This window comes from Austrofundulus limnaeus, unplaced genomic scaffold (assembly GCF_001266775.1).
Source record: "Austrofundulus limnaeus strain Quisiro unplaced genomic scaffold, Austrofundulus_limnaeus-1.0 Scaffold45, whole genome shotgun sequence".
Lineage (NCBI taxonomy): Eukaryota > Metazoa > Chordata > Actinopteri > Cyprinodontiformes > Rivulidae > Austrofundulus > Austrofundulus limnaeus.
The window spans coordinates 1,508,235-1,580,323 of NW_013952447.1; the positions used below are offsets into that span (position 1 = coordinate 1,508,235).

The following is a 72,089-nucleotide window of genomic DNA, read 5'->3' on the forward strand; positions in this document are numbered from 1 at the left end:
AAAGGATGTTTTATTCAAATTTGTCTGGGTTTATGCGATATTTTGCTTTCAAAAACTTAATTTTCAGGAAAGTTTCCTTTGCCTCTTGGTGGATGCTAAACAAATGCATTCTGACAAAGTTATCAGATAACACACATCATCATCAGACCTGGTTTGGTTTATTACACAAACAAAGTGCAGCAGATGTGCAAGGACTGAACAGCTGGAGGCCCAGGTTCAACTCACGCATTAGATATGCTGTTTTCTTGTCAATCTCATTGTCATGGTCTGTGTTTATTCTGCCTTGATTGTTCTAGTGTTTGTGTTTCCCTGTGTATCACTGCCCTGCTGTCATTTCCTCCAGCCCCGCCCACGCTCACCTGTGTCCTCTTGTGTCTCCTCCAGGTGTTTTTCATTGTCTCTCATTTGTCTGCCTGTATATTCTACGTCCTGTCCTCAGTGTCTGTCGGATCATTGTGCTGTCTACTTCAGCCAGTGTGGTGTCTTTTTGTGTTCCTTGTGTTGTTGCTGGAAGAGTTTTGTGTTTTTGAGCTGCCTCACCAGCCTACTTTTAATAAAATACATTTTTCTTCCCCTTAGTTCTGGATTTTTGCCTGTTCAATCCCTGCCTGCACCTCACACTCAGCTTAATCTAATAATCCAAATTGCTTCACGCAGTGCTCTATAGAAAATATTAAACTAATCCTGTTGCATTTATGTGAACATACACTAAAATTGTCCACTGAAAGCTTCATATCCATTAGACTTCTGTCCTCGACATTTCAAGAAAAGCCCTGCTGTCAATTATAAAACCAGTTTTGGTTGTGGTCACGTGAGATGCATTCGGAGGTCACATTGTCCCTGCTACTGGAACATCACAGTGGAACAGAGCCATTATTTATTCCATAAATTACATCTGTGTTTTACAAGTCAGAATGTCTAATGACACTCCCTGCAGTGCTTATCCTCACAGTTTTGTTTGATATAGAAAACCGTAAACATCTAAAGCCAAACCCACCCACATCGATTTATCAAGTTAACCTTTTCACTTGTCACCATTAAAGACAGACAGTTCTAGACCAGGCTGCTCAAACATCAATCATGAAAAYCATGTGTAGGCTGGACCAGTTTGCAGACTCGTGCCTATTTTGAGAAGGGTTTATCCTGCTGTTGCCAGCTTTTGTTCAGCTGCAGATTCACTTAACCAGCTTTTTAGTCTCTGTAGGAATTGAAAGGCCAACATGTCAGAGCCTTTTCAGGTTTGTAGTTTTTTCACGGCAGACTTTTTGGCTTTATTAACTGAGACAGGCACAGCTGTGGACTGTAGTAAGGCATGTGGCAATGGAATAGCACAAATAACACAAGAAGTTCTGAGTTGTATCTAAAAACCAACTGAATTACTTTATCTATGTTGTCCCACTGAGATGAAACAAAATGTGAAAAAAAGGCCAGGACTGAAAGCTTTGGTTAGTTTAGTTAATGGTACCTGGACCACTGCTGTTTCCCATCATAATATGTGACCCATCCCTTCAAAGTGAGGTTTAAGTCAAATTTAATCAAAGTGACCTCAGCAAGTTTTCCTGATTTTTAAGCTACATTTTGARACCTGRATCATCCAGATATCATGAGCGCTTTCAGAAACATGGCTTGATTTGTTTCCCTATTCAGGATAGCCCATTGATATTTGGTCAAAACCTTATTTTTAGGTTATTATAATGAGGAAGTTCTGAGGTCATTTTAAAGATGAAACCTCAAACCATGTTTGGATTTTAAGATTTATCATCTGGAAAGAAAGAATAGCTTTGCTWGCTCACAGGGAATATGATAGAAATCAAAAATACAAAGAAAGAAAATTCTTGTCTTGAGTTTTAAACTCTGTCTTTTTACATCCAACACGACTGATGAACTAAAAGACATTTCTGTTTCAGCCAAGACCAAAACAGATTTCTGTTTTTTTTAAATCCACTACGATTTCAAAAATTTTATAGCAGTTCACAAACAATTTTTATTACTCTGCAGGGCCAGCACTACTCCAATGCATAGCTATTTACATCAAATTGTGGTTATTTGCAAATAGCAACAGCAGTGAGTTATAAAACTTTAGTTTTCAATATTTCAATCAAAATAACCTTAAATGAACGTACAAATTATTTGTTCATTTGTCGTGCTTTGAACATATAGACACTTGTCACATGTGTGGTGCTCTGCATCAACACGGCTTAATTCTGTTTCATGCCTCCTTTGGTTCCTCAAAACTCAGATTACTGAAAACTGTTTTTAAGGGAGCCTTATATGGTGCCATTATTCAGAAAAATGTTAAACATAAATGATAAACTCCCAGAGAAGAAAATCTACAGTGTTTCTTTAGTTTTATGCTTTGACTTACAATTAGATTTCTGAAGCCTGCAATATATTTGATATATGCAGATCACCAACATAATCTGTCTGATTGCGAGAGAATTTTTTATTCACAGAAGGTACAGAGTTATAGCAGTAATCATTGTTTCAGCATAATTTTCTCCCCTTGATTCACAGGCTTGGATGGAAYACTCTCATTTAATATTAAGAGTTTCAGGATAATGTTTTACATCCCCCAACAATTGTAGAAAAAGAAAAAAAGCCTTATTATGATGCTGTTTTGTCTCAGAACCACTGCTTTTTAAGTGAGGGTGACAGAAACATGCAAAGTGGTGCAATTTCACACGAGCTGCTGCTGGTTTTCCATGGTAAATGTGGAGCAACAAGCTGCCACCATAAAAAAAAAATCAAGGATTACTTCCAATAATAGCAGCAGCTCTGTTCAGTGTTTAGCTAACATGAAAAATCAGTGACCACAACAATGAAAATGCTTTTCACTAAGTAGGAGGAGAAGAAGAAGCAAACAGTTTGAACTACCACACATTAAGTGTTTATTCTGGCGGCAGCGCTGCTCAGGAAATTAACAGCTCATCACTGCGGTGGGTAAGAGGCTGTTCTACAAATCCCTGACCCTGGACTGATGCAGACCAGTGCTCCAAAAATGCATTCAGTGGACACAGAATACTGTGTAACAATTTCCTTATTTAGTGGTCCACATCAGTGCTTGTTCATGATGAATAGACACCTATAGGAGTAAAGCTGTGTCACATGACTGCAAATTTAGGCTGAATTTAAAGTGCACACCTTGTATTTTTGTCTTTCTATCCACATGGTGAACAGTGAAAGGCATTATAAAGGTAAAACATAATGCTCATAGGCAATAAATGAATAAATAAACGATGCAAAGAAAGTTTGTGATTTTGTGGCTGTTGCTTGTTACAAAACATATTTATCACATATGGCATTAATGAACTCAAATTATTTTGAGCTTAAATCCATCATAGTGGTCAAAATATGCAATTTTTCAACATCTTTTTAAATTTTTTGTATAAATAATCTAAAACAAACATAACCACCAAACACATAAATTCACTACTATAAACATCTACTGTATAATTTGTAATAAATTAAATAAATCAACAGAGTTGTGTTTTGTTGCTAACATCAACAAGTCCAACAATCATTTCATGACGCAGAAATTGTGTTAGAAGTATACGAATTAAAATCCAAAACTATGAAACCTTGYATATGCTGACAGCTGTTCTGCCTTCAAAAAGACACTCAGAACCTGATTTTTATATCTGAGAGCTGCAGGTTTTTAAAAATTTAATAGATTTGATTAGTCACACAGGAATAATGTGTGGAGGAGGCAAAAATGATGATGAAGCACTAAAATCAATCATGTTAGCTTGTGATGTGAAAAGAAAGACATGAAAGCATCAAAGTACTGACACCTCAAAGACAGTTTTTGTTCTCCCTCAGAACAAAGAAAAAAAACAATGATTATCTCTTCTTATGGCCTAATTTGATTCTTTTGTTTTATCTTTTTTTTTTTTTTTCAGGTTGAGTTGTGTGACTTCAGTAAATTTCTTCGCTGATGTTATTATTTCTGTCACTACCTTTTACTCTTTGTGAGTTACATAAAGTCTGAACTTAAGATGCTTTTTGGACCAATCTACTGCAGTTTTGCTCAAATGTGAAACTCTTACCGTTATGACTTCTTCAGCAATTCTGTGTATCCATAAAGAGCGAACAGACAAGAGTRGCATTTAAAGTGATTTGTAAGATCTTCCAAATTGAGGTTGTGTGGAAAAATCAACCACTTAGCTTACCTGTTGGAGATAGCTCTTTGAATGATATTACTGCAGTTTAAAGAAAAAGAGTTAAATTCTGGTCACATTGATGCTCTAGTGGAGCTGGGCCAAAACTAAAATGAATTGCTGCTATTTTAAAACAACTTCAGTGTCAATAACTTCCAAATTGTTCATACAATAAGTGCTTTAGAAAACTTTTCAGCACTGGTAATTTCAGACTACACAATTATCCTGGCCAAACAACTATGACAGAAGTGCTCCAAGAGGTGCCACAACCAACTGCTGCTGCAGCTACTATTTGCAAATAATCAGAAACTAAAACTTTCAATAAAGATTTAAAATAGTGTTTGCATGAACTGCTAAGACTGGGATTGCTTTGGAGATGACAAACATCTCCTTTAGTCTTGGTCTTCTTACTCAAAAGCAGTTCACACATCTATCTGATCAGAATTAAACCTTTTTTTCCCTCCAAATTGAGATTTTTCTATTGTTAACCAATCAGGAATCACTGTATGGCTCATTACCAGGACCCCAGGAAGAAGTAAGTAAGTAAAATTTTATTTATATAGCGCCTTTCACAGAAATAAATTCACAAGGTGCTGTACAATTAGGGAAGGGGGGGAGGGGGGAGTTAAGACAGGTCATGCAGCAAACACGGTTGCGCAACCTTTAGACAAACAGAAAAACTAAAAACCACACAAGGGAAAATGAGGAAAAAAGCAAAAGCATCACATTATATCAACACTGTGACACACTATGGTGTTTATGAAAAAAACCTCTGCATAGAGCAAGATTATTAGCCAGAGGAGTAAGTGAGTTTTAATGGGGCCCGAAGAATCCAGTCCCCAGACCAGCGTAGCCAAAGATCAGAATATTGATGGTCAATTACCATCAGATCCAAGGCCATTGCCGGGGAGATCCAGATTCTCTAATCAGTTGTTTTGGGAACAAAGGGACAGGCAGAATAGTTAYTGCTGAGGTAATAACCAATGGGGGTCTGTAATAAAGTAAATGTAACTGAACTAAACATTGATTAAACTCAAATCGTAGAGTTTTAAAATTCAGACTGGTGTTAAAATCCCAAATGCTATTTTCTGTGTTTTCAGCTGTATAACACTAAAAAAATAAATCTTGAATTTATTTAACCAAGTTATGTCAACTGGTTCCACTAAAGTGAGTTGTTTAGTTTAGTGGAACCAGTTGATCAACTTGGTTGAGTAAAGTTGACACTTAATTTCTTAGAGTGAAGTTTTAAAAACATCACAAAAGCAAAAATGTTCAAATRTATTTATTTATTTATGAGAAACATCTCTGGTGTAATTCTGAAATGCAGAAGTTTTAACAGTGAGGAACACAGCTGCAGTTTGCCTTCACAGAGCCTTTTGTTCWGGTCATCAGTTTAAACTGTACAAATAAATTGAGATATTGAAATTCTGTRTATTTTCACAGTTGTTTGCACTGTTTTTCACACAAGTGACACCGATAACAAAACAYTGGACTGATATTGCAAAAAGCCACGGCTACGTTTTATCATACGCACATCAATACATGTAAACATGATAGAAAGAAGAGCATTGCACCAAAGCTATAGCAGATACACAAATACTGACTGCTGCAGAGCAATACAAAAACTTTAACCTACTATAATAAACATGATATAGATTTGGAAAGTTACTTAGCATCATCAATAAACTGCAAGAATTYCCCAAAATAAGCCATTATGATACTGCAATTTGTTATTTTCTGCTGTAAAAGATAACACAGTTATTTTCAACCTGAGTTTTTCTTTTTGTTTCAGTTTTTATTATGAAGTTTGAAAAATCACAGTGCAAAGAGTAAATGGCAAAGCTGTGTAGCAATCTAATAATAACAGAGTTTATTTAATAAAAACTAGGAAGGAGATGGGTCTCAGGCTGAAAGCAAGCAGTTATCCTTTAAAAACACAAGAAATATAATATWTAGAGTCATTTGACAGTGAGAGGCACACATTGTACAGACAGGAGAAAATGTCTATTCATTTTATTTTACCACAACAGCTSAGGGAGGCAGAACATTTCGATGCTTTCCTTCACATTCATTAATTATTACTTTCAGAACGTCTCTGAACATTCAAACAACCCAGTTTATCATGTTGCCATCTTCCTAAATGAGAATTAGATGACTGACTGCAAATGAATGAGTTCTGACAAGAGAACCATCAATTAATGAAAAGGAGAAAMGATTCACATTAATTCCTTGTTGATGGAGTCTGAGGTTGTAAAAGAAAAATGTGTCGTATTAGTTTTTTGGGTTTTTTTTGTGTTTGTTAAATTTTTAATGAGTTGTATTTTAGTTTTGTGGGATAAGAAAATTTTTTCAGCATTTTTGTGGAATTAGAGTAAAACTGGAGCAATAGCACTAAAGCTAAATGAACTGATGTAAATAAATTAACAATTTCTTAATGAATGAGCTCACTGTTTTTCTTTTTTTAAGACAATGGTGTGTGTGTGTGTGTGTGTGTGTGTGTGTGTGTGTGTATACATGTTCATAAAACTGCAATCCTGACCCACAGCTGATTTGCTCTCTGTTGAGTGGGTTTTAATTAACATAAGATTTACAATAAAAATGATGATTTATAAACCAGATAAACTAAACTCCACAATATCAATATGTTACATATATTTAAACTTGTACAGCACTAATAAAATCTGATTTTAGTTTATTTTTATTCTTATTATACTTAATCATTGCTTCTGAACCAGCATGTCCTTTGGGGCCCAACAGGGGGCGCTCCACTACTCATTTGATAACAGGGAATTTTTGCCAGGTTGGTAATTGTGCCAAAATGAGAGAATTAGAAAGAAAAAGTGCCATATAAGGTTGTTAAATTTAAGAGCTGCGGCTGAGAGATGAAACCTGAAAAAAAAGTTGACATTTCCTTTCATTCATGTTTTTTTTTAACTTAATTAGAATAAGACATGTTGGTGGGAACAGTCAATTTCGTACAACATACACAAACAAAAATAGAAAATGTTTGCTATCAATATTGATGTTTTTTCTGTATTTTGTACACTATTGATCCAGTAYGACACATTTCTTTACTCTGCTGATGTTTGCAGAGGTTAGTTCATCTAAAACCTCAAACAGAAGGCTGGCTGACTCTCTGACAGTTTGCTGTATAAAGGCATTGAAATGTGCAACTTGTTTTCTTTTCCTTCAAAGAAAAAAAAGGTAAACAGATTTGTTGGTGTTCTTTCACAGAGCTTTTAGTGCAGMCTATTTACTGACGAGCTGTAAATAAATCTTTTTTTTTTTTTTGCCTTTGGCTTGTTGCCAGCCAGCTTGACATATTCCATATAATACTTACATAACCGAGAACCAAGTTTGGAGCCACTCATGAGGCCAAACAGAGTTCAATCARCAGTTTTTCCATTGATGACTCTTGTTCATGGCCACGGGGTAAATAGATGCAATCCATCCTCTGTACCACACTCAGCTCAATGCTTTTAACAGACTGCATAATCAGAATTATGCTTTGTTTTTGGACTAACTTTTCTTTATTTGGGTCTCACCATGCCTACAGAAATGTAAATCTATAATTTAAAGAAAAAAAAAACAAACAAACAGAATGTTTGGTTGAAAAAAAGGCAAATTAATTTTGATTGTGCATCGTCTTCAAATGCTCCGGCTAAACGATTAATGTGTTTTATTTGTATGTACAGTGCTTTGTGCAAGTCCATAACACTCTTTAAGAGAATTCTTCAACTTCAGCCTTTGGTGCCACTCCGTTTTGTATTTTTGCCCCGCTGTCGTTAACCTCAGAGTGGCGAGCGGTGACGTAGCTTCTCTTCCTGGAAGACAAGGAGTGCTTTCTTCCTCCAGCGCTGCCGTTGCCCTCAGCGGGGTCGTAAACTACAACCATGGTGGTATCCATTCGCGTCAGCGTGTACATGCTGCTCTGGCGGGTCGGGTGCAGCCGCGTGGAGCGTAGTTCCAGCTCGTCATAGGTGGACACCTTGATGAATGGGCACCAGCGGAACACCCTCTTGAAGCCGGCTCGAAATCTGGCGCCGCAGAGAGACAAAGATAGAAAGTGAACAATCGCAGAAGAAGAATGTGTTTAGAATACTAACTGTTTTGATTTGTTTTCAATTTGAAGTACATTGGAAGCCTTTAAATTTAAAGGTGCACCATTTCCTGCAGAGCAAAGCAGAGTGCAAGCCAAAGAAAAGTGTTTAAGCTGGAAGGAAATTGTCTTTTGGTGTTCCTGAAACTTTCTCAATTTAGTAACCCACACCTAAATGTCAAGTGGTGACTGTCTCCTGCAACACCTTTCCTGAATAATGCAGATATTTTAAATTTAAGCAGCACTTCAGAGCATATTTTTTGACATACTAAAACATTCAATAAAAGTATTTTGGAAAAGAAATGATATTGGAAAATAAAGATCCTCTCATTTCAAGCTTGTTCATTTTCCCCAAAAATATTGTTAAAATGAAGAGGCACAGCAATTAATCAAAGCGGAGTGACTACAACGCCTCATCTTACTACAATACTTTTTTTTCTTGGCACACAGCCTGACCACCAGCGTACAGCTTTTCCTTGCAGCATCAGGCCCGCTGCCAAGAAAACAGCAGCGGGCTCCACAGCAATTACAAGTGGCTCAAAGAAGACAAGACAGATTCTTAGGTATTTGCCAGGACTCCCAAGCTCAACAGATATGAATCTGATGGGATCGTATTACAGGAAGCAATACTTTATCCCACAGACCCCCCAAAATATCACTCACCAGACTTTTTCAAGACACAACCTTTGTCTTTGTGGTAACTGGTTAGCGTTGGCCAGGTATTTGGCTGATCAGTGTAGCTACAGTTTAAAAGCATTAGGGGCAGCATATAGATATATGTGACCTTTTTACCCTCCTACCTTTGGCTGTAAACTTTGAAAAAGCTCATTGGTACCCACCTGCTGTTGAGGCAGCAGTAGATGATGGGGTTGTACATGGTGGAGCTCATGGCCAACCACAGCACTGACARGTAAACCTGCTGGATGTACTTCCACTTCATCAGACGCTTGTTGAAACCAATYACGATGAAGTAGACGTGGTACGGCAGCCAGCAGAGGGCAAAGGTCACCACCACAATGATCATCATCTTTACCACCTGCAACACAAAATGTACACCACATAAGACAAATAAGTATTGCTTTTTATTTTGTTTTCTGGAAAAAAAATCTACAAAAATCAAAATAAAGAAGCGACTGTATATCAGTCTAAAAGGCAAGGCAGGCTGTATTAACACCCCCCTCGCATGACGACAATCGTGCTTTGATTTACGAACTGAAACAAGATAATCACAGACTGAAACATCCCGGATCAATAACCCATAAAATAAACTTGTTAAACATAATCAATAACTCTTTCTAAGCCCCGAAAAAAGGCAGAAACTCCATTTGCATAAAATAAGCTGTCTCTGAGCTGGTAGCACCTTTTTGTGACAAGGTGCAGTGAGTAAACATTTCAAAACAGTGAGAATGTTTTTTTTCTATTTACATGAAAATCTTAGATGGTTTCTATTTTTTATTAATAATCGGCACATGAATGCTTTAAACAAATGCTTAAATCTCCATTCTGTGCAGTTAATGAACTGCTGTATATTCTGACTAAGTCTGCAGCTGTCATCCTGCAGAGATACAAGCAGAGGAATGAGCAGAGACAAAGCAGACATCAGCGAGTCCCTCCTGAAATCCAAACAGATGCTTTGGCACACCGTGTTTTGATCTTATGTTTTAGAAAAGTGTACAGCACAACATAAATCATGTTGACAACCACATTATGTTACTAAAACAGCAGTAAAGCTGTATTCATTCTTGTGGACATTAAGAAGTGGTTTCTGATACGGTCTGAGGTGAATGACGTTTAAGGTTCAGGAGATTTTACCTCCAAAGCATTTGAAGTGTCCTGCTCTTAAAGAACCCTCCACTGGTATGGTACTCTTATTTAGTTGTGAAGTTGAAGGATAAACTGATGAGCCTGGTGTTTATTTTACAGTTTTACAGGAACAATGATTCATGCAAATGCTATTTTATGAAGCTTTACACTGCCTTCAGTTTCACATCACATAAATATTTACATTGAAATAGTTATTAGTACAATTTTTTATCATGAAAAAATAAAGAAATAATATATTTAATTTTTACCTTTATTTATTTTTTGATTGATTCCCTTATCTTTTTTTTTCAAAAACAGGTAATACACATTTATAAGCTTTATAGAAGCTCTTGAAAACCTTTTTCCAAAACTCGGAAGCCATAAGCTCCCAGTGGGAGATAAACTCTGAGTACTCAAAGGACTGCTAGAGGGGGAAATGAAAACCCTCATTTAGCTTCAAAAGATCTTCAAAAATAGTCTTTGTGAATAAATTTCAAACTAGGAGGGTGTCCAAAACAGCCCTTTGGGAGCTGATTCGGCTGCATAACATTGCACATTTTAACAACTAACATTTTTTTATGATGGGGAAATTGTCTATGTCACATGGGGAAAATAAACAAACGGTTTCATGCAAGGTGTCAACAATGAATATTTTTAACTGACTGAAAACACAGAGGAATAATCTACTGACATTGATCCAACAGAGAAATGTGGTCAAATTGAATGGATTCAATTCAGACTCAAGACTCTGCTGTTCAAGTGCAAACAGCCATCTATCTTAAAATCATAAAAACTGTCTGTGTTCATATCAGATTAAACAAGGTAATAAACTAGCAGAAGATGGATGCACTTTCTAAGAGCCCTTAGGTTCTGTTTGCATCCTCCATCTTTTGGCTGTCAGAGCTGCTGAGACAGTCCATCTGGGTTAAACTGTGTATTAAAGGATTAAAAAAAGCATTACGTTTGCATCTACCATCRCACAGTTTCCTAAACTTGTTTCAAAACATGTTTTAAATTTATACAAATTTTAAATATAGTATGTTTGAACAAAGGCTGCAGTGTTGAGGAATTTTAAAAGAAACACGAATAAAAAAATGATTTTGAAATTTCAAATAGTGCCAACTGAAAATGTATCTTTTAAATATAGTATGCTTGAACAAATGCTGCAGTGTTGAGGAATTTTAAAAGAAACACGAATAAAAAAATGATTTTGAMATTTCAAATAGTGCCAACTGAAAATGTATGTTTTCCCTAAAGGCAGCTAAAAAATAGAATTAAACATAATTAAATGTCCATTTGYGCCTGATCTTTTCCTGATTTTTTCTGCTATTTGACATGACTAATTTGCATGGCTGACAGAATGTTTGTTTTGTTCTGTTTGAGACCTGTCTGGTTTTGCTTTTATTATTTTGACACCTGTCCCRTGTCCTGTGTCTGTGTCCTCTGATAGTTAATCCAAGCAGAACCGGTGCAGCTCTGGATCCATGTTGGTRATTTTTGATGACAAAGCTTTTATATGGATGACCAAGTCAGATGCGAGAAAAGCTGAGATTATTTAGCAGCGGATAATCAGCACCATTTAAAAATCTCAAAAATRAACAAATTAATTTAAAAAAATGCTCACTCTGTGCTCACAGTGTGTTGTGAATGACTCACAGATACTACMACACCAAAATTTAGCAACAGGCTGAGATATAGTCATTTTTGTGTTTCCTGAGGTCAGTGGTGTTCATCTTGAATTGGGTTGACCTTAAATTCAATCAGATGATGATTGGTGATAATTACATTATGCCTTTTGGAGCACAAACTGTCCCTTGTTTCAGGAGATGTTTTGCTGATTCTACATATAGAACATACTGTAGATGTACACCGTACATGGCAAATCCATTATTACCTCTAGTCTAAAATCATTTAGATAAAAAAGTGCAAAATTCTAAGGTAATAGACCACAACTTGTCTTGAAAGACTGGATATTTCAAAATGTAGAGTTCTAATGTGTGAAAACTACATTTTATTTTGCAAAATAATATGCATAAAAGGAAACATTTCTGTTATTTTCTGAGTTTGAAACAATTAGGAGTTATTAAAAAAGTTAATTGAACTCTGGCCTAAGTTCTATTTTCTTGAGTCATTGCAAAGAGCAATACAAAACCTAACAGCTTCATCAGCTCATAAAGGCAGCTCTGTATCAATGATTTCCTCTGATTTTCAGACAGCTCTAACTCATTTCTCTAGATTTTCTGGCTCAAGTATGTCTCGAGTAGTCATCCATGGGTTATTTATGTCAACTAGGTCATCTGCCCGCTGGCCGTTTCAAAATATCAAGTGTCAGAAACCAAGCTGGAAAAGCACTGTTTTGTCTCATCATTCCTGTGAACTGGAACGGCCTGCCAGAGGACTTGAAATGTGCTCTGTCAAAAAATTTTTGAGACAAAATATTAAATCTTTTCACAGGCCCTGATATAAATCAGTAACACGGTGTGTGTTTGTTCATTAAAACCCAATTTTTAGATTTTGGATTAAGTTGACCAATTTAGTTTTTAGAGCACAATTTATTTCCTTGATTACTCAAGCAATCATTTTGCTGCCTTGCAAAATCTAATTTTGACCACGACCTGCCAAAGAAGAAGCATTTTACGTTCTTATCCAGGAAATACGGCAAAGATAAACAAACAATAAATAAATAAAAAATCAAACTGTAAACATGATTTTTCTGACAGCTATTCAAATGAATGTTTTATTGGTAATTTGCTGATTATTGAAATTAAATGATGATGTTTGACATGTTAATTATTGGATGCAAACAGACCAGTTGGTAAAGTTGTGTGAAGTTGATCCATTTTAATAGATTATTTGTTTGTCAAAAATAAAATTGTATTTCCTTAAATCAGGCTTAGGTAACTCTTCAGTTGTCTATAAAATGTATGAAAATGACTTGTTATTGCCAGCCTTTAAACTCGCATATGGACAAATCGCATTTATTTCAAGACTGAAGYTTTGAATTTTATTTAGTGTTTTATTTTATTGGAGTTCTTGTTCTTTGCAGCAACTTTAGTTGTTTTTTTTTTTTTTAGAAATTTCAAAATGGTAAAAGTTTGCACAAAAGTAAAAAGAACAACAACCTGTTAAAACAAATTTGCTACAGGATAAGCGGCCTAGGCTAATTACAAATGTATTTATGGAGAAAAAATTTAATTTAATTTTAGTTTTTTATTCAATTTTTACAGAATTTGAATCCCGGTTTCCAAAAACTTCTCATCTCATTGCTGACAAAACGACATTTTTGCAGCTGACTGCTGTGGGTCTCTGTGAGGTGAACGCACTGACCTCAGCACTGACAGGAGGAGAAAGGTTGGAGGAAGAACCCTCCATTTGTGCAGGAATATTAGGAGTTCCATAAAAATACCACCAGAACAGTCAAGTTTACTTCAGTGGGAAACAAAAAACCTGGAAGACCTTGAATCTTTAAGATGAAGCCCATACCTCATTATAACTTTTTTTCACAATAATTTTTACCTCATCTTTCTTTACTATAGTGTTTTTAATGACACTCCAAAATCAACGTTAATGTGTTCCAAATGGACTTCACAAATTAGAGATAGCTGGACATCAGGACACAGTTTGTTAGAATTACAAGAAKCTGAATGTTGAAAGCTCAAAAGACGAGCACCCCCGGTGGCTGCGCTAATTTTGAAGACCTACCCCTCCATGTAAACAAATAAGACATGTTCTGACTGAAAATAGATAAATCAAATAATTGTTTTTCGAAGTGTTGATTTTTGTTGATTCTTAGCTCCTATTTAAATATGCAGTGTTTTATTTATATGTTTTTATGTTATTTGAGGCTTTAAAAAAGTGAAGTGCTACATTATAATTAACAGGACAGGCTGTTATCAAGTTGGGAGGGCATGTGAGCCTCCAGTGTTTTCTTTCTGAGTTCAACATCAGAACTGAAATAAAGAAACAGAGAAAATAACAAAGAAAGCCCTACTGTCAGCAGCTTTAATTTCCTGTGCAGCATTGGTTTTAAGATTACGGTATTAGTGTTTTAGGGACACGATGTGACTTTTGTCTTGTGACTGAGAAAACACGTAAGCTTGCAAGGAGGTTGAATGCTTCAACTCCAATTTGAAATGCATGACCATCTATTGAAAAAAACATGACTTTGCTTCATTATTCTGAARAAATAATAGTTCTTCTAATGAGTGAAGAGACCAAAGGCAAGAGAAATACAGCAAGACCAAATTGGGAGGAAATAAATAAGCAAATGCATTCTAACTCAGTTATAATCTAAATAAACCTGGCAAATAATAATAATTTAAAAAATCCAAGCAGAGCAGAGCATGCAATTTCATTAATTTTAAGGAGAATTAGCTGCATCTATTTCATCTCAGTCTCATAGCAAAACAAGCTCCTCAACACAAGAACTGATCTGTGCTTCTGCTCTATTTGTTTCCTTTTTGAGGGGCTTGATTTTATGCAAATGAACATAAAAAAAGGGAACAGATGTAATTTTCTTTCTGCATACATCAATAAAGCCTCCTTCACACTGGATGATGACCTGCTATGCTCAAGGGTCATTGGGAACTTGTGAAGGGAATTAGTTACTAAAACCACTAAATATTTCAGTTTGATCATTAGAAAGTACAATGAAAAATATAAGACTGACTCAACTCAAATAAATTTTAGGGTTAGGATTAAAGTTACATTGAACATATTTTAATCACATTTGGTCAGTGCTAAAATATTAGGTGTGACAGATTAACTGTGTCAGTTGTTTAAAGCTGAGTCAGTGTTATTTATTTATTTCAGGGCAGATTTTTTAACTAATTTTTAACCTGCAACAAATACATACATACATACATACATACATACATATTTATTTATTTATTTATTTATTTWWTTTATTAATTATCTGGGTCACATTTCGAGACCATAGGCCAATAAATCCTAGCTGATGAAGTGTCTCTTAAGGAGCATACATACACACATATGTAGAAGTCTTTCTGAACAGATTTTGGTGACAATTCAAAGTGCCTTAGATGGCTTTTGCTCTAGGGATGATCTTGAAATTCGAATGGAAATGAGCTCAGACAGAGCAGAGAGAATACGAGATGAATGACGGACAAATAAAAGAAATTTACATACACCAGAGTAAACCTCAAAGGAGCAATATTAAATATTGTTTAACCACTTTGATGTTTTATGAATGCAGAGCCACTGTAATAAATCAAACAGAGAACAAAGAATTACCCAGTGTGGCTTCTCAACTATCCAGGTCATCCTAACTATATCAGCCTCCTTTCTTAGGTTTTGAAGATGCTTCACATTTCATTTGAAAGGCTTCTTGAGTTCTGATCGATTATTCGGACATTTCAATCGTGTTGTTGTGACACTCACTTTAAGAGTGGGTCAAATATGTGCGACTGACCAAGCTTTGGTCAGATGTGAGTGTTCAGACCTTTATATAGGGGAATAGCACAACAACGTAGAGTCAAGTTTTTTAGGTCAAGATTAAGCTAAACCTTACTCAGGAATCAGCAACACACCTTTAAAGACCATAACGTAAGAAAAAAAATGGTGGTAAAATAACATCAAGCAAAGGATGTGCCCTTAGGTATCATCTATCCAATCACAGTGCAGCCTTGCCTCACCACTTTAGCTTGTTTTACAACCATTCACACTTTGAAATGTGCCAAAATTAGCTGACATTGGTCTGGGAGGTAAACACATTGCAGGTGACAACGACCCAAATGACCCACAGAATAGGTGGGTCAGTGTCTCACGTCTCACACAATCCTCACCAGTTTGTCAGAACAAAAAGTAAGTACTGAACATCACAAATATAATAAAAACAATTGAAATGATAGAAAATAAAACTCAATAAAAGCCTGTATGAATAAAACATGTCTTAAGAAAAGCATTTTGAGTTAGATTTGAAAGGAATCACAAAAGAAAGTTGAGTTGTAGACTTCATTCTTTTAGAGCMCAAGTGATAAAACAATTCCTATAAATAAATAAAATATTATTCCCCCTTTGGATGTTTGATAGTTTTATTGCTGTCAAAAATTAATCATGATCAATAAAAACAGGCCTTCTTTATAATATCTGCTCTATTGCTTCACGTCCTTTGCAGCTCACTTTGAAATCATGCGCACCCTTCAGTTTTTGCTTGTGTTTCAAAAGCACTAAATTCGACTCAGGCATCGACATGTTGACATCAAGTTYATCTTCTTTTTATTGTCAAGGTCACACTGCAGGAAATAAAAAAAATTCCTAACTGATTTTGAGAAAAGATATGACATCACAGACATAAAATGACTCAAAYCAATCTCTAATATCAAGCAGGTTATCACACCAAAATTGAATACAGTCCGTTACACGGCACAGGATACGTTTACCAAAAAGCAAAGGAAGCAAATGGGAGAAATGCACCATTTAAAAAGGCTACATTAAAATTATTGTACATTTTTACAGACAGAAAAAAGATCTGTGTTAACTGCAGCTGTAAGAGGTCATGGTTGTGGTGATATTAAAAGAGCTCTACATTGTTCAGTGAAAACTTGAGGTGAGATTTTGGCTGTCAGTTGGAATATTTGTTATCAGTATGCTATGTTAGCCTAAAGGACTCAAATCGTTATCATTGGTAAGCAAACAGCTCTGATGAGAATATATTCTGCATTATACATCATTTTAGAGTTGTCCAGCAGTTTTACCACCATTTTGGGATAGACTAAGCCTCCCTCATTACTRGAGAGTCTGGGCAAAGCTGACTGAGCTCCCAGGCCAAGTTTCTCCTCCGAATGTTGGGATGGATGATCTGTGGTCAAAGATTGTGCAGCCAAAGTTTGGCTCCAGGGAGAAGCTATCATTAGCATCATCCATCCTCCACTCCCTTCTGCACTGAGCTTCATGTTTTTCTGAATGGAATGGCCATCTTTTAACAGGAGCTTTAATGCAACGGGTGACTGAGTCAGATACAATATAAGGTGTTGATTAGAGCACATTAGATGTGCTGGTCTTACGTCTTTAAATGAGCTGTACTAAGTGCTTTATTTTAATTAGGATTGCCGTGGTTCTTAAATCAAGCATGATGCACTTTGGAATGAGGAAATGAGCCGGTCAAATTGATTCACACGACTGTAAAAACAAACTTTTTCTTAAGAGGTTTTGCACTTGAAGGGAGAAAAAACTAACTTGTGATTCATGTGTCTCACAACAAAATCCATGTGAGGAATAAATGTAAAATCTACATTTTGTAACAGAYGACAGCTGCTCACTGAAGTGAATTTATTGCAGTCCAAACACGAATGAGAAAAGAAAGTGAATTACCAGCCAACGATTTTCTTTTTTTTTTATTATTATTGTGGAAAGCTGGTAGAGGCAAAAATATGTGACATCTGTGAGGGGAAATACCTCAGAAACATCACAACAAAATTATACCTGTCACTTACAGTTGAASTTGACAAATGTTCCAGATTTCTCGTGGACTATATGAATTTACCTGACAGCTGTGAGACATTGTCTTCCTCCTGAAACTGTTGTCCTCTAGTGGATTAAATATATTAAAATTGTGTGTAATAATCTAAAGAATGTTTATTCCATCCATCCATCCATCCATCCATCCATCCATCCATCCATCCATCCATCCATCCACTTGTCATAGTACAGACCGCATAAGCAGCAGGTCCAGAAGAGAAACCCAGACATGTCTCTATCCAGCCACAAAGAGAGGCTAGTCCCTTCAGCAAGTTCTGGGGCTGCCCCCGGGTCTCCTCTCAGTAGGATATACACAGAAATATTTCAAAGGTATGTGCCCAAGTGACATTTTTTCATTTCATCTTTTTTCTGATTGAGAACCATGGGTTCAGACTTGGAGGAGCTGATTCTCAGCATTTTAACAGACACCCATCTTGCTATGATCAACACAAACAGGATCTGCAAAAAAAAAAGCATTGTTTCAAACCAGAACTGGGAACAAGCACAACGTTGTGCCAAGAGAGCAAACACGGCTCGCGCTTCAGTTTATTTACAGACAAGAGTCACTCCAGCACCCTGTACTCCTCTTATCACCTGCCCCCAACAGAATTTATTGAGGCACACAGGTGGATGTCTTTTCTCCAGGTCCATAAACCACATGTAGGCTGGGCGATCAAACTCCCAGAACCCCATCAGCAACTCTGCGGGGGTTGAGTGGGACATTTTTGTATTAAATGTCAAGGTACCCACTGGATTGATGGGCTTGAGTCACTTGTTTGTGTGAACTTTAAGGGTAAGAAAAAAGAGACACACAACTCGCCAACACATGGGAGTCAGTCTGAGAGTGGAATGTCACACTGGATTGACGCAAATTGGTGAAATGTAAGAGTTTGCTCTGTAATACCATTAAACCCTTTTAAAAGTTTGTATATATAAATTACTGTTCTACTTTTTCACTTGTTTCAGGCTCTCGTCCCTATCGCCACATATAAAACCAACAGACAATAGCTTGAAGTTTCAGTAAATCATCACAGCTCCTTGTGAAATTCTCCATCAAGAAATTATACCACTTTCAAATTATTACAGGGAACGGAACCTAATTAATTTGAGGAGTGGGAAACAAATGGGTCAGAAAGGAGGGGGCACATTAGAAGGATTCTGATTTTGAAAAACAAAAAGTAATGAAACTGACAAACTAATGAGATGTTTAGTGCATTAACTGGATGCTGAGTTTGAATATAATTTAACAAAACAGTCTCGAGCCACGCCACAGCTCCAGATTGATGGTTTTTTCATTAATGCACTAAATGACTACCCATTAGTCGGCTTGAGACCAAAATGAGTCCGGCGCACAGTTTGGAACATTCAATAATAATATAAAAAATCAGCAAATTGTTTCTCTAAACACAACTGAGTGATAAAAGAAGACATAGCATTTATGTTCGAGGGAAAACAGACAACTGAAGAACACCAGGAGAAGTGGAGAGAGGGTGACTCCTGATGAAATCAGGTGAGCTGAATAAAAAAGGCAAAATAGGTGAAAAGTGAGCAAAACTACAGAGGAGATCATGACTAATTTATAGAATTCATTGAAATATTCACAGTAGCCTCATTTATCAGAATCAATAAACCTGAGTAAAATACACACCAAACAGCCAGTAGACCCAGACTGTGGTATGTTTTGAAGATAATTTTCACTTTTGCTTGATACGTGATTTAAGTAGATAATAACAAAGTAAACAAACAAAATGTTCTCTGAGGTGCTCATGCCAACTAGAATAACCATTGTTGTTGAAAGATAAAACGTTTTGCACTGAGGTAAAATGATTACCATATTCTCACAGCAAGCACGTTTGAATCTGAGGTGGGTTTTCCTCCCACATGCATGTTAGGCTAATTGATTATGTTGACCCTTGGTGTGAATGAGCATTACGGCTGTCTGTGTTGGCTGCTCTCAGCAAGTGATTACACAGAGTGGAGGCAGAGAGGCATGTGACCACTGTGACGATATTTGGTGGGATGACAGGCGCCCAGGAGGTTATATAACCATGGCAACATATACTTTGATCCCATGTGGCCAACATAAACCCAGGTCTCCTATGATTTTTTTTTTTCATATAAAACCAATCTAAACTCATTTATTTGTACACTTGTGCCTCAGTTTAGATACYCACTAACACCTGTTGCAGGGATTACAACTATACTCTTACTGAGGTCACSGTGGCTTAATATTTATGTTTTCTTAGTTCATTCTCACCTTTCAAAGTTAATCTGTTCAAATTATTATGAACACAGCCAAACACACATTCTGACATAAACACTCACACAAAGCAGATAAGACCTCAAGCTTGACTAGAATGAATATTAAAGGCTGCTTTAAACTAAAACTCAAACACAGATAACCTTCGAGAGCCGCTTTGTGATGAGTCATTAGTGCTCCTTCTCAAAATGACATTTCCAATGCAGAGCCCCAGGCGTGAGCTTAAAATAGAGCACCTGTGGCGTAGTGATAGTGGCAGAGTGGATTAAGTCAAAACAAAGGGCCGGTGAAGCTTTTGTTCAACAATGATGATGATAAATAATGTAAAAATGGAGGTTTGTAAAGCTTCTGGTCATCTAACAAAGATGCAATGGCTGCAGAGTTTATTTGTCTGGGTGGTAACAAAGTGAGTAGATTACTTTTGTGACAATTTGCTTCATGATTTATCATCATTAGGTTCTTTTATTCCTTTTCAGTGTCAGTACCGATCTAATGTCTTCCACTTCTCTATCAATCACTTTGAGTGGGTAACGGGTGGATTGAAAGTACAATTTATCACTGTTTCATACTAAATAATAATACGTCATGGGCTGTACTTGGTCACACATATGATCAAATGACATTTACAAACATAGGTGCTGACCTTTAAGGTGCGTTAATACTGTATCTGTCACTGCTAAGTGCTAACTTTTGACACTGAACATCAGTTTTGTTTTGAGCGTCACAATACCCGTTTTTCTCAAACCGARTACAAGTACTTCAATTTGGGTACTCACTGACACTAAGTTCTGACACTGAGTACTTTTAAACATTRCACAATSACTTTAAAAGCATGATTCTTTTATTTAAAGTAAGGTGGCTCTCCTTCCATAGTGGGCCTCATCACATATGATGACGGAGCAGAGTACACTCAGCGGACACAGGACTTTGYAGATTGGTGCACACAGAAATGTCTCCTCATCAATGCAGGAAAAATAAAAAGGGCTAGTGGTGGACGTCCACAAGCACAGACCCACCACATTGTCACCGGTGAATATCCAGGGAACTGACATTGAGACAATGGACTCTTATAAATACCGGGGTGTTCWCCTGAACAATAACCTGGACTGGAATTACAACACTGACACTCTTTAAGRTTCAGAGCAGGCTCTACCTGCTGATTCAACCCATTCTCACTCCCAAGTCGTCAAATATTGACACTTTTCCAAGGTTCCCTCTGCGTCCGATTTTGACGCGTCGGGTACCCCCCTTGCGTCAGTTATTGACGAGATGGGGCAGAATCCGTTCTTTTCAGATCTTCAGAAAGTGTAGAAAATGCACCAAAACTACCATCCCAAAGCCTAAAATTACTTTTATTCACTCTAGACATGCTGTCCCTGACCCTAGTACCTAAAATTAACCATTAACCCTGATCCCTAAAATTAACCTTTTTTTTTTAGAAATTGTAGGAAATTTGCATGAACTACGTGTTCCAAAGCCTAAAATTACATAATATTTGCCCTAGACGTCCTATCCCTGACCCCACTACCTAAAATTAACCATGAATCCTGATCCCTAATATTAACTACGGACCCCATGTCAAAGACCCCTTTATTTTGCGTCCCAACGAGTCTAACCTGGATGTCAAGGGAACGCGAAATGATTGGTGCATCAAAAAACTGATGGGAAGGTTGTACCCGATGCGTCAAAATAAGACGCAGAGTGATCCTTGGAAAAGCGTCAATATGTGACAAGTCGGGAGTGAGAATGTGTTAGCTGAGGAGATTGAGACTGTTTGGAATTTAGGTGACAGTCAGCCCCCCTGACTGTATCACAACAAACATGCAGCATGACATACTGTATACTGTTGTAATGTTTTTTAAATAAATAATAATTACTGATTTTCTTTCCACCAGTAAAAATTTCTTAAACATGGAACTGATAAAACTCTTCACTTGAAATGTAATCTGTAACCCATTCCACTGAGCATCAATACCTGTAAACCAGTACTGATTCAGAAAATTGGGGCATTTTGTAGGAGTACTTGTAAAAACGCTGGTATTGGGCAACCACTAATTTTGAAGTGTTGGTTTATCTGTCCTTTCTRGATCTAAAAATGCAGTTGYCTTTCTTTCAGCTGTTYGCTTTCACAGGGGTCGCCATRKGAAACAAATGAAATATTTGGCAATTGCTTCACACCAGATGCCTGTCCTGGTGCGAGTTGAGCTCAAACCTGCTGCTTGAAGCTTACAAAACTGCAGTATTGACCGTTGAGTTACTACGAACCAAGCGGCTACATGTAAAAACCTGTCTTAAGTTTTCCRGTGTACAGAAAAGCGGGCAAAATGGGACCTCGAGGACATTGCAAGATTTGAATCCAATAGAGTAGTGTCTTACCAATGGTGTTCATTCCCAATTGGCAATTAAAATCACTACAGGCTGACCCAGATTTATCATTCAGCTTGTTCTGCTGCTGTGAGGCTCTGATTGTGAAAACTCTAYCACCATTGATTTTCACTACAAAACATCCCATGGTTAGTTATGGCTTAATTACGATTAAAGMTTAAATATATTGTATAGCTAACAAAACGGGACTTAAAAGTTCACAAGTTCAAAGAAACCTAATTGAAACAAAAAAAGGGAACTAAAACATGTAGAATGTCACTTCTACTGACATTTCTGGCAGCTGAATCTTGTATAGTTTGGAGTAAATTGGTGGGTTTTCTGGTTGTAGAAGTGAAGTGAAAAAGCAGTTGAAATGTGTGACTGATGCCAAAGATATACTAGTTCTACTWAGCAGCTCCCCAGTGCTGCATCTTCCTCTCCCACCTCCCAGTTTCAGCTGTGTCAGACTCTCTTTCAAGGATCAAAATAACGAGATGATATGTATTTTCTAGATGATAAAGGAAGACCTGTATAAGTGCTGTGGGCTGCTTAAAAAGTAGTACACTATTAACCAAATGTTCCAAAGTAATTACTGTGATTTCTTTGTTGTTTTTATGAAGGCTGATGAAAATATTACATTTTTCACTGTTCAAAGGRATTCATGTGGAGAGCTCGGCATGTCGGATTCTAAATTCCTTACATAGAGTATTTTTTTCTCTTTTGCCAGAGCTTATTCACAGAAGGATCCTTACGAGTGTCTCCAGAACGCTGCACATTTGTGCATGTGGCAGAGCAACATGAACTGGTCAGAAAATGTCCCTAAAATGGAAGATAGAAATGACAGAACTAGAGTTTGTTTTTCTGGACTTCAGATTATTGAACTGTGTTGACTGAGTCATCATTTATAAATAATATTGAAATTATTGGAAACACAGTGGCCATTCCCTGTTTGTAATCTGAGCTGTTTGTCAGCTGTAGGGATGATGGAGTTCTACAGCACTTTAACATCTGATTAATGTAAAATCAAGTGTTCATCTGTTAATTGTTTTTCTCTTTAACTTGAAGATTATTCTTTCACAAAATCTAGTACTTGAAGTAACAGTAGTATTTGAAGCATCAGTTTAGCTTGCGACATAAAGTTGCAATTAAAAAAACCCACCCACCATTACCGTGATAAAAAATCAAACAAATAAAAAAAAGACGACGCAAAGATTGATAACCATGATAGATTGCATGATATTTAGTGACTTTGTCTGTCTGTCCGTTTTGTTCCGCTTATCCGGGGTCGGGTCGCGGGGCCAGCAGCCAAAGCAGAGAGACCCAGACTTCCCTCTCCCCAGCCATTTGGGCCAGTTCATCCGGGGGAATCCCAAGGCGTTCCCAGGCCAGCTGAGAAACATAGTCCCTCCAGCGTGTCCTGGGTCTACCTCTGGGTCTCCTCCCAGTGGGACATGCCCAGAACACCTCATCAGAGGCGTCCAGGAGGCATCCTAACCAGATGTCCGAGCCACCTCAACTGGCTCCTCTCAACGTGGAGGAGCAACAGCTCTACTCTGAGTCCCTCCTGGATGACTGAGCTTCTCACCCTATCTCTAAGGGAGAGCCCAGACATCCTGCGGAGGAAACTCGTTTTGGCCACTTGTAAACGCAATCTTGTTCTTTCTGTCACTGCTCAAAGCTCGTGACCACAGATGAGGGTAGGAACACAGACCGACCGGTAAATTGAGAGCTTCGCCTTCTGGCTCAGCTCTCGCCAACAGATCGGTACAGTGCCCGCATCACTGCAGACACAACACCAATCTGTCACCAATCAAACTGTCAATCTCCCGCTCCATTCTTCTCTCATTCGTGAACAAGACCCTGAGACACGTAAGCTCCTCTACTTGGGGCAAAACCTCCTCCCGGACCCGGAGGAGGCACTCTAACCCTTTTTCCGGCTCAAGACCATGGTCTCGGATTTGGAGGCACTGATCCTCATCCCATCATTTAGTGACTTATTAACTGACAATCAACACGTATCTACTTGATGTGTGGCTCCCTCCTGCAGCATAACAAAAACTGTTTACTTTACAGCATACCAAGGTTGACGAAAGTGGGACAACCCACAGGGTTGTGACCAGGGCTTTGAAAAGTATTATGAGATCATGTGATTCTGAGACATTTTGTTTTATAATTTCCAGGGCAACACACAAGCTCTGACAATGGAATGGAGTCTTTAGATCTGAAAATAAACATTTAACTCAGAACTTTTAGTTGTCTGCATTTTATTTGGGCATCCAATTTTTAACATTGTCTTACATCATCATCAGTATTGCTGTTGATTTATTGTTTTTACAACTATGAATTCACCTCTGTGGAACTCCATGAGAAATGCTGTTTTTATCTGACTCATTACTACTAAAGGTTCTACCAGTAAAGCAAGATGAGACCTTAATCAGAGGTAATATTAAGGTTAAAATTAGCTTAACTAGCCATAAAAGTAATATTCTGGTACTTTTTGCATAATGTGTTACCAGTGGAGTTCTTGATGGCCAGYGAACCAACTGTCTTCAGACTAATAACAAGCTCATTCTGTGTAGATGTGAGCTGATCCCTTACATTTCTTATGACCATCCTAACCTCATGGGGCAAGCTCTTGCATGGAGCTCTGGGCCGAGGGGGTGGGGATTGATGAATATTTTATACTGCATTTCCTCCATTTCTGAATGATCATTTGCATAGTTTTAACCTCATCAAGCGTTCTGCCGATGATCTTGGAGCTCATTCCAGATCTACTGTCTTGTTTCTGACCTCCTTTGACAGCTCTTTGGTCATGCCCTTGGTGGTGGAAAAACTGAAATAGGAGAAACTAGTTCTATGGACAGATGGGCTCATACACAAAGGTTGAGATCAGGATTGGTTGATTAACTGACTGTCAGCTGTGAGCCACATGGGCACATAACAATTAATTTGCAGGAGCCAGAATTCTGGCTRGATTATAGTGGAATTAAACATTTCCTTCCCTTAATATTTAGCAAATCAACTGTTAATTTTTCTACCATGTTTCTTTTTCTATCATTCCTCTCTAAATTGAAGCTATCATTAAAAGTACAGAATGTTTATTTCGTTGCAAGTGAGCAAAGTTACCAGATCAGCAGGGACTCTTGTAATTACCTAGCGTGCTTATTTAATTGCAGTTAGACAGCATTTTCTAATTTTCTATTCAACAATGTTAAATTTGAAATTGGCTTGTAACTCTGAAGTAATWTGACTCTGCTTTAACAGTCTCATTGCAGTTGGATGTTTTCAGAGCTGCAGGGAAAAGGAAACAGAGGAAAGAAAACATTTATCATTACAGTGATCTTATCTGCCGAGCAGACAACTTTTGAACTGCTTRGCTGGATCAAGAGCACATGATGCAGATGACGTTTTTCAGCTTGCACTTATGAATAGAATGGTCATTACCGGAAGATATGAACTAATGTCGAGTGGGTGTTCCTGTTCAGAGAATTAAAGTCTGACATCTGAATGTGTCCTTTCAGGTTTCAGAACAGCTGCAGGTATAACGTTTGCCTWAAAGAGGCTGAACAACACTCGTGAAGACCAACTGACAGGTTAAATCTAACAGGTTAGACGAGATGATAGCTGCTGATTTGTTTTGTTGAAATGCACACAAACTTAATTAACTTTTCTGGAAGGTATCATTAGTACCATTTGTCATGGCTGTTTATCTATGGTAATATGGAACATTCAAGTCTTAATGGCTACATTATTATTGGTGCCAATGCTTAAACATWGAAGCATCTTTATTACTATTCTGTTGGTATAAGTAAGATAGTGAATGGTCATTTGTCTCMTTTGTCTCTATGTGGCAATATAAGGGACAATAACTGCGGGAGATAGGCACCRGCTTCCTCACAATCCAGAAAGGAAAAGTATGGTAAACTAAATTGATTATTGATTAAAGGGGACAGATCATACAAAATATACTTTTATAAGCCAACTAATACATTTTTTTGTTTACTTGGAGTCTATAGGAGTGCAGAAAAGCTGAATTGAGTCTCTCTCTGTGTTGCGTAGATATCTTTATATTCAGTCTGTGTCATRTTTTTCAACCCGTTCAGTTTTCTCTGTTTTCTGAACTATTACATCAAAGTATTTGCTATGAAATTGTCAAATAGGGTCTGGACTTACCAACTACAATTTCATCATCATCATCATTCTCCTCTTGCTCTGGGTCAGACTCTGGCTCCAACAGGCAAGGCTGGATGGATAAGTCTTCTGTTGTTGACACATTTTAATTCATTTGTAAATAAGACATTTCTGCACTGCTATATAGCCGTAAACACTTCTCGCAAACTTGAATGAAGCGATATGGAAGCTGGAGGGCCTTACATGTTGGATCAAGAGTCTGACCCAGAGCGAGAGGAGAATGAAGATGATGAAATTTTAGTTGGTAAGTCCAGACCCTATTTGACAATTTCATAGCAAATACTTTGACGTAATAGAAGCTGAAGGGGGGTGGGGGAGAAGTGCCTTGCTTGGGTTTAAAGAGACAAAATTGTTGGAGACACACCTCAGAAAAGGGGTGAAAGAGGGGCTTGTGGAGTTACAATAAAGAATTCAACTCAATTCAATTCAGTTCAATTCACTTTATTTATATAGCCAAGTCACAACAACTGTTGTCTCAGAGCACTGTATAAAAAATAAAAAATAATAAAAAAACAATACATCTTAAGAAGCCAGCAGACTGCACCAAATTCAGACCAAAGCATTTCAGTTCCACTTTACTACAGTAGACCCCAGCTGCATGATTTAAATGTGAAAAGAAGGATTTAAAAGCAWACGTCTCCTTTAAAGCTACAGTTTGTAGTTTTGAGAAAATAGTGGACTTATTTGGAAAACTTATACAAACACACCTTACAGGTCCGTCCCCCATGTTCTCTGCTGCACTCATATCCACCTGTCTGGACATTGTGACAGTTTCAACAAATATGCTAAAAAATAAATTTTTATAAAAGTTACCTAAAGCAGCTTTATGTGTTCTTATAATTAGCATTAACTATAGCACAAATTCAAATGTTGAAACTGTGATTCTGTGGTTTAATTAAAATAAATGTGACCATCAGTAACAGTATGTGCTCTATTTTATCTATCAGATGGGAAYACAATCAAATGCTGAATTATTCTAAGGGAAACCTGAAGAAAAAAAACATATGAATGCTGACATGATCCTTTTCATCCCGAAACATTTAATCCAGATTTTCAAGTGACTGTTGGGTCTGATGAACCACAGCCTGAAGATAAATAAATTTGCGTTAATGCGTTTTACTTCCCTCCCCTCTAAAATAATAATAATTTGTAATAATGACTAAGGTGGTAAGTTGATACAGATAATAAAGCACATGTTTTTTACTATTACTAAAACTTTTTAAAGTAATTATGGAATTTGTGCTCGGTCCTTTTTCTGAGTTTCCGGTTTGATTGATGCTCTTCTCGTCATGTTTTACACAGTTTGAATAAATGAGACACAAGCTTGTAATAAATTGGCAAAATTGTTAATTAGAAAACGCAGTGATAAATGGAAAAAATCTGCACGCTAACAATGCACTATTAATTTAAATAATGCTTACTCATTCATTTTTAAAAGGAAAAAACAAACCGTTTCCTGCCAGTCATTAAAATTCTTACTTTTTTAAATTTCCAATTTACTGAAATCAATAATTTTATTATCAAASTTGTGTTTTGCCTGGAGTTTGACAAAAAATATCTTTTGAAGCAGCTTTATTTTTGGTGAAGCGTGACAGTGTTGCCTCAGGTTGAACTCTCCTCTCTGGCACCTACAGAATTCTGTTCAGAGCCTGCGAGTACCACGCTCTCAACATAATTGTCTTGTCCGTCTCAAATATAAAACAAAATGATAATAATAATAGAAATGAAGTTTTCACTAAGCAAACAACAGAACACACACACACACACACACACACACTCAGTCACAGGGTGACTCCTGTTCACCTATTGACCTGTTTAAAGGCTCATATTCTCTGTCAGAAAATAACCAACTCTATGGCGACTGGCTTTCATAGAATATTAAAAGTTGTGAAGGCAAAGACAGAAATTCCAACAGTGAATTTACTGATATCAGTGCCCCTGTGGAGAACATAAGTTATTGTAAGCTTAATTCAAACACAGAATGATTCACCACTGAAGAAAAAACTCCCAGTGCAYGGTCAGACTCAAAAACATTGAAAACTGTTGGTTTGTGACATTTTTTGTGATCACTGCAATAAGTTGGAGTTAATACTTTAGTCCACATACAGTATATTGTTAAATGTTGAGCTCAGTTTAAACACAAGGGCATTTTGCCTTTTTTTCAAATTGTCTATGTGTGGGTCATCCTCTGTGAGGTGAGGAAAATTATAGTTATAGGTTTTTTTAATGCTCCTACATCATTTTGTTTTAATGCTCCTACATTATGCATTGTTTGTAGGGAGTAATGTGAGTTTAACCTATTTAACATAATTGAAAGAATCTACAGCTTCAACACAAATTTGCAGGTTTTATACAAAAAAAATCATGCCAATGATTRCAAATAATTAGTTGGCATATTATTAAAGTATTTCTTTTTTGTTTTATTGATTTCATCACCACTGAGGATGTCTCACTTTCACTGGGTTGATTGTTGGTAGCACAGGCTTAAAAGATTTTCATGAAACATGCTGTACACTAAATTGGCTAAGGAACAATTCACCTGATTAAGTGGTGTTCTGGGATTCTCTTCCATTAGAAAATAAATTAGCTGTAGCGATTGTATTAYCAGACACGAAAGCTTAAATCCTGAAACCCAAATGTTCACTAACAAAAAGCCGTGTAATTCCTGTTTTATTATTTAAACGCYTTACAGCTTGAGCCACAAATGGTTCTCTGATTTTTGACTTTTTTTTTTCAAAACAAATACATGCCAGGATTCCAAACTGCATCAAATCATTCTAATTTCATTTAGCTGTAGTTAAAAAATAAAACAAGAGAAAAATGACTCGAAAATCAAACCACCCCCCCACAAAGTAATCTTACCTTTCTTTTAGCTCTGAGCTGTCCGTGGTAGTTATCRGATGTGTCTCCAGGAATCTCACCCCCCCACAGAGTTACCCCCACAATGGTGTAAGTGATGCCCATCACCACTAAGGGTAACACGTAGACCAGAGCTGTCACTATGATATGATACCTGGAACAAAAGGCAGAGAAAAAAACATGATTATGTTGTTTACTAATGTCAAAATTTTATGTTCTGGTTCTGCTTCTCTGGTTAGCAATAAAAATGTGAAAGAAAAATAAACACAATGGTTGTTCAGCAGGAGGAAGATTGCTTTACTGTAGAATGAACAACACATGATGTCAAACTGTAGTAAGTGTTAATTAGTGTTGCTTGGCTGAAAGAAAAAACACCATTGCAGATCAGTATTTTAAAATTAATTTTAGTGTGTTAATTACAGATGCGACAGCTGTCTATTCTTTGCCATGTAGCACATTTTGTTGCTGTTATTTCTATCTAGCACTTTTTTACAGTTTTTCACATGCTAAAAAACTAATTATATTATTTACTTGTTAAAAAAGGATAAATAAAGTAAGAATGTCCAGTTATTTTGCCTTATTTTTGCTTTTCATTCATATGTTGTGTAGTTTTTAAGTAGTTTGCAGTATCAAACTAAAAATAAACATCAGAAGCTTACACTGCATTTGCTGCTAATGTCACATGTTCTTGCWCAGGGTTTTGATAAGAAGCAGCAATAACAATGGCTGAGGAGGAAATGACAAAAAAAAAGATAATGCTGTTATGAAGAATATTTGCTCACATGATGGGGTCATCAGCCATGCGAGGCCAGTCCACGTAGCAGATGGTTCTGCGTGGCAGAGTTTTGGTGGTGGAGAAGTAGCACAGAGGGAAGGCCAGAACCACGGCCAGACTCCAGATACAGACGATGATCCCTGTGGTGACCTTTGCTGAGAGACGAGGCTTCAGAGGGTGAATGATGGCCATGTATCTGCAAAGAAACAGAGCGACAGGTTGAAAGATAGTTCTGTGGTTGGACTAACAAAAGAGGTAATTAATAAATGAATAATGGATTGCATGCTTTTAAAAAAGTTTAATTGAATGACAGTTAATCAGTACCCTAAGGAAAATTACATTACTGCAGAACAAACTAGTGAAAGAAAAATTCAACATTAGAAGTCGCTGACAGAATGACCTTTCATGCCAATCTGTACTGCAGTGAGTGATTTAAAAAAGAACTTTGTTTGATATATATGTCATGTAGAAGTTGTGTAGATTAGAARCTTGTGCAACATTTTTCTTTTCACACGTAGCATTTCTCAGCACACACCCAGCCTTCTTTGTTTTTCTGGTTCAAGCCAGAAAGTTACAGATTCAGCATGAGACTTGGTCATTTGTATTAAGAATGTATCTATAACAGAYAATATCTAATAGCTACCTAATTGTTTATAATCAGAACTTAACTTTAAGKGGGAGGGGTATTATGCAAAATCAACTTGAACTTTATATCATGATATATATCACTCCCTCATCAAAAACCAGTGGTGGGCAATTGCAGACCTAAACATTTCATTTGCGCTTTAGCGGTCTTACTAATTTTTATAATTCATGAGCAGATTTGCGCTTTCTAAAATTAAAATGCAGTACCACTAATAACTAATTATCTACCAGTCATCGTTATCTTGAACAGTGGAAGGTACGGCTGTCAATGAATCACAACACACATGATCTATCCAACRCACCCCTTCCAGATACACACACTTATTGGAAACATATACATCCATGCTGACTGTTGCTGTTGGTCACGGTTCTCATTTCCCACAATGCTTTGTGTCTGCTTACGTAGCAGGAAGGCAATGTTTAGGACTCCCTGTCCCAGCAAAAACAGTAAACGTTTGTAATCCACACTAAAATTTTGAATGCATTGATTTATTTTACTTTACAATCGGAGCTCCTTTTTGAAAAAAAAAAAAAAGTTTAAATGCTGGAGCTCAATACTTGACGTAATTGGTTGAAACAATCTGCCAACRGGGTTAGACAGACATCTAGTGGTCAACTGGAGCAACTACATGGAAAACTTTCGTTTCCCGTCACAAATCAAATMCGTCATGTGCCCAGAATGCATTGCTTCAGTTTTCCAATAAACAGTTTTAAAATTGCTTTATTGATGCTTCTTTAATGAAAAATCTACAACAAACAAAAGAAGAAGACAAAGAAGCAGCCGAACTAGCAATCCTCAATGACTTTTTAAAGAATCAGCCGAACTAGCAATCCTCAACAACTTTTTAATTTTTACACCAAGAACCAAAGTTCTGTTTCAGGAAAYCACATCCCCAGCAATCGGTGGTTGTAGGATTWAGTTGTAAAAGGGTTCATACACCRCTAGTTGRCAGTGTTGTACAAATATTGTACATGAATTATTGCCAGCTATTAAGTGTCAAATTGAACTTGTGCTTTAAATTTAGCTCCCGCTAGTTATTCTATGGCATAAGCATTTTTGAAGTTGCAGACCTAAATATTTTTCATAAGCGCTTTATAAATTGTGGAGCGAATTGTTGGGTTAGTGCTGTCCACCACTGTCAAAAACATATCCAGAGTCAGAGTGTTGCCTTGACTCATTCATGCATGTTTGAGACATCCTAGAATCTCCTGTTGTAGCCAAGTGGAGCTACCTAAACCAGTGGTGCCAAAGTCAGTCTTCAAGGGCTGGGGTCCTGCATTTTTTAGGTGCTGCTCTTGTTCAACACAGCTGAACCTATGGAGTGCTTAATTAGTAGGCCTTGATGGCAAACTGAGAATCATGTGTTTAAATCCGATGTGTTGAAGCAGGGACAAATCAGCTTGCAGGAGACYGGCCCTTGAGGACTGGAGTTGGACATGCCTGGACTAGTACAAAGCACCACCTATTTACACAAAGCTCCTCTCTGGAGCTCAGTCTCCAGCTAAGCACCCCTCCCCCGAAGCAAGATGTGCTGGGAGTGTCGTAAATGGTAGGAGGTTCTTAAAGAGACAGAGGTTAATTTCAAGGCATTTAGATAGACTTTGATGCAAAGTCAAGTTTACTTTTAATATATACAGCATTTAAAAAGACGAAGTTAACTGAACTGATTCTATTGAGCACCTTTAAGTCCAGATTGAGAGCATTARAGATGACTTCCTTGAAGTGTGAATGTTTTTAATAGTGATTTTTGTATTGTCTTTTAATTGTGTAACTGTATGTGAATGCATATTTTTGCTGCCTCTTGGCCAGGACTACCTTGAAAAAGAGGTTTTTTAATCTCAGTAGGACTTTGTTAAATNGTGTAACTGTATGTGAATGCATATTTTTGCTGCCTCTTGGCCAGGACTACCTTGAAAAAGAGGTTTTTTAATCTCAGTAGGACTTTGTTAAATAAAGGAAATAAATAAATAAATAAATATAAATAACAACTGAAGGTAACATAGTTACTTGTTTGTGGTATAGAATTGAACTATGTGCCTGGGACATGCATAACAACACCCCTCACCCACCAAAACGTTAATAACTTTTGATTTTATGTCAAATAAAATGTCATTTAAAAAGTTTAGAGTTCCTAAAGTTTGAAAGTCAAATCATAAATCAAAATTTGTGACATTTTTTTTAGCTCGCAGGGGTGATGGCAGGGGTTATTTTCAGAAATTCCTGACCCTAATCTTAATCAATTAAATATTATTTCAGCTCAGAAGAGGTTTTTTTAGACATTTTTCCCCACAAAAATTACACTTATTTTCTGAGAGGCAGCATGCAGAACTAGTGCTGTCTGGTTGTTTTTTTTATTAAGTTTGAAGTAAAATTGATGAATGACTCATTCCACATCACTGGGATCCATTTTTTTTTCATGGACCTCACAGTGAAACATTGAAAAAAGGCACCTTTCCAAAAGCACTGCTCAGTGTGCTGCGTGATTTTAAACTGGTAATTATACGAGCTTTGAGGAGCTAATCCAATCTTACTGAGATGGCAAAGGAAAAAAAAATGGTCCTTTCTTTTTCCCTCCAGTAGCCCGAAGTCTCTGGGGAACTGCAACAAAGATTCATCCAGTCTCAARAAATAGTGTGGAACTCACTGGCCTTCGTTAGATGTCCAATCAAATCTGTGTTAAAGCAGCAGAGTTATTTAGGATCCAACAAGCTCACATAATGGTGGCTGATGTAATGTGCTTGAAATCACTGAAGATTCTTATTCAGTGTTATTTGAACAAAATTGAACRCACAGCAAGTATCTAGACACATGAAAGTACATTTACAGCTGTATTTGCTTCAACTTGGACTGACCACAACAATCTTATAGGTTTAAACAAAAAAAACRTTTTCAAACATATTTTCTGTTATGTTTTGTCTGTTTTGAGGTGTGCCATCCGGTAAACACTATACAGAAAAGCTTGGACAGGATATTGTTTTGAAACCACAGTGGTCTTATATTGCAAAGTAAAAATTTTATTACCACAAGATATTGAACTAGCAGAGATTATTACAGTGTTCGGACCAAATGTCAAGTTGTCTCTCAAATCTGGCCAACGACAATAATCAGGGTTTCAATCATCAGCAGCATATTTCCACTAGAGTTTAAATCACCTTTATCAGATTTTCCAGCACCAAGCATAAAAGGGAGAACAAAATGGGATAAAATAGATAGAGATGTTGAATTGATTTAAATATTTATTAGACAAAATGTCCAGTGATTCATATCTGTGAGTGATTTTGACCAAGAGTTTGCAAAATAATCTCTAATAATAGAGCTAAAGATTTCTATAACTCCTAAAATTAGATTGACTTGGGTTTTTTTGGGGCTATATTACTGTAGCTTTCTGACAGATTTCATAATTTTGCTGTCTTTACTCTGTGAACTCTCCAACTCTCCATACAGACCTGTGTTTGTCTCTTTCAATTGACTCTACATCATTCCTGTGGTTCATGTCTTTTTCCTGTCCTCTCAATCTGCAGCCAGTAGAGGTAGATGGCTGCCCATCCTGAGCCTGGTTCTGCTGGAAGTTTATTCCTGTTAAAAATGAATTGCTCCCTTCTACTTCCATGTTGCTCAGGAAGGTGGAGTGAGATGCAATCGTCTGGCTTTCATAGATGGATAACTTTTACTAATTGGTTTATCTATAATTGGCCTATCTGGGAGTCTTGTTCACAAGTTCTGGAGGAAGAGATGGATCGACAAATCTGGGCCCTCATCCTCAGTAATGCGAGTATTGTTTTGGTCTGTCATGGTGAAAAAAAGAGTTGAGGAAAAAGACAAAACTCAATTTATTAGTTTGTTTATGTTACAACCCTCACCTACGGTCATGAGGTATGGATCACGATGGAAAGAATGAAATCCTGGACAGAAGTGGCTGAAATGAATTGTTTGAAGGATTGCCAGGCTCAGTTTAGGTAAAAGAGCTGGGACTTTTATCACATAGGGGCAGAGCTTCAACAAAATTACTTATGATTGAAGTTGCAGCATAAGAACTGTATATCTTATTTAATATGGTGGTGGTAGTATTATGGTTTAGGTAAACCACAATAAAGGTTTGCCAGAATGGCTTTCCAACATTGGTGAGACACTGGATCAAAGAGTTTTGATTCGTGCAAGTGAATTTTCAAAGTAAGCTCGTGTAACTGGAAAGTGATACCCAAAAAAAAGTAGGTCACATAGAAAGACCTTAAGACTTGGCAAACAAGTGGTTCAGCCAAAGGATGGATAAAGAGGAATAAAGTTAATGTTTTGGAATGACCAAGTGAAATTCCTGACCTAAATCCAATGTAAAGGTTGTGGAGGGAAGCGAAGCGAGTAGTGCACAATAGTTGAAGCTGCTCTACAGGGGTGATTACTGATGTGCATGACAGATCAACCATTTCAAGAAACTTTATGGTTTATTGTTTATGCATAAGGGTCAAAAGAAGCAACCGCTCCTTTTGACACTGATTTTTAAAGAACGAAAACAATACGATGGACAAGAGTATAAATTTAAAGATTAGTCAAAATCAACAACTGTGATGTTACCATTTGCACTGGAACAAGCTTTTTTTTTCCCCCGCAATGCCAAGAGAAACAGATTAGGCTGCTGAGAGAGAAAAAAAAAAACGGGAAGGACAAATTCACAGATGATCACGAACTGTGGCCTCTGCCATTTGAAGACATCAGAGCAGAGACAGAACCATACTGGGGTTCAGGAAAAGCATGACCCGAGGGTACATCTGCATTGTGTAAGGTCACAGCAATGTTCCCTTTCTCAGTAAACATTTTACAAGATTGAAGGGACTCTGCAGGCCAAAACTTCAAATCAACGGAAGCCAAAATCAGCACGGCTCGAGGAAAAGCATTGTTCAGTTTGTGTGTCAAAAGGGAGGCACTGGACAAAGAAAACACCTCGCACAATTTCACAACACACTGCRATGCTCCTCCACTGGCTGCAGCACACACTGCGCTTCCTTCTGCTTAGCTTTTTAAAATTTGCTTGCATCCGGCCTGTGGCTGCCTCCTTCATCAGTTTAATACCTTAAAGTCAAGTATTATGATGCACGGCGGTTCACTGATCAAAGCCGAGCTGATGGTGTTTGCACCTCCAAATGACTGGAAACCACACGAGCAGGCGAACAGAAACAAAGAAACCAGAGGGGAGGGAAAAGAAATGTGTGAAAGAGCAGCAAGGATGAGTGCATATGACAGAAAACAAGAGAGTTGGAGCAGGAAAAACGAGAAAGGGGGAAATCTTTACTTATTCACAAAACAATCCATTCAGTTTATGAGGTTAGGCATAAATACACATATATATGGAAAATGGTTTAACTGCACAGTACTGAAAGACACAAATTGTGGCAACACCCCCAAATATACTCCCCTGTATAAAGGATATTTTAATGCTTTAAAAATGTTATTCATGACTTTGTAAACACGTTATGAAGGTTTCATTCATAAAACAGATATAAATTAATGAAACAGGATCACTTTGGCAAGATTAAGTACTGTATTTTTATTTATTTAGTCATGATTTTGATCAAATCAGGTCAGTAAGTTACCTGAATGTAAGTATTTTTTAGATACAAAAAATGTTTTGGAAAATAAAAAATATATTAGTATATTTAGTTACAATGTAAATTAACTAGAATGAAAAATGTTTTCTTGAATATATTTCGCCAAACAGTGAGCCCAATACAAATAATGACTAAAACCTCTGCAGGAACTAATTCTACACAAGGAGGCAAAATGAAACTAAAGCAAGATAATTTGGACTGAAGTCTATAGAAATATTATTTCATGGCTTTAATGTTCAAGAGGAGTTCAGTTTGTCTTTAGGCACTAAATATCACAGGGATGAGTTTTATTTTTTTAAGCACTATTTTTTTTATAACTGCCTCTGCTACAGGCCAGGATAATTAAGCCTATTGATCAGGAACAAAATATATGTTTGTCCAAAGGCTAAAATCATACTGTTTGTGGTAGCATTATTAAATAGTTTGTTTATCAAAAATTGAGGGTTTCTTTAACCAAGACTGAATTTAAAATCGATTCATTATAGCCTACATTAGGACTATGATCCTGAATTCCTGTTTGTTTCATGACTCTCATCAATACGCTCCATAATTTATAATAAAGAATTCTAAATTTTCTGTTAGAGTTTTGGGAGTGAGATTCATGTTTCATTTTTATCTTCTCCGTRTGTTTCCTGAACCCACCTGTCCACAGCTATCGCAGTCATCGAGTAGATGCTCGCGAACACAGATGTGACCGGGAAGAAGTTGTGGAACTTGCAGTAGGCTTCCCCGAAGTACCACTCCCCGTGCGTCGCGTAGATAAAGTTAATCAAAGTGTTAAACGCGGCCATGGACGCGTCCGAGAACGCCAAGTTGAGCAGAAAGTAGTTGGTCACCGTGCGCATCCGCTTGTGAGCCAGAATGATCCAGATAACGATGATGTTCCCGAACACGGCCACCGCCAGCACGACGCTGTAAGCGACCGACCAGAGGGCGACGCGCCACGGCGGCTGCACGAACTTGTTGGTGTAGTTCGACGTGAAGTTGGAGCCGTTGTTCTGCGGAGCCTCCATCCTCCTCTGCTCGGCTCCCGGTCCACCCCCAAAGTGAAGTGAAGCTTTCCGCTTTGGTCTACCTGCTGCTGCTGAAGCGCAAATCTGGAGAGGCAGGAGAGGGTTTGCGCACCGGCGCCATTGCGCACGAGCTCAACGTTCCTAAAACGCACTCATCCTCCACTTCCACGGACTCTGTCTGCTGGACCTGTGAGCGGAAAGCTTCCAATGTGGGCTGGAAGCAAATGTCACTCGYCTCTGTGCCTGTTGAATGTGAGAGTGGGCGCGCATCCCCCTCCTCCAGCATCAACAGGCAGGGTGACGCAGCGGCTGCCAACAGTGACAGAGATTGATCGCTACTTGCGGGGCTTCTGTTTTAAACTTCATAAATAACAAATAATCTACGCTGTCTGTCTCTCTGCGGTGCTCTGAGCATCTGGATGTTTCCTGATCTGAGCAAACAGGATATTAATATGTTGCAGGCAGAGAGTATTTTTGCAACTCATCTTTCTGAACCGTTGGCTGCGATTTGCAATCACTTCAGCGTCCTGTTTTAATTCAGGGATTTAAAACTGATAACAGATTGCAAACGATTTTATGGATCAGTATTAAAGATCTTTTGAAGAGGGTCCGTGTAAAAAGTTTATGAACCATTTGTGTGTGTTGTTGATAGGATTTATATAATCTCAAATTGGAGAAATCCACTTGAGTATGCAAATAAATACGTGCTGATCATAAACCCACAGAAATAGACTGTGTACATGTCAGAGGCTGCAAATGTTTCAGGAGTTGCACAAACCTTTTACTACTCAGTCTTTGCACACATACATTCATGTAATAACACAAACATTGTTTAGTTCAGACAGAAGCAATTACAACCCCTGGCAAAAAAGTATGGAATGACCAGTCTTGTATGAGCACTCATTCAGACATTTCATTCTGTAAAAAAAACTCAGAAGAAAAACATACAACAATAAGGTCATTCCAAAGTGCAACTTGTTGGCTTTCAGGAACACTCAAAGAAATGAAGAGAAAACATTGTGGAAGTCAGTGAATGTTACTTTTATTGACCAAGCACAGGGGGAAAAGTATGGAATCACTCAATTCTGAGGAAAAAAGTATGGAATCACTCAAATTGGAAGTAGAAAATAAAGACACACCTAGTCAGTTTCCTTTCCCTAAATTGGTGCCTGCCTCAGATTAGATCTGCTCGTTAGTCTGCAGTTAAAAACACCTGCAGTCATGACACATTGGAGAGCTGCTTGACGAAGTGGAGCGGCAAGAACCATGGCTCCAGCAACAGAAATGTCTCTTGAAACAAAAGAGAGGATTGTGAAACTTCTTGAAGAAGATAACTCTTCATGCATGGTTGCTAAAGATGTGGGCTGTTCACAGGCAGCTGCAGTGTTGTGCAGCACTAATCCAGAAATTAGCTCCACAATTTCTAAAGCACTTATGAAAAAATTTAAGTCTGCAACTTCAAAAACGCTTATGTTAAAGAAAAAATTGGCGGAAGCTAGTTTTAAGGCACAAGTTCAATTTGACACTTATTAGCTGACAATTCATGTACAACATGCATAATACTGCCTACTAGTGGTGTACAAACCCTTGTACAACTTAATCCTACAACTGCTGATTGCAGCAATCTGATTTCCTGAAACAGAACTTTGGCTGATGGTGTAAAAATTAAAACGTTGTTGAGGCTTGCTAGTTTGGCTGCTTATTTAAAAAGTTGATGAGGATTGCTAGTTCGGCTGCTTCTTTGTCTTTTTCTTTTGTTTGTTKTAGATTTTTCATTAAAGAAGCATCAATAAAGTAATTTTAAAACTGTTTATTGGAAAACTGAAACGATGCATTCTGGGTACATGACGGACTGACGGGAAACGAAAGCACAGGGAACAGGAAACTAGTATCTTCCCTTCAAAATAAGAGCTTGAATTTTAAAGTTTTTCATGTCTCCATTAGATTTTAAAGTTTCCCAATTCACCTGAAACTCATCAAACTGAAGAAATCTCCTGGCGGAGAGACGAAACATTTCACTAAAGGAGAAACCATCCAGAGAACCTACTTATTTTTTCCTTTTGACTTTTTCTACCTGGATTAGGACGTTTTCCATGTAGTTGCTCCAGTTGACCACTAGATGTCAGTCTTCACCAGCATAACATCTTTAAATCATTTCTGAGTCTCTAACACCATTGGCGGATTGCTTTTGAGCTCCAGCGTTTAATTTTTTTTTTTTTAAAGGAGCTCTGATTTTAAAGTAAAATAAATCAATACATACAAAATTTTAGTATGGATTACAAATGTTTACTGTTTTTGCTTTTGCCTTCCTGCTACATAAGCAGACACAAAGCATTGTGGGAAATCAGAACCATGGCTCAAAGGGACAGTCAGGAAGGATGTACACTTTCCCAATAAGTGCGTCTATCTAAGAAGGGTGATGATGGATAGATCATGAGTGTTGTGATTCATTGACAGCCTTACTTTCTGCTGTTCAAGATAATGATGACTGGTAGATAAATAGTTATTTGCAGTACTGCATTTTAATTTTAGAAAGCGCAAATCCGCTTATGAATTATAAAAATTAGTAAGTCCGCTAAAGCGCAAATGAAATGTTTAGGTCCGCAATTAGTGGATTTGCACTTTAGCGGGCTGGTGCCCACCAACGGTCAGCTGTATCCAAGATATGGACCAAATACAAACACCATGGAATGGTTGTTAAAGCCAAGCGTACTGGTAGACCAAGAAAGACATCAAAGTGTCAAGACAAACAACTTAAGGTCATTTGTCTTGAAAACCGAAAAGAAAACTAAACAGATGAAGCATAAATGTGAGGAAGCTGGAGCCAATGTATGTGACCTAACAGTAAGAAATTGTCTAAAGGAATTGGGATTTCAATAAGGACAGCTAAAAGAAAACCATCATTGACACCTAAACAAAAAAAGAACAAGACTGCAATGGGCTAAGGAGAGGCAATCATGGACTGTGGATGACTGGATGAAAGTGATCTTCAGTGATGAGTCAAGAATCTGCATTGGACAAGGTGATGATGCTGGAACTTTTGTTTGGTGCCGTTCCAGTGAGATTTATGAAGAGGACTGCCTGAAGAAAAAAGCCAAATTTCCACAGTCCTTGATGATATGGGGCTGCATGTCAGGCAAAGGCACTGGGGAGATGACTGTGGTTCATTCTTCTATCAATGCACAAGTTTACATTGACATTTTGGACAGTTTTCTCATCCCTTCAATTGAACAGATGTTTGGAGGTGATGAAATAATTTTCCAAGATGACAATGCATAGTGCCATAGGGCAAAAACAGTGAAGGTATCCCTTGGAGAAAGACACATTCAGTCGACGTCATGGCCTGCAAATAGTCCAGATCCCCAATTGAAAACCTGTGGTTTAGTGGAGAAAGCAGTGTTATGAGAGCTAAATATAATGTGCAGAGTGTAAATTTGTTGGGACAAAACAGTCTGATCAGATGAACCATTTGCTCATCATTCTGGTCAATATTTTGTTCTACAAATTGAGACTCAAAGAATTGTCTACAACTGGTACAATATTAATTGTTTATCACTTTTTCACAGTACCTTACTTAAAACCACCTGGACACTCTGTTCTCCTATTCCAGCCTTAAATCCTCTGCACAGCTCAGCGGAAGGAGCTGCTTCAGCCAACTGGTGAAATAGATGTGAGTCTCCTTTCCTGTCACAACAACATTCACAGCTATCTGGCTGAAGTCGCCTCCAGACACCCAACTGTTCACATTAGATAAACCTCCTTCATCTGCCCGTGTCGCCTTCAGTGCCAGAACTTCCATATGGGTTCTAAACATTTCCGATCAAATCCAATCAGGCTGGTCCACGCTCCACAAGCTGCAACTTTTAATGCAGTTTTAAGTTCGCTGTAAAGAAACTGCAGTGAATACAGAATCAGAGGAATGTGTATGGGTAGATTTCACTTTGCTTGGCATGATCCGTCTGTTAGGTAATAACCTGCAGAGCATCCTTAGATGCTTTGTACCATATGTGGCTTGCTATAAAGAAGGCCATAAATAGCTAATTTTCTATAGGGTTTCCAGAGATTAAAGTGAACAAGAAGCTTCATTTGATAGCCTGAATGAGTCCTTGGGGTGTTACTAGTATGCTAAATTAAACACTGTAATCTTTCTTGCTCTGTTTAAACGATGCTCTCTCCTCTCTCAGTAAGTGGCTAATTGAGTTAAATTAATTAAAAGGTCTGTGTGGTGCAGGAACAAAACCAAGTACATATGTAAAAACAAACACTGAATTGTGACAAGAAAGATCAACTAATAAGGTTCTAGTGCTTAAAAGGTGTCCTATAACCCAGGCCTTTGTTACCCAAATGAGTCTTTTGTTTTGCTACTTGAATCCAGTTTATTAAAATTAATTGAAATTCCCATCTGGTAACTTTTGGTTTTGACTCTTTGTTCAGAGGAAATGCAAATCAAGTCAGTTTTGTTTATGATAAACCAGTGTGTGCTGAATTAATATAGAATGTATATTTAGCAGTTTAGATAAAATGAATTTGCAGCTACTGCAGAAAAGTGGGCTTGTTTACACTATGTGAAAGGTTATAGTTTTCTGTTGTTGCTTTGAAGCATGAAAAATTCATAGCTCCATAAGGAAAACCAGTTCTGTATTTTCCTTTGACAGGCTTAATCCACCAGATAAGAGGGAGAAAAATATAATAATAATGACAAGGAACCACTACAGTGCACAATACAAGAAACACAAACTGTAAGAAAATGTTTTTTTAGGTCCTAATGAAACTGTTCAGGGATCCTACCCAACACAATGATTATTATTTATTAATGAACAGCTGTGGAAGTGCAGTCGAAAGAGTTTTACAAAGTCATGCAGGGAAACCGAGAGAAACAAAAAGCAATTATAAAAAGGGACTCGTGTTATTGTACTTATCGATTCCAACCTTTGAGGTGTTTGATAGTTTAGCATTTGCAGACCAACTCTGCAGAATATCTGATCTGTGCAGCAACTCACTGTCAGCAAACTAATTGACTTTTTTTCTCACAGTTTTGAATTTAATTGACATTCTGAGCAGCGCAAAATTACATCCTGGGTTGTTTGACAAATACTGACAAAAATACATTTGCTGAATAAATGCAAATTCTGACAATAAAGACAGCAACCATAATGCATTCTTTCAAAAAATAAATAAATAAAAATAAAAAATAGGCCTGACAAATAAACTGGAAGAACAATTAGGTTGGCATGGAACAAATATTTTTAAATCAACCTGTAATGTTTATTACTGATAACCACCCTAAAGCAAGTTTAAAACAAAAAAGAGATTTGTGCACATGAGCCTTCTGAGTCAGACAGAAAGCAAGAAAAAAAACTCATCTTTATTTGTCCTTGATGGAAATGAAAACTTTGCCTTTGATCCATTTAAGCCTGATTTTATAATAAGATGGTGTGGCATTGCTTTCACTTTCTCTGCTTGTGAGCTAATTCCATTCCCTTACTTGAAATTTTGTTTTCTGCACATCTCTTGTTGCACATTTGTTGTGAATAGAGCGGTTACGACACCTCATCAGCATCACTGTTGTCAGCTGTTGTGTCTGCGCATCGCTACAACTCGGGTCAGCGCTCGAGGCTATCCGCTTTGATTAATTCAAAATGTGACGAGAGACAGCAATTTATCTGCTAATGAATGAGCATCACACCTCAATTGTTTCCTGATTAGTTCAAACCTCCGACATTAATCTCTTGAAAGGGATGTTTCATGGAGAAATGCTCTGCATAAGCTGTATTTTCTTGCTGACTGTGCTTAAATGTGTGTACAAAGTGAGAGTGGCTATTGACAAAAAGCAGATTGTGATGCAAAGGATCAATTTATTGCTTACAGACCACATGTTTGCACAGCTGAAACATTTCAACCCAAATTCTGTGAGAAATAAATTTAACGCTTTCGGCACAGAAATCCATGTTGCCCCGAATGTAAAACACCAAGCAAATCAAGTTCACTGGATGCATTTTTCACATCTGTGTGTTGGGGCAGAAAAGATAAGGGCGACAAGCAAAACACAGCTTGTTGATTTTTATCAATTTATTGCAAAAGAAATGTTAAGCCAAATATTCCTGGGATGAGACAACTCCATGCAACAAAATATCTAACCTTAGGCTAACCAGTGCCTTATAAACAAAACTTATCAGAAAACAAACAAGGATACAGAGTCTTGACTGGAAGGAATCACATGGAAATGGTTCTATTTTCAAATGATTGTTAGTTTCTTGGTATAATGACAATAATGTTTCAAAAGAAACATTTTTATTTGTATTTTACTTATTGGCATATTTTGTTGTTCTATATACAGTATGAGATGTGTACAAAGGAACTGACACTAGTCTAACCTATCCATCCATCCATCCATCCATCCATCCATCCATCCATCCATCCATCCATCCATCCATCCAACCATCCATCCATCCATCCATCTTCAGGCATGTCAGGCTCATTGTTTGCTCCAAATTGTCCCTATATGTGTGTGTCTTTGGTTTTTAAACTGCATTCATTTTTTTCATACTACAAGAGTTTTATTTCTGTTGTTGGTCTTCATCTCTGCGGACACTTTAATCTGGTGTGGAGACAAACATTAAATAAGAAAAAAATTTAACACATCTGGACACCTTTTTTTTTCTTTCAATAAAGAAGATTACTTTCTCTAACCACTACATCCTCCATCTGCAGAACATAACACTGACCCTGCTGGAGCGTCTCTTAAATAATTAACACAAATATATTGTTCCTCTCACAGGATTTAGCACTTTCAAGAGCAGAAGCTCACTGCTAATTTCTTTGTCTTGTGCTTCGTATCAGTTATCAAGTTTGCAGGTTTTTTTACAGGCTTCATTTGTGATTAATACGCCAGAGTTTGTGAACATAACCTTGTCCTGATGCCATGTAGTCACCATCTGAGACAACACAAAGACGGATCAATAGTCTATTTCTTGGCTCCATTCATACTTTGATTTAGAGGTGTGAGTAAGTGGCATTAATATTGCTTCACTCATATGTTGTAGCTTCGATGCCCAGACTGGTAAGTAGAGAAAACAGCAAATGGTTTGCATTTAAATGTAAAATGCACACAGGTGTAGAAGATTTATGGGCTTTTGATGTGAAAATGAACCTTTTTATCATCTCTAAGAAAAAAAATCCCATTAATTATGCTCAGCGATGTAGGGCAGCATGCTTTATGCATGCAGGACAACACCTACATGCCATCCACACAGCCACACATAAACGTGGCATAAAAGCCTCCGTCACACATCTTTTTTGTGTCACTTATTGTCCTCCTTCTATTTCCTTTTCCATCTATTTCCTTCCAGATCAAGGGAAGATGGTGCCTATTTCCAGCAGTCACTGTGTGAGAGGCGTGGATCACTCTGGACAGGTCACATGTCCATCACAGGGACACACAGAGACAAATGAGACATCCTCACTCACTTAAATCAAAACGAAATTTAGAGTTACTGTTACTCTAACGTGCATGTTTTTTATTTGTAAAGGGAAATCGGTGTACACAAAAGGTGTTTTGGCATTGTAAGGCTCGACTCGTCCCGCCCCAGCTCCAATTGGCCCGGCCTTATTCTACCCCGGCTCTAGTTGTGTTTGCGTGGAGCAGAGAGTCGGGCGAGATCATATTAAACTTGGGCTGTCGTGGAAATATTTGTTTATCAAGGAACAGAAATACGTGATTCAAAGAATAAAGGCACTTCCTAGAATGGTCATCTGAGTTTGTTTCTTGCAATAAACAATGCACAAAAGTTGTCACAGCTCCCTGTCAAAAATTTGTGCTCACTTCTGCTCCCATGAGGTGGTTAGGAGGCCTCCTATATGTACTGTTTAACATCCTAAGTGCCTTGCTTGCAAAACAGACATAAATACAACTAGTTATAACTAAATAGTGATTGCTGTTAGCAAATGTTGTTCTGGCTATAATTTTTTTAACAGAGTGCCGTGAAAAACTGGGTGATTTTGGCTCAAAACAAAAAGTATTTTTTACATTACACACGCTTATTTTGTTTTATTCGCAACACAAACTCGGCCCAAATAGATTCAGGTCTCTGGGTTCCGGAAATCAGGGTGGAACTGGGCCATAATGGCTAAAGCAAACATGCTGAACCCGGGTTTGAAGCCATGCCAGACTCAGTGGTCCGGGCTTTGCAGTGGGAAAAGGCCTAAATAAAACCCATTTGAACAGATGCAAACTCCACTCAGAAAGGCTCCAGTCCAGTCCTGAAGCCTTCTCGCTGAGAGGTGACAGCTCTAACCACTGCTGCCTCACTGCCCTCAATCAATATCAGATTGTTTGCTTCAATAGTCATTTGTACACTTTTGATTTGTTAGAGGAAAAAGAGACTTTTTAATGTAAAAATCAATACAAAAACATGTTAACTGGAGTAAGACAAAGAGTAATAGAAGTGAGGACAGAAATCGGTAAGAAAATGTGTTAATGAGCAAAAAATATTTATTTCAAAGTTAAATGCAATTGTTATATACAAATTATTGATTTGATTGATTTGATTTATTGATTTAACAGGAAAAGATTACTAAAAATCAAGCCTGACTCAGCATAATTGCTGTTTTACAGCAGGYTCCTGTTCTGCAGCACATAAAACACTCAGAAATACAGCATCACAATCACATCATTATACACCATAGACACAAAGACAAACAAGCATACCATATGTTCCTTGTTATCACAAATATAATATGATTATTGCTGTACATGGGCTGACTAAAGCTCTGATGACAGATGCCATCTTTCATTCAGAACATTAAGATGGTTTTCAGCCCTGTAAAGATTGATTGTTTGTTTTTAGAAAAGTTCAGAGGCTGTTCCTGTCCTTTTTTAATCTTTTTTAATCTATATTGGGACTATTTCATTGAGATTTTTTATCTTAATAATTATCTTCATTGAGTTATTTTTAAAGTAAGTTCAGTCTGAATGATAAAATTTTTATCAAAGCTGTTTGGTGGAAAAAAGCACACAGTTTTATCAAAACCATAGAATTATTTTGTCTTTTCTTCATCTGTTTTCTTCACCTCTTCTTCATCTTCAGGTGTCACTTCATCAGGTTTTGCTTTTTCTTCCTCTCCTCCTTTCTCATCTTTTTTCAGTCACATCCCCCTTTTCTCCTTCTTTCTCTCCCTCTCCATCTCCTTCAGCCTTTGCACCTTCTTCTTCAACTTTTGCTTCTTTTGTTGCTTCTTCCTCCTCGTCTTCATCTTCGACCTCCTCTCCGCTCAGGCGCTCCAATTCGGTGATTCGCTGCTTCAGAGCTTTGCCAGAGCTTTTGTAATTTCCTAAAACCTTCTTAAGCTTAATTTGCATCAGCTCCATTGTGCTGTACAACTTATTGACCTTCTCCTCCAACTCTTTAACCTCAGGCTTGATGTTGGCAGGATCCAAATCTATTAGACCATCTTTCATGAGGATTTGGCGGCCCTTCTCCTCCAGTATGGCTTTGGCATCTGGATACTCAGTCAACGATTCCATTAAATCATCCTTTGACAGGCAGAAGAGGTCAGAGTACCCAATGCTGCGAATGTTGGCTGTCCGCCTGTTGCCCGCTTTGCTGCCTTTAATATTAAGGATGCTGATTTCACCAAAGTAGCTGCCACTTCCTAACACGACAAACTGAGTGACACCATCATCAGCAACGACAGCAAGTTTGCCGTCCTTTATGATGTACATCTCTCGGCCAATGTCGCCCTTCTTGCAGATGTAATCGCCAGGGCTGAACACCTGCGGCTGGAGTTTGAGTACAAGTTGGATCAGAAGGCCTGCCTCACAGTCTGCAAAGATACGAACTTTCTTCAGGGTGTCCATGTGGACCTGGATGCCTATTTCTGCTTTCAGCTTGTCTGGGAGATACCTCAGTACCTCTCTCTCGTTCTGAGCTTTACCATTATTCCACAGGTAGTCGAACCACTTGATGACTCGCAACTCAAGTTCCTTGTTGACCTTTCGAACCTATAATAAAGATGAATCAGAGCATTATTAGAATAAATGGATGCACATTTATTGCTCAATGTACAATCATTGAATGGCTGCTAACCTGCATGTACTGCTTGATGTTATCAATGCGGGCTTGGAACTGAGCTTGGGCAGCATTCATATTGGAAATCATGGTGGCAATGTTTCCCACAATGGTGGCGAAGATCAAAACTCCAACTAAAAAGTCTACCACATGGAAGAAAAATTCTGAGTCTAGAGCTGGAGGTGGGGTTTCTCCGATGGTGGTCAGAGTCAGTGTGGACCAGTAGAGACTGAAAGCATACTTCCTCATTGGCTTCCCAAATTCTGGCTCCTCGGGATTGTCCAGAGCTGGGTAAACCCACTCATCCGCACCAAAACCAATAGCTTTAGAGAAAGAAAAGTACAGGCAGGCGTTCCAGTGGATGATAATGAGGATGTACATGATTAGGTTTGCGATGCGAAAAATGTTTGGGTAGTTGGTTTTGGTCTCTGTCCTGGTGAAGAACTCCATCATTCGGCCAATTCTCAGCAGCCTGTTGATGCGGATCTCTGGGTAGTCAAGGCCGAGGACAAAATACAAGATGTCTGTTGGTAGCATAGAGAGAACGTCAAGATGGAACTGGCGGCTGTTGACATAGTTCTCTTGAAGCAACTTCTTGTCTTTCACCAACAGACCTTGTTCAAGATAGCCTGCAATCAAACAGATACAGTATAACATTTATAAAAATATTTACCAAGGTAAAGACAAAACCCCCAACTTCTTAATATAAATACTAAAACAGCCATAACTCTGAACAACCAAGCCACTTTTGTGGTCAGAACACTGATCTCATCTGTTATAAAGGTTCATTCCTATGAGTAATCATACATCAAATTCATAGTTTTCATTTCATTTTTGCTGCATTCATGGTGATTTACTGATTTCTTTTTCTAAAAAACAATGGAAACATTTTTTGTAATGTACAGTATTACCCATTATCATTTTTCTATGAAGAAAAATGAATACACTCATTATACAAAGAAAATAATTTCAGTAGTTTGTGTTTAGAAATGTAAATATATAAATTGTCAGTTTTTTTTTGTGAGTTGAGACAAGAAAGATTTGGTCATCTGTACCTGTTCTGGTTCTGACAAACATATCAGCCAGGTAGATGAGGTCTGAACTGTAGTCCAAAATAATCCAGTAGATTATGTAGTCATGCTGCAGCTCTTCAAAGCATGCCCTGTTAGCAGAAAATCAAACAAAAAAAAGGTTTTGTAAAAACAAAATATTTTTTTATCACCACTACTATAAAGTTTAGGTTTAGGTTTATGTTGTGTGGACTCTCAGATTGTGTTGCTCCAAATGTGCGGTGCAGTTTTAATACAGGAGGAAGGAGTAGCTTTTTTTTTTTTATTCTGGGGCCTGGAGAATTGCAAGCAGAACAAACCAAGATGTCAGGCCAAATTTTTGGGGCAGTGTTCTGTTTTGAGTTATTCCACTTTTTACTATAGTATTCAAGTATTCAAAGTATTCAAACTAAATAAATGCAGTATTCATTTTATTATTTTATGGAAGAAATGTTTTCTCTCTGAAGGAGGTGTCCCTCTAAATCGTTGGCTGACATGCACATTTGTTTTAAATCTGTTTACTCATAACTTTGCAAGCATGTAAATGTGAAAATAATAAATAAACAAATACAAGAATACATAAAGTTTTAGATCCATTGCTCTAAATCTTTTAACTCAACACACTAATATTAATTATTGTTTTGATTTCATATTGAATCCTTGAAAGCAATCAGAATTACAATAAATGTGTTTTTTTTTCTCTGCATCTCTAAAAAACTACAGTAAAGAAGTAAAGGCTCACATGATCATAATTTAATAATGAATAAAATCACCTGGCTATGATCATAGTCCAGTTATACATGACAGGTAAAGTGATGATGAAAAGCCAGTTGTAATATAAATTTCCAGCTGGATTGATAACAAATATTTCTTTGGGCCTGTAAAAACACAAAAGCAAACAGGAATTAGATTATCTAAACACGTGATTAATTTGTTTAAAAAAACTGTGAATTATTTACTTTTCTTTCTCCTTATCCTTCTCTTTTTCTTTCTCCTTTTCCTTTTCTTTTTCTTTCTCCTTTTCTTTTTCTGTTTCTTTTTCTTTCTCCTTTTCTTTCTCTTTTTCTTTTTCTTTCGCTTTTGTATCTATTGCATCTTTTTCTTCCTTTGTTTTCTTTTTTCTGTAACATGCAAAAAACACAAAAAAGTGAGGGCAAGACCATTTCATTTCAACATTTGTCTAAAAGTCCTAATGTGAAACAATTACACTTTCTTCTCCTTTTTCTCTTTTTTCTCCTTTTTCTTTTTCTTCTTTTTTTCTCTGAAAATGAAAAAAAGACACATTTACTGGGTAAACTGAACAGAGACTAAGGAGAAGAACCTCACATTGTTCTTTGTTGCTTTAAGTCATACTTACTCTTCATTGTTATTGCTGTTGTTCATATTGGCCAGAAAGTTTGACTGAGGGGCCCTTCAGAAAGAAGCACAGTGTGTCACACATCAAGTTCATGAAGTGACAAGCCTTCGCTCAGGAGTCATTTGGGGATTATGAATTCTGCATTTAAATTAGAACTATGTCTTTGAAGTTTGGCTTACAGGTCATCCTCACTTTGCTCTTCGCTGTCTGTTGTTGGTTCAGCTGCTGTGTGAGCTGTCACAAGGCAGGGGAGGTTGCTAGACATGGTCATATAGGAAGTTTAATCTGAAAAAAAGAAAAGCATAGATAAACAACAATTGCATAGAAATATTAATTATGTGCATTATTGTAATATATCTTGTGGTCTATTAGCATTTGAACTATGTTGCAAACAACTGTCAACTACAACCACACCAACTTTTAGCTCAATGTCTTAACAAATGACTATTTTCCTGTTTTGACTGTGACAGTCACCTTGACTTGGGTTGGCTCTGAAAATTAATCAATTGTGGGTGTACCTCCATTGAATACTTTCAGAAAGTTCTGTTAAAATACATGCTTTGGATTCAAATTACAAAGAAACTCACTCAGACACACAGACATGGGCAAAGCCAAAGTCATTATTGCCCACACTTACAAGCTAAAATGTCCTTTTATTAAGGAAAACAGTAAATAATGGCCAACGTTTCGTGAATATTTTGGATTTTCAAACTTTATCCTTGCATTTAGCAGTCACATACTCCCCAGAGCTGCTGCTTTTCACTTCAAAAACTAAATTAACTTTTGGGAAAAAAAGGGAGAAGAATATAAAACAGTGTACAGTATACCATAAAGCATTGTATTGTTGCCCTTCCTGAGTTTGCAATAGCTCACAAAATAAGAGAGCAGCCCTAGGGAATGCTGCAAAGCACAAGAAAAAAAAAAACATGATTGCAAAAACATCCCACAGCTGCATGAAGAGTCTTTACTCTTAAGTTCATTCATCACCTGCACATATTTGACCTTATTTTATGCTAATCAGGAAATCATCATTTCATGTAAGGTAAGTATAAAACTGATCAATAGCTTTTTTCTGCACATAAACACCAAAGTGATGAATTTTGGAGACAAGTCATGTCGACTGATCAAGTTTAAAGAAAAGGTTTTGACAACAGGGAAAAAAACTGGAAGCAAAAAGAGCATGAAAATGTCTACTAGAAGTCTGGATCAATTCTGATTTAATCTTGTAGCCAATGACAGAATGAGACAGAAATTAAATCAAAAATTAAAACAATTTAGATAGAATGTTGTGTAAAAAGGAAGCATGAATGCTGAGCGCTGAATGACTGCTGATATCTGTTGAAAAAGCTGAAACCGATGTATTTGAACTAAAAGAGGCAGAACATTGGCTATAAGCTAAAAGTAGCAAAAAGGTAGCTAAAACCATCAAAAGACCAACTGAAAGCATATAGTAAAGGGTTAGCTAAGGGCTAAAATAAGCTAAAGATTCAAATTAAAACAACTCATCCAAAGCAGCCTAAAAATGTCACATTAGGAAAAACCTTAAGAAACTATGATGTTTTGTTGATCAAATGATAAACAAATTTGTAATTTCATGTTTCACAGCTTGTCTGGCTCAAAATCAGATCAATGCAGACAGCATCATGGTTTATTTAATACAGGTGTTTMTGTTTATGAAAATAAATCACAGATAAAAATGAGTTTTGTGGCTGTGCATTGCTGAGTGTTTATCTATTGCTTTGAAGATTTGGAGAAAGGAAAACACAAAAAAAAAAAAAATCACATCACAGCGAAATGTGTTCTTCTCCCAAACAAATGCAGCTCAATTCRTAAGGTCCCATCTGTATCTATAAATATTAACCAAATCACACAAGAACATTTGCATGTTTATTACTTTGTTTCCATTCTGCCACTCACAATACTGACAAATGTTCATCCACGTCATACCTTTTGTGATTCTAACTTTCCATGGTAAATAATTCAGAACAACTGGTGTGATGTCTCTGGGTTTGCAAAATCAGAACTCATGCAAAAAGAACTAGAATTAAATATTAATATTTAAATTTATGCAGTCCAAATTCACAACCAGTAGTGAATTAATTGAGAACCCATCGAATGAATGATCACACTGCGCAGCTGAATCTAAAAATGATCCGGTTCGGAATAGCTTACCTTTGTAATCCTTAATGTTTTGAGAAGTCCATTTTCCTTTAGACAACGTGAAGTCAGTCAATCACAGAACAAAAGTTTATAAGAACATTTAAGAAAGCAACAACTGTAAAGAATGGTTCTAACTAACGATGACATTGAGTCTCAGTGACCTCGGATTTGTGGATTAGAGTTGGCAGAGACAAGACACAATCACTCACCCTCTTTTATTGTCCACTTTAGTCAGAGATGAAAAAAACTTAGTTCAGCTAATAGTGATGACTGATAAAATCAATGTTGAAGTTTCCATTTTTTTATCTGCAAGTCCCTGTCATTTTCTTGAACTTTTGTGGAACAACATGGGATTTAGTCTGCTCAAACACAGACACATACACAGCTCTCCTACTCAGCACTTTCAGCCATATCCCACTCTGATCCTATTAGATCAGTCTCAGCAGAACAGATTTCAGATCAGATGGATGCGGCACCTTTTAAATGCATCAGAATGATGAGTGACAGTAAAGCTGAACCTCTCTTAGTGCYGAGGAGAGGCGGTCTGCTGGTTCAGTGGCTCGCCCTTTTGGCTGCAGGGAATTTTGCAGCTTCATGACGACCAAATTTATTTGAACAAAACACAGGTTTGTAGAAGAATGTTCTTTATTTCACACTGAACACTCACACTTGAATGTCTCACATATATTGCACAGATATATGTGGATCTTGGAAAATTAAAAAAAATGTTATCCAAACTTTTGGAACATAGATTTATAATATAAAGAAAGCTATAAAAATACAAATTAGTCAAGACTTTCCAGTAAACAAAAGCAAAAAAATAATGATTTTAACAAAAATCTGTAAACATGCAGTTTTTACTTTAATTCTTTTGGTATGTCATTTTGTTTTCTCTTATTTAGGCCACAGCTGCATTACTCATGGATGTTTAAAGCTCTGAAGTTCAGCTAACAGGGGAGTAACGAGAGGTGAAAAACTACAGAGCAGGAAGGTCGGCCCCAGCGGTCTTGACGGGCCCAGCATCAACAGTGCCAGCWTCTGCAGCAGCCCCGGGGGCTGAGGGGTCGCTGTCAACAGGAACAATATCAACCGGAGGCACATCCACAGCACCGCCATCTACTGGCGCAACATCTGCAGGGACGTCGACCACTGCAGGATCCAGAGCGGCCCCAGGTTCTGCTGCAGGGTTCGCCGCAGGTTCTGCTGGTGCTGCCTCCACCACAGCTGGCTCAGCCTCTGCTGCCTCGGCCTCTTCGGCTTCCTCTGCCTCGTCTGAGTTTAAAGGAGCTGCAGCTGCAGCAGCAGGGGCTGATGCAGCTTTGGTGTTTCCATCCTGTCATGGAAGTGGAAGGAATTTTTAAAAGAGCCTTGTTAAATTGATTCCAGAGCCAGCAGACTTAACATGTTGATGTCTTTTCAGTTATTATAAGATATATCATATTAGTTTAGTTTCATTTTGACAAAAGAGAATATGATTGCATTTATCAATTCATGATTCCAAGTTTTACGAAATGCAACTGGGGCTATTTTGGAGGATATTTTTGAAATTAGATCAAAATTAGACTGGCCATTAATTTATGAAATATATCATTAAACAATGCGTTATTTGTGTGGAAAGAAAACGTTTAATTTACTATAAATCAAAGCTGCCTATTCACCTCAGTCTCCTCATCTGAATCATCTTGTGCTTTAAGAGGAGCTGGATTCACCTGAGATTATAAAAAATAATAAGAAAAGCACTTTTCATTTCAAATAACATGATCAGTTATAACAAGTTAAACATTTTTATCTTGTATTTTTGAATACTTGTACAAACTTACCACTGCTGAAAAGGCTGGAGGAGCCTGAGCAAACAAATAATTCATGAATACATATATAGTTTTGGACAGATTTTCGCACATAAAGTTGAGCAGAATTTAATTGAATAAAACTTACGGGAGCATCAGCTGCATGAAGGAAGGGGTTTCCTGCTGCTCCCTGCAAAATAAACGTATCAAGACTGATGATTAGTGTCTTTTTATTTGACGCCATAAGATGACCACAGGTATTTGTTTAGGTAATAAATCAATCATCCTTCTACCGACTGCTGGTAGAGTCTGTACATCTCCATCAACCTTAGGGCCTCATTAGCATGAGCTGAAACCTGTTAAAAAGAAAAAGAAAAAAAGAAAAGACATCATCAGACATGAGCTGAAATAAAGCCAATTATTATTCTCTCCCAGACACCCAGCAGGCTGCTTGACTGATGAAATAGCAAAAAAGAGAAAAGAAATGTGACGCGCCAGAACTGAAAGATACCCTCCTACCTCACTGCTTTTACTGCCTGGTGCCTAAAGTTTAAAAGAGAAAGAAGCAAAATGAAAGCAGTTTTGAGTCTTTAGGATTTTTTACGATTTGTTGCTCAAAAAATAAAATAAAACTCTCAGGTAAGACTCACAGGAGCAGCAAAGGTCGTAATCGTCAGGCACATCAGGATCACAAACTGCTTCATTTTCAGTCCTTTATGCAGAAAAAAAATTCACACAGAATAGCTTTAAACTCTTTTTACGTTAATTGATCATAATAACAATTTCTTTAAAAAAACAACATTAAAAAAGACGATGTGCAGGATTTAAATGATGACTGCAGAAACTAAATATATTGTAATTGAATATAAATCCATCTCACCTTTTCTTCTTGGCTCAGAGCAAACGTCAATGCGTGCCTCCTCAGAGATGAAGCGAAGTCTACATCATGTCTCACACGGATGCCCTTTATATCCTGTAATAGCCAATCAAATGCAGTGAAATGTGCACAGCTATGTGTTTGAAGGAGACTCCTTATATGTCAAAATTGAAAAAAAGAATGGTATGTGGTGTTGAGGCCCTTGTTATGGGTAATTACATGCTGTGCAAGTATGCTTAGCACACATTCTCAGCTTTATTGCATTAAAACCAACACAACGCAATAATTAATACCAGAAACAGAAAGGAAATACGTCTTAAATGCTGATGAATCTTGCTCTTAGTTGGCTGTTTGCTGCAGGCTAAAATGGTATTATTTCATATAAGCATTAGCACTCTWTACGTACAAAACACTTTTTTACCAGTTTTTGCATACTGTACATAAACACTTTAATTTATGGTTGGTATGTTTAAAAAAGCACACACACATTGCTAATGAGAAGCATGGGTTTCTCTTTGTGTTTGTTTTAGCTGCTGTGGCTGCACATAACAGTGATTTAGTTAGGTCTATTACGTTTGTTAGAATTTTGCTGGTTCCAGATCAGATAATGAAAGACTTGAACCTGCAAAAGCGTTACCCAGACTATCTTGACTCAAACCTGTCGAGACAAAAAGTTCCCACTTAAAGACAACAATCGCTTCATTAATTCCTCAAAGCTTTGCTGTGATCCCGCCATGAGATAATATATTTGAAGGTTAATAAGGTTAAAGGAGGATTATTTCCTGGTGCAACAGGAATACTTCTCTTTAACCATTTTAATTAAAGAGCTTGTCATTACAGCAAAAAAAAAAACAATCTAATTAATATTTCTGATCTGTTGATTCATGATTTTGTTAAGGTATTTATGCTATTGATTGCAGTTTAATAAATGCTGATTGGGAAGTTTTGCTGCACAGTAATTTCTACCTTATAATGAAAATGTTTGTTTGGAGCTGGAGCCAAAACTCAGAGACTGTTCCCAGAACACCTGGGCACCCCAATCTGACATCCTGTAAATCATTTTTGGAGATGGAGAGTCCATAATTAAAAGAGACAGAACAATCAACAGTGGCAGGAGCTTTACGCAGGTGATTATTGCAGGATTGCCATGAGACTACAGCCTGACATGATTAGGTCTTGCTCATGAGCTGTAATAAAAATCACTTACCACCCCCGCCCATTCACAAACATGAGTGTCTGATGACTCCGAGGGCAGGAAGTAGAAAATGTACTGATCCAGGACCTCATCACTCAAGTTGGATTTTGTAGACCATCTTTACTTTAGTTGTCTGATGGGACTTTTTATACTGACTAGGGCAACAATGCTACTTTCATTAAACATCTGTATTTTATAATAATGGACACAATACAAGGTCTCAGAAGTTGAAGATGGGGACAAGCATCCCAACAGGATGGTCCCATTTTTATTCAGAGAGGCTTTTAGTTAAGCATTGTTTACTGTTTTTAATTTGATCTTGTTTACGTATATGTATGCATTGTTTTTGTTGTTTTGAGTTATTTTGCTTTCTTTTAAGCACTTTGTGATGTTTGTGTCTGTGAAAGATGCTATATAAACGAAGTTTACTTAGGGTGTATTCAGACCAGGAAAGTCCTTTGGTCCAATTGTTTGGTCTGGACCAAAAATTGACTTTTTTTTTTTCGTTTGGTGCGGTTTGCATTCACATTGTGCTTTTTTTGCAAATGAACTATAACTTGTAAACAAAGCCATGAGACTGACGATCATTGCTCCCATTGGACAAAAAAAGGACGGTGGCGGGACTGAGCCACAGACCCAGAAGAAAACAAGGAAGTCCTGCATGCTGCGGTTCTGATGCGCACATGTTTGCTGATAGTACAACTGCAATAGCATTAAAAATGTCAGAAGCAGCTAATTTAATGGTGGTTTTGTGATGATATTCTAATTTTGGAGCGGCGTCAGTAAATGCGTCCCGCAACCCAAAGGAGACGAGGTGCTCTGCGTGTTCTGACCCACAACATGCCGGCAGTAGAGCTGCTAACAGGAGACGACGAAACAGGTATGTTTTCAGTTTATTTAGCTCAGCAACGGTGGCCTGTGAAGTCCAAAAAGGTGCATGTTTAATGCAGTTGGTTCGGTTAGAGTCCGGTCTGTATTCACACCAGAAGAGAACTGAAGCGAACCGCACCAGAGTTCGTTTGGAAGCGGACCGAGACCACCTCAAAAAGCAGGTCTCSGTCYGGTTGTTTGATCCGTACCAGAGTTCACTTGAGTGTATTCACACCTGCACAAAAGGTCCGGACCAACGCTGGAAACGAACTCTGGTTCGTTTAAAGCGGACTTACCGTAATTACTTGCTTACTCAGTCTGGATCAGCAGTTCCACACCCAACCATAGTAACGCATTCCTGAAAACTCCTGTAATGGAAATATTTTTGCTATGTTTTTATATATGTCAGGTTATAAGATATTTAACTGACCCAGTGGCATCAGCTTTACTGTGTTGTTTTGGTTATCTATAAATAGGGACATTTTATGACCAGGACAAGACCTGCTAGGAGTAATCACTTTTGTTGTTGCAATTTATCACTGTTATTTTTTCTCTCGTTTTTTTTTTTTTTTTTTTTTTTTTTTGGCCTAGGCACCTGGTAGTGACATCATGGCCTGATCTGTTTGTTGAAACAGTATAGTTAGCCATTAAATGGACTGTACTTATATAGTGCCTTTCTATCCAACCAGGAATTCCCTCTAGTTTGCAACTTCTACTTCCTGTTTATTACAGCTAAACGTCAGTCACTGACAAAATTTCACTTTATCTAGCCAGGTTGATTCTCTCCAAGCCAGGAGACTGAATTTGCATTTCTGTTTTTATTTTTTCTATTATGCAAAATTTTAAAAGTTCGCTCACACTTTGCCAATTTGTATTGCACTGGGATGGAACCATTGCTATTGAGACATGTAGTCTTGTTTACACGAGAGACCACATTCAAAATAAAAGGATCAACATTATTAGTGGAAACTCTGGTCTCAAAATTTTGATCCATTGTGAAAGTCGTGTAATTTTCCAGTTCATCTTCATATGAATGTGGCCTTTTATGCAGGTCTGTAAAGYTTGAAACTCCACACTACTCCAGATGGGAAGCAAAACGTCTCCAGCTTCATCTGGTTGTTTTTCTTCTTAATCTCTTTTTGGATTGATCATGACATGGGTGACTTCGAATCTTTTCCAGCTTAAACCAGGTCCTGCAAGCTCCAAAAACCCAACAAGAAAAGTTGGAGGACGTGTGGTCAAGTATGCATGACTATTGTCTGGATGTTGTAAAARTGGGACGTTTCAGCCAAGTTTGCATCTAACATCCAAATAAAAACAACGTACGTGAGAAAACACTGGGATTTTTAAAAATGCTCTCCAAAAACAAATTTGAAATGTTATGAAATGTCATCTGGTAACACATTTGGCGACAYATTAGAACAACATTGTGTTTGTCAAGCTTTGTTGGTTCAACAAAGCAAAACTTCTACAAACACATAAACTTGCATAGGAATTTGTTGGGGAGTTTCAGTGACTTGATCTCCTTCAAGCACCTTTTTGTTTGCCTGAATGCTTTTTTCTTTCAGATTTAGCTTTCCTTCTCCTGTGCACCTGTTTGTGGTAATAAATGTGTCAATGATTTATTGTTTCAGGGCTTCTGTCATTTTGTCTCTCTACCCTGTAAGGTTCATAGATGTTCTGTTCAAAGCAGCTCTTTTTTCCTCTCAGAGCTCCCATGTTTATAATTAAAACACCTGACAGCTGTACATATATTTTTTTTTAATTTTATCACAACACACAAATATCTGTTGTCATGTATAAGGAAGAAATACAGTTTTTTGCCCCCCAGTTGTTGAAAGACGTTTATGATGTTCCTGGAATGAAGAGACAGATAGCAGGAAAGGATGGTGCCTGTTTATGTTTTTAAGTGTCTTTGAAGAAATGATGTTAAATCTTGTTGTGACAGGCTTTGGTCTCCAGGCGAGCGGGTATCAGATGGATTTTTCCCTTGGTGGTGTTTATATTTGTACAACAGTTAAATTTCACTGTGGGGAAATTTGCCAAACCACTGAAGCAATTTACATTGTGTGATATCCTGCAGCAAACTAGACATGATATACTGCTCTTGTTCTGAAGAGACAGGGTTTGGATAATTTTAGACTTGTGTCAATGAACACATTTGCATGTGGTTTTAAAATGTTCTCTTTTTTTGTCTATAATTTTATGTTATTTTTTTAAACCCATGCCCTCTGGCATTCCCATAAACCACAAGCCTCCCTTTTTAACTGAATTACCTTTACAAAAATGTAAAAGTGCCTTACATCTGCTGAACATTTTCAGCCAGGATCTAAAGGGGGGAAAAGTGGATCGGTTTAGTTAAAAAAAACGGTGCTACTGATCTCATAGCTTGTACTTTTTCAGGTCTTGTGATTCATAAATAATTATTAACAGTACAGTGGTCCCCAACCATCAAATCAAATACCGAAACTTATTTATGGATTGATTAGTACTGATCCACATTGAAATATTAAARTTTTATCTTCAAAAGAAATCTGTAGAAACCCTTGGGACATTTTACTTTGGAAAAACTTCCTCTTCCGTTTCAGTCACACTTGACATTTGCAGTTTTTTTCCCCCCACATGCTAACAAATGTTCAAGCTAACCCCAGCAAAATTAAGTAAAAAGAGACCTCACTTTTCCCTCATTTGTCCGTTTTTGTTGCRTAAAAATTATTGGGGACCATTGAAATAGTTTAAACAGACAACTTTGGAGTTTAGTCTTGGCTGAGCTGTTAGAGTATCATTCCAGTCAGAATCAGTCTCTCCAAACTGAGTTCATTCAAAGAGCTATCTACAACAGGTAGGATGTTAACTGTTCGTAATCTTTCCGTACAGCTTCATTAAAGTTTAAACAAAGCAGAAACAAACTGTTTAAATACAAAAGTGGGAAAAACAAAAATGCTTGCTTTATATTTTTTTATTTTTCAAAATAAAGTGACATAAAAGAAAAAAGTTAGAGGCATGCATCTCACAGTCTAAAATTCTATAACAGTTTATTGTTAAGTAAAGACAAAATGATTCAAATAGAAATATGACTTTTTTCACTACAGTTATTTTGTCATATTGTAGATTTATATTGCTAATAAGGAGAGGTTATGATTACTTATAAATTTTTAACTTCTGTTTCTGCTGTTAAACACTTTAAGAAACAAATTCAATAAAGACCACAGTTGAGGAGAGAAAAAATGTTCATTCCGTCACTTCTTTACACTTTTGCAGGTGCCTGCAAAGACAGAAAAAAATCATCATGTTTTGGATATGCATGGGTAATGCTTTCTTTCTTTCTTTTTTCAGTGGATTTTATTTTGGGACCAGCTTCTTTTTTTAAGTAATAAACAGATTGGTTACCTGGCTCGTTTGTGGTGACTGGTCCTGCTGCAGTGGCTGAAGGGGATTCTTGGATGGATGAGCGTTGACGTCAAGAGACGGCATCTAAAACAAAAGAGCAAACATATAATGCAAAATGTAGTGAGGCTTGATTTGTCACGGATTTTAAGGTCTCTGTTCTTACATTCACAGTTTGCTGGGGAGTGTTCAGAGGAGGAAATCCAAACTGTGGAATCTGTAACAACAAAATTTAAACAGAAAGTATTCGTAAAGATGTAATAAATTAACAAGMATACTGGGAATTAAACGCGACTCACATCTTGCCCAACGGGACCATTTGTAAAGGGAGGAATGTTCTGCAGTATCTGAAGAAAATAATACCTATTTAGTTCTGATCCAACATATTTACAGCTTTGCAAACATGCAGAAAAGRATGTCAAAGTTACCTTTTGCTGACTGAAATCATAGGGATAGAACTACAAACAGAGAAAAAAAATTAAACACAGAATATAAATTGTATTGCACCAAATCTACAACAGTAGTAAATGAACCCTTACAACTTCCACACTCTGTCTGCCTGGTGGCTGAGGGATTGAGTACTTGATGAAACCAAAGGATGGGAAGGTCTGCTCAAAGATAAGTCAATAAAATACAGTAAAGAAATTAGATAAAAATTTGCATAAAAATCTAAAACATTTATGTATTTATTTACCTGTCCTTGGTTTGCTCCAGCTGCACCACCAACAATTCTGTGTGGATAAATCTTAGAAAAACAAAAAAGGTTAAGAAGATTGACTCAATACGGGGCAAATTTCATAAAAGCTACTTTTAGGTTGGCTGAAAACATGGATGCGCTGTTTCATAAAGCGAGACTTACAAACTCCACACTGTAGGCTCCTGGAAGTCCAGGTTGTGGGAAACCGGCTGTGAAGGGAGTTTTCATCTGAAGAAAAAATTGAAAGAAAAAGTGAAACTGTTTTCTGCAACATTTTAGCTAATATTAGAAAAAAACATGAAAAAGTGCTCAGTATATGATTAGTGTTGTTACCTGAGTAGGTGATGGCTGCTGTCTGAAACCTGTGTAATTCGGCAGGTACTGATACTGAACACAAAAACACAAATATTTGAATCAATCAAAACAGAAAAAGATAAACTAAAATCTTCTTATTTATCTCATCAGTTACTTACTGGTAGAGCACAGGCTGTGCCAGCCAAACACAAGCACAAGATGGCCACCTTCATTTTTGAGCTGGAAGATAACATTCACTGTTACATCTTCTAAAACAGAAATAAGTCGCACCAGATGGATGCTAAAGGACAAGAATGCATTAACTCACCTTCTACGATACTACAAAACACCAGAGACGATAAAACGTTGAACTCCAATGAGATGATGCCGACTGACCACTTCTTATCAAGCACCTGGTTGCTGTAACTTTTATAGGGTTGCCCGCCTACCAAACAGTTAATTATGGTCAGAAGGAGTGAAGTCACTCGATGAGGGAGTACAAGTGCAGGTATGTGGTCCAAAGCTTTACTTAATGACCAGTGGTCAAATCCACCATTCTGAGTAATAGCAGAGTAAGTTTGATTACACTGTCTGGAGCAGAGCACCTTCACTCCGCTCACCTCTCAATTCTGCCCTTATTACAGGTCTGCAGACAGGTTTCTATATATCAACTTTATTCCACGACGTAGAGAAGTTTAATTAAAAATCACACGTACAACAAACACGTGGCTCAGCAGGTGGAGTAGGTGATCCTCAAATCAGCGTATTTGCTATTTATGCCAAAGCCTCTGCTGAATATGGATCTGACCTTTTTCATGTTGTTATTRTTGTAGAAAAAACACAAGACGTTAGGTTAATGTAGTCAGTAAATTTATGTCGAAGCTATGAGGAAATATGAGGAAATAAGACAGGGATATAAAAATATCATATTTCACAGACCAGATTTTCTTTCTGATATAAATATAGCATTATCTGTAAACTGAAATTTCTTCAAACACGTGCGAAACAGAAAACAGTACTGCTTGTTGGTAATTTTCCGTTAGAGTCTGTTTCTCTTCTTACGTCACTGTTCGCCTTAAAAGAAAACAAACTCAGTCACCTGTGAAAATTATATGTAATCATCACATGTTTTTTTTTTCTTTATTTTTATTTTTTTTGGTCTGTGTGTATCCTGTTTGGCACCTGTTTCTGTTCAAATAGTGCTGGCTCAGACCGTGTTTAGTCATCATCATCATCATCATCATCATCATCACTGCTGAGTTTGAGAGCCTATCAGGAGAAAGAACAGTCTGCAAAAGGTTTTATGAGTTGATTTTTTTCTTCACACTTTAGCAAATTATTTATATATTTTAAACAGCTTCATGAATCAAAGTGAACCAGTTGATCACACTCTCATTTTAAGCTGAAAAGAAAATCTGCAGCAGTCTGAATGCACCATAACACTGTTTACTGTTGGCATTTTACGTTTTACCTTGCTTGTAATGCATAGCTGGAGGCGCAGGAGCTGCTGGGGCAACGGGAGCAGCTGCTGCAGGATCCAGCAGGTTGAACCCAAAAGGATAGGACTGTATCAGATTGAAAACATAAAATCAAATAAAATCCACAACTCTAAAACCAAATCTGAAAGCATTTACCACCTTCTCAGTTTTGCAGTTTAACTGGGGATCTCCATCTTCATGAATCTGCAGACCTTCTAGTAAAAACTCATCAAGATGAACACTGTTCACTAAAACACTTATTCATCTTTGTTTGTTCAGATTGCAGTGCACGTTTCAAATGATTTAGAATGTTTACAGCAAACTAAAAACTCACTGGAGTGTGTAATAAATAAGCTATAATGTGTCACTCACTTTTCTGCTTGAGAGCAGTAAATAAAAAAACAACCTCATTTATCATAGAAAGGAGTGATAACTGCATATAAAACGAGTTTTGACAAGATGAAAACAGAGGACAGCAGAGGAGCAAAGTTAAGTCTTACAACAACTTAGTTACAAATTACACTACAAGGATATTTACGAATTTTTGATTAATCTGTTTGAGTGTTTTTTTTTTCATTGTCCAATCAAGCGTTTACTTTATAACTCAGCTGAAGCATGATGTTAAATTATATGAATATGTGCTTGTATTTAAGAAGAAGAGGAAGTTTTCCTAAACATTTTGGCAGAGTTGTAAAGTAACTATGTACAAATACTTTGTTACTGTACTTAAGTAGAAACTTTGGTTATCTGTACTTTATTGTAATCACTATAATTATAATAATTATTATAATTATTATTTTAGTGTACTTTTTACTTTTACTCATTACATTTTTTCACAATTATCTGTACTTTCTACGCACTATATATATTTTAAAAAAGGTAAGAAGTAGAAAGCCGTTACTCCTGTTTTATTCCGATTTGTTATGACTTAAAAAAATACTATCCTGATAAATTGTGTCTCCTGGATAGAGTGAATTTAATTGTGGTTGGATGAGAAGTATAAATATATACCATTCTGACACCATATTAGCTTGTACACAACCCATCATAGCTGGACGCTGTTAGAATTTTTTTATTTTTTATTTATTTATTTTTTTGGAGAAATCATCTCCCAATAAATGTCATTTTGGAAAATCTAACTGCTCACTTTTACTCAGTACTTTTACTTTTAATACATAAGTAGATTTTGTGTCAGAAATTTACTTTTGATACTTAAGTACAAAAAATATCAGATACTTTAAGTTTTACTCAATATTTTTAGAGAAGACTAACTTTTACTAATGTATTTTTATGATAAGATACTTGTACTTTTACTCAAATTTCACTCTGGGTTACTTTATACAACACTGTATTTTGGCTAAAATTGCGCTAACTTTGCTAAACTTAGAAATATGTTGTATCCTTTGTGCAAACCAACAGATCAGTTTAATGGTTATTTACTTTAGCTAATATTGCTGCGTAGTAAAAGAAAAAAAGTACGCCTACATCAAGCCACAGTGTGATGAGCATGCACCTTGCAGTTATCAGTATGAAAACATTTTGCAGCTTCTGTCCAGAGGCTGTCAGACCTGACAGCTCCAAGCCTCACTGAGCTCACCTTGCTCTGCCTCAGGCTGCTTTCTCTCCACTCTGTTTCATTTTTTTAAAAYTTCACGACACAGACGTGTTTTTATCGGTCTTTTTATTCATTATTAGTGTTGCTGATGTTGTCAGTCCTGAAAGTTAAATATTATGACATAAATTAAAAAAATGTGTCTTATCTGCATGTCTTATTCTTTTAATTTAGGTGTTTGTGTCTTATTTTCAACCCGTGTGTTTTCCCAATCAGCTTGTCACACCTACTCTCACCTGTTCCAGTTTGTTCTCTCTCCAGGTGTTTGTGAGTGTGTTTACGTAGCTCTTTTTTTCTCCAGYTGATYRTTACACTGGCTCATGCCACGTCTCGGTCACCACTGGGTTTCTTCTTGGTGTTACCACCGCAAGTTTGTAGAAACTTTGTTTTTTGCATCCTCAAGTTCTCTGTGTCTGCCTGCAATCTGGGTTCATTCATCCACACAGACGGAACTTGGCACCTTTTATATTAAGATGGTAGGAAGTGAAGCAACCCCACATTAATTTAGTAACAACAAAAACTGTTCTGAATTTTATGTATTTCATATAAATGTATATTAAATAAACAGCAAGGATTTTTAGGTGCTTTGAGCAAGTTCAGTGCTATGCACCATTCTTACAAGTGGAGGCAACGTTTCCAGCAAATTATAACAATAATTGCTTTTTTTCAGCCATAAAAATCAAACAAAAAAAAACAATAATTGTTCACACTTGCAGCTCTAACAGATTACTTCCATTTGCAGAAGACAGCAGTTTTCCACAGTCAAAGCTCTAAATACCCTTGTGTTATCTTCCTGTTAAGCTCAGTGGGGAGGGAGGGGTGTGAAAGAACAGATATTTCCCTCAGGACTCAGAGGACACTAAAATCCCACAGCTAGAAGAGCAAATACCAGACTCACAACCCTATTGTTAACTGTCTGCTTGCTGCAGATTACTGACTTTTTATTGTCCCCCCGCCCCCAAGTAGGCTTGAATCATTGTGATTATGTGTTGTGTTTGCTCCCAAGTTACTCTAAGAATTAATATGCACTTCAAATGAATTCTTATTTCTAATTCAACTCAATCCCAAAACAAAGAAATAAAACATTTCAAGAAAAGATATCTGTGATGAACTATATTTTATTTAAAAACTCTAACATAATGAAACAACATACAGATGCTTTGCAATATCCTAAAAAACACTCCACTTACAATTTTCTTGTCTACATTTTGTAACAGTGTTGCGTTACATTTGCTCTYGGAGTAAAATGCGAGTTATCTTTCCAGTTTTAAACCAGGCGTCTTCGTGTTGGTTGTAGTTTAGACAAAGCAGGTGTTTGGATGGCTGCAGCCTGCGGCGCTGCTTTCTTCAGCTCTGCAGGGAAACTGTTAGCGTTTGGCTGTGAGCCAGAGCAAGCCAGCCCCTGTGATGGTGGGACTCCAGCTGCTGAGGCCACCGCGGTCCGGCCGGCAGTCTGCTGCTCTGGCTTTTTGAGTCCGGCTGCCTGGTTCTCAGGCTGAACGGCTCCTGCAGCTGCAGGCAGGTTAGCGAGCACAGAGGGCATGTACACACCAAACTGGTTCATTTTAGCTGCCGCCTGAAACAGAGAAGAACGATTTTTATCTTTAACAGAACAACTGGTTTGAATTTGCTAAGAGAGAAATACAATATTTGGGTGTCTTACCTGAAGTTCCTCTGAGCTAAGGCCGCCAAGTGAAGGGTTCTAGAAAAGACAGCACATGTCAAATAAAGTAGTGATGAAATTATCTTGATAATATCCAAATAGATTAATAATCCGTATTCACCATGGGCTGTTGTATCATGTACACAATTGGGGGATTCTGCAAATGAGAGTTTGTCATTATAATACAACGGTTTATTTTCTTTCAGTGTCATTGTTATGATAAATGCTCAGACCTGCTGCTGGACTTGCTGCTGTGGAGCTGCTGCAGGTCCAGCTACACCTACAGCCGTTTCTGCAGGTAACACTGGACTGTTTGGGAGCTGCTGGGTTGGAGTTTGAGGTGGAAACATTTCAGGAGCGGTCGGGAATCCATACGGGGAGAACTTATGAAACAGAAAAAAAATAATTTTTCAACTTTTGTCAATTTTTTAATCCTGCACTGAAGATAAAAATGAAAGTTTGCAACAAGAACTAAAAGTGTTGCAACAGGAATGGCACATATGGAAATAATGTTTCTTCTCATAAATTATGTCAACGATGACATGATTTGCTTTATGTCCCCCCCCTGCAGGAGTCTGTCTCAGTTTATGTCGGAAAGCTCATGAAAGAGGCAAAAACTTTTAATTTTACTGTTGAAAACTAAGATCACCCAGGAGCAGTCTTTCATGTTAGGATTTTTTTTTAACTACATGTACATGCAATGCTGTGTGGCTTGTGTGGGATCTAGCTGCAGACACAAAACATGTCTGATAATAATATCTTACCACCTGGTTGCTGTAGGGTGAGGGGAAAAATGGCACAATTCCATAAGCAGGATAAATCTGTAATAAAAATAAAATAAAATAAAATATAATAAGCTACAATCAATAAATGTAACCTTTACAGCTCAAAGTTAGAAAGCAGAAAAGCTTGACAAAAACTGAGTGTAATTTAACAAATTTTCTTTTATTTCCTACCATAGGCTGCTGTGCTACTGTCAGCTGGTTAGCACCCAGGGATGGGTAGAGGTTTTGTGGCAGGGGGATAATCATCGGACTGCCCCCTTGTGTGAGCATTGTGTATTGCTGTAATGATGGCTGAGGGCTAGTCTGGGGGTCTGGCTGCTGGGGAATCCCAGGCTGTGGTTGCTCCGCATTGGGCAAAAGAGGCGCCGCCATCTGAGCTTCAGACTTCTGGTTTGTGGTTTCAACAGGCTGGTCTCGATGAGCAGCACTTCTCTGCAACAGCAGGAGAGGACGAACATTTGGACTGACCTTTAAAAGAAGATAACAAGTCCACTTATCAGAGCTCTGGAAGAATACAGTTATTAGAAAAATTAATGTAAGATATGGATATTTTTTACAGAAATAATGTAAAGGAACTTACCGGGACAGAGGTCACCATTATTGTGAGACATGAAAGCAGAAATAGGATGAACATTTCCAAGAAAAAACAAAAGTCACTATTCTTTAGAYTTCTTCTAAATATATTTAATGAAAGCTTTCAAGTAAAGTCTCTGTGGAGCACGCTGAATAAATTCAATGCATCTACGTGGATAGGAGCGTGGACTTATGCATTGGACATGGAGCCAAACAACCAATCACATCGCAGCAAGAAACAGACAAAATCTACCTAATTATCTTGTCTGATTGAAGCAGCAAGTTGGAAACCAAAGAAATTCGTCTGAATACTTTCAATTGCAGGTTTTTCCTCCAATTATGATGCTGTCATGTCTATAGAAAAGAATAAACAAACACACTCAGGCTTTTGGGTTTCCTCTTGCTCTGGGTGTGGCTGATGTGTCAGTGTCTACCWGCTGTATCATGAGAACCTATAGAATGTGCAAAAAGTTAGAAGAACTGGGAAAAATAGTTTCTCTAAAGTTTTTACAAGTAAAATTAYAGCTGACTGATGCAAATCAGGCAGTAAAGAAGTGTCTAAATTGTTGTGATACACAGAATGTTTCCATGCAAAAAGAGGAACTGGATCCTGTCAGCATGCAGGTAAATAAAAAAGGCACAAGAGGGCAGACAGCTAACTGTTTCTGTGCTTCCCTAAGAGCCACCTGTCTTATAAACGTAAAAAAAAAAATTAAAAGTTTGGTTATTCTTGAACAATATTTCAAATTAAAACATACACTATGAATTTATTTTTTTACATTTGTCACAACAATGTTTTTTTTCCTTATTCGCAAAAAGGTTTGGCATTGCAAGAAACAAAAGTAACCAGTACACACTACAACTACTTTAAATATTAGATCAAGTGTGTGTTTCTATATGATATTGAAATGTACATATTTTTGCAAAGGTGTTTCATATGTGAGCTGCAGAATGAAGTCATCAATAAATAAACATTTGTCTTTTAATTTTTTTCTGACTTATTCGTAAGTGGAGAATATATAATCAATTCTAAAACAAATATTTTTGGTGATCAAATACAAATGTGTAATTACATAAATAATAGCAATAATATTATTGAAATTACCAAAAATGAAGAGTATCTCTCTTTTTGACAATACTATAAAGCTAAATGTGAAAATTGTGTTTTCAGTCACCACATAAAATATTCTCATAGTACTATACAATTTATAATTATACATATACTTATTTTAATATTTTTTTTCTTTTTTAGGTCACTACTTGACTTTGATAAAATTTTGAACAAAACATTTATATCCACGAAGCTCTTTTTTAAAATTCAAATTTATTTTAGACACAGTAAGAACACAAACAAAGGACATCAGTGCACATTCAAAATAATAAAATAAAACTTTGCATCTTTAAAGACAAAATAAAGCAAACTTTAACAACCAAAAAAAGTGTTGACATTCATAATGAGTATATGTAGAAAGCATTGCTTTGCCACAAACAAATCACATCAAARACAGGGTGATTGATTACCTTAAGAAACAAGTTATTTTATTTTAATGCACACAAAGTCTAAGGAGCTGACAGTGCTGAGCAGTGAATAAAATTATTGGTCAAGAGGGTTTCTGGGAGACTCGGTACAACACTGATGAAGCACGGAGTCAGGTATTACCAGCTTACACTCAGCCCTTTTCTTTAAGCTGAGATGATCCAGGCTTGTTTATGTGTGAGTGGAAATTACACTGATGAGTCAGCACTCTCTCACTGATGTCTGCAGGACCAGCCTTCAACAGAACTCCTCATTACACTCTTAGTGCTTGTCTTGATTTTTACATGCTTCACTAAACATCATATATAATTAGTGCATTTTTACATTAATTTCACAGAAAAAAAAGTAGTACAGTGTGATATTGTGCTAATTCAAGTGAGTAGAATCAACATAGCAGAAATGAAATGATGAAAAGGCTGCTGAATCACCCCTGAATGGTGAATCTATATCAAGTAATACATTCATGTTATTTATAAGTTATATTTGATTTAGCCATGACTTTAAAATAGATTATAACAAAGGTGCATAAAAATGCAAGCATGTTTATGTCCTCCTTTAACATCCTCGTGGCATCAATCAGAATGACAGATTGACATTTTATTTATTGTCCCCTCTTGGGGAGGTGGTGGTCTGCAAGACTGTTGTGGGTGTTATTGTAGTGGTGGTTGTTGGTGTTGTTGTCGTGGTTGTTGGTGTAGTGGTAGTGGTTGTTGGTGTTGTTGTTGTGGTTGTTGGTTTAGTGGTAGTGGTTGTTGGTGTTGTCGTGGTTGTTAGTGTAGTGGTAGTGGTTGTTGGTGTTGTTGTTGTTGTTGTTCTAGTTGTTGTAGTTGTAGTAGTTGTAGTAGTTGTTGTCGTTGGAGCTGTAGGAAGAACAGGCGGTTTGATGCAGAGAAGCGGAAACATCTGACAGATGTTAAATGGGATCAATGGAGGACATGGTTTCCATCTCTAGGGCAAGACAAAATGAACACACACAACACAATTAAATTTTAAAAAAGTATAGAAGTACAGATAATATTATTTATTATTGTTGTYATTTTTGCTTTACTTGTGCTGCAGTTTACATGCAAATAAACTTGTACCTGATGACTATTAGATTCACTGCTAGAACTGCGCTTGTGACGGTCAAGGCAGAGCTGCAAAAGTCAAATACCATTGGTCATTTAAAGCAGAATTAAGTAAATAGGTAGATTGGTGATGGAGATACTGGTACTTACAGCTGTTTCAAAGTTGATCAAAAGAAAAATCRTTAGAAGAAAACCTGTCATCTTGGACTTCATGTTCTAATCTCCTGGTCGTTGGAAGAGCCTCTGGGTCACGGCAGAAGTAGAGCTTAATAATGAATAAAATATCAGGCTGTCTCACACGTTCGCTTCAGGAAGCTCAATTAGCTTTTAAACGGCTCCGGTGTGTTGACATTGCTCTCCCGCCTTACGAGTATTACTTCATCTCAGATGTGGTGTTCGCCTGCCTTAGACTAAACCAACAAAGGCGGGACTCAGTTTCGGTACTGGATTATGTTGGTTTTGTAACATTAAATGTCTACATCCTGTTATTAATCCTAACATGCATTTAAAAAATCAAATTCATAGATTGCTCAGTTGATCAAATTTTGACAAACCATCAGAAAGTCATTCAGAATATTTGCTGTTTATGACACAGTAACTTTGAACTATGTGCTGTCAGTCAACAAAGATTGATAAATGTTGAAAAGTTCCTAACTTGCGAAACAGTAATCTGTGTTGTCTAGAGCCGAATTTCTATCTGCAAAACAATACTTGCTCATTTCTTTCCAAAGCTTATAATCATCTTGTTTACCATGGTAAACTTACTGTAAGTTAYTTCCTCTAATAGAATTATTTAATTTTACACCATTATTACTGTCTGCTCTAAAGTAGTTGTCATTATTTAATTGTTACCTATCATAACCATGCTCCTTTAATTGGATTAAACATCTTTTAACATCATATTACATTCCGTTCAGCCCTACTGACATTCATCTAATCAAGAACTGCATGTCAGTCCAGTGTGTTTTTATGTTTGTTGTGTTATTTATGACTGCAAAGTGTTATATTTTATTACCAGGGCATTTTTTAACTTCAAACTTTTAGATTTTAGTGGTCATCAGTTTTTATTTGGAGGATTATTACTTGGATTATTTTTCTTGTGTAAGTGGTTGTTACGACTGAAACAAATTGTAGTAATAATACTGAGTCATAAAAATACAAATAAATGAATCTATTCGGGACTTAGACTTTGTCCAAGTAAACATGTTGCCATTTGAGGTAGTGATACAAAAGCAGGTTGAGAGGAAAGTAGGAGAGGCAGCAAACTAATTTTATTAGAATAAAAAATAAGGTAAGAGTGATGGAAACCAGAAACATCCATTTAAGCAGTTAAATGGGTAGTTTGGGCTTTTAATGGTGATCTTTGAAGTTGTTGTTATTCTCACATCACAAGTTTGGAATATATTTTATTTTACTGTATTTTATTTTATTTTATTTTATTTTATTTTATTTTATTTTATTTTATTTTATTTTATTTTATTTTATTTTATTTTATTTTATTTTATTTTATTTTATTTTATTTTATTTTATTTTATTTTGAAAAAAAGCTTGTGAGTTGAGTTGACACCAAGCAGAGTAAGGCAAATAACCTTTCTGCCATCTTAAGACACCATTTTGGAATTTAAAAATTGGGATTTATAATTAGTCAACCTCCTTTTCATAGCTATCCTTAATTCATTGAAAATATGATATGAAAATTGTTTTGTTAAGTTTCAAAATTGGTCAATAAATACAGAAAATGATACATTTCAAGTGGGTTGAAAACAGCTTTTAAAGTCTAAAAATATGAGATTGAAAAAGTCTGACATTTAAAATTATCCTTGTTTTGATTTAAGAAAATGTTTAGTGAAATGTAGGCATAATGATTGGAGAAACATTAGGATTTAAGATATAGGGTACTTTAAAATGAGTGGGGCAGCATGCCTCTTATCAAAAGGTCAGGATGGTGCTTACTGGGTGGATTTATAACAACATGCATGTTGGGGTAACTTGGGGTGCGAGAATGTGAATGGTTGTGTCTGCATATGAAAAAATGAAAATATTTTGCAAAGGTTTTTACATGTTTTGTTTAGAAAGTGAAATTCTTTACAAATAGACTGAAATACTTTAAGACATTTTTTTGTAATTTTATTGATCATAAATAATTAAAAACAAAGATTTAGTGTCTCAGAAAATTAGAATATTGCATAGCCAGTATATGTCCCGGTGTTGAATTGGAGATCTGTTCAGGGTGTACCCCGCCTCCTGACATTGTAATTGCTGGACATAAATAAAAAGAATGGATGTAATGAGTAGATGAAAAGGTTGTGTATGTCAACCAATGATTTCCTGGAAAACCTGTTGGAAAATCCCAGGCCATCAGCAAAACAAGTTGGTTTCATTAAAAAC

At 37.0% G+C, this 72,089-nt stretch overlaps 4 protein-coding genes and 1 long non-coding RNA gene across 6 annotated transcripts; all 5 read right to left on the reverse strand.

The window, feature by feature from the left end:
- Positions 1–6,839: 6,839 nt before the first annotated feature.
- tacr3a (tachykinin receptor 3a) lies at positions 6,840–37,486 on the reverse strand. Its single transcript, XM_014007872.1, has 5 exons — positions 36,876–37,486; positions 29,995–30,183; positions 29,216–29,366; positions 9,096–9,292; positions 6,840–8,194 (listed from the first exon to the last, which is right to left on the reverse strand). Exons 1-5 carry the CDS (start codon positions 37,244–37,246, stop codon positions 7,879–7,881), a joined length of 1,224 nt encoding a protein of 407 aa, XP_013863326.1. The 5' UTR covers positions 37,247–37,486; the 3' UTR covers positions 6,840–7,878.
- Positions 37,487–45,878: 8,392 nt separating this feature from the next.
- cnga1a (cyclic nucleotide gated channel subunit alpha 1a) lies at positions 45,879–51,032 on the reverse strand. Its single transcript, XM_014007873.1, has 9 exons — positions 50,547–51,032; positions 49,899–50,004; positions 49,720–49,773; positions 49,572–49,623; positions 49,322–49,410; positions 49,136–49,240; positions 48,369–48,475; positions 47,332–47,942; positions 45,879–47,246 (listed from the first exon to the last, which is right to left on the reverse strand). Exons 2-9 carry the CDS (start codon positions 49,988–49,990, stop codon positions 46,377–46,379), a joined length of 1,980 nt encoding a protein of 659 aa, XP_013863327.1. The 5' UTR covers positions 49,991–50,004; positions 50,547–51,032; the 3' UTR covers positions 45,879–46,376.
- A 1,474-nt stretch (positions 51,033–52,506) lies between these two features.
- Positions 52,507–54,636, reverse strand: enam (enamelin). Its single transcript, XM_014007824.1, has 8 exons — positions 54,547–54,636; positions 54,317–54,378; positions 54,186–54,209; positions 53,960–54,022; positions 53,815–53,856; positions 53,700–53,723; positions 53,538–53,588; positions 52,507–53,212 (listed from the first exon to the last, which is right to left on the reverse strand). The coding sequence occupies exons 2-8, from the start codon at positions 54,368–54,370 to the stop codon at positions 52,856–52,858; spliced, it is 615 nt and encodes a 204-aa protein (XP_013863278.1). The 5' UTR covers positions 54,371–54,378; positions 54,547–54,636; the 3' UTR covers positions 52,507–52,855.
- A 10,551-nt stretch (positions 54,637–65,187) lies between these two features.
- Positions 65,188–67,214, reverse strand: ambn (ameloblastin). Of its 2 annotated transcripts, none has more exons than XM_014007826.1 (7): positions 67,105–67,214; positions 66,696–66,992; positions 66,507–66,560; positions 65,973–66,122; positions 65,861–65,896; positions 65,740–65,778; positions 65,188–65,652 (listed from the first exon to the last, which is right to left on the reverse strand). In XM_014007826.1, exons 1-7 carry the CDS (start codon positions 67,156–67,158, stop codon positions 65,344–65,346), a joined length of 939 nt encoding a protein of 312 aa, XP_013863280.1. In that variant the 5' UTR covers positions 67,159–67,214; the 3' UTR covers positions 65,188–65,343. The 2 variants fall into 2 exon arrangements, with proteins under 2 accessions (XP_013863280.1, XP_013863279.1); XM_014007825.1 differs by having other exon boundaries at positions 66,504–66,560.
- A 2,279-nt stretch (positions 67,215–69,493) lies between these two features.
- Positions 69,494–69,920, reverse strand: LOC106517113 (uncharacterized). The gene is made up of 3 exons (XR_001310156.1): positions 69,852–69,920; positions 69,717–69,770; positions 69,494–69,582 (listed from the first exon to the last, which is right to left on the reverse strand). It is a non-coding gene; the product is annotated as an uncharacterized LOC106517113 (long non-coding RNA).
- Positions 69,921–72,089: the final 2,169 nt, after the last annotated feature.

What these genes read in the sequence shown, in the direction of transcription:
- ambn (XM_014007825.1), bottom strand. Translation starts at nt 67,158, where the DNA reads ATGTTCATCCTATTTCTGCTTTCATGTCTCACAATAATGGTGACCTCT. An exon ending in CAGTAGCACAGCAGCCTATG is followed by an intron (nt 66,561 to 66,695) that starts GTAGGAAATAAA and finishes TTTTTATTACAG; the next exon opens with ATTTATCCTGCTTATGGAAT. An exon ending in ACATGATACAACAGCCCATG is followed by an intron (nt 65,779 to 65,860) that starts GTGAATACGGAT and finishes TGTCTTTTCTAG; the next exon opens with AACCCTTCACTTGGCGGCCT.
- cnga1a (XM_014007873.1), bottom strand. Translation starts at nt 49,990, where the DNA reads ATGACCATGTCTAGCAACCTCCCCTGCCTTGTGACAGCTCACACAGCA. An exon ending in GAGCAAAGTGAGGATGACCT is followed by an intron (nt 49,774 to 49,898) that starts GTAAGCCAAACT and finishes TTCTTTCTGAAG; the next exon opens with GGCCCCTCAGTCAAACTTTC. An exon ending in TGGACTATGATCATAGCCAG is followed by an intron (nt 48,476 to 49,135) that starts GTGATTTTATTC and finishes TTCTGCTAACAG; the next exon opens with GGCATGCTTTGAAGAGCTGC.